This window comes from Neovison vison, chromosome 7, assembly GCF_020171115.1.
Source record: "Neovison vison isolate M4711 chromosome 7, ASM_NN_V1, whole genome shotgun sequence".
NCBI lineage: Eukaryota > Metazoa > Chordata > Mammalia > Carnivora > Mustelidae > Neogale > Neogale vison.
In genome coordinates this window covers 198,546,883-198,606,664 of record NC_058097.1, presented here as the reverse complement: position 1 = coordinate 198,606,664, position 59,782 = coordinate 198,546,883, and the positions used below count along the sequence as shown (strand labels likewise).

At 52.1% G+C, this 59,782-nt stretch overlaps 2 protein-coding genes across 4 annotated transcripts; both read left to right on the top strand.

The window, feature by feature from the left end:
- Positions 1-18,466: 18,466 nt before the first annotated feature.
- On the top strand, positions 18,467-35,941 carry SLC22A8 (solute carrier family 22 member 8). 3 transcript variants are annotated; one of them, XM_044259506.1, is made up of 12 exons: positions 18,467-18,646; positions 19,357-19,722; positions 29,090-29,193; positions 29,751-29,905; positions 30,574-30,742; positions 32,719-32,842; positions 32,974-33,089; positions 34,022-34,236; positions 34,465-34,659; positions 34,942-35,050; positions 35,203-35,398; positions 35,487-35,583. In XM_044259506.1, exons 2-11 carry the CDS (start codon positions 19,387-19,389, stop codon positions 35,348-35,350), a joined length of 1,671 nt encoding a protein of 556 aa, XP_044115441.1. In that variant the 5' UTR covers positions 18,467-18,646; positions 19,357-19,386; the 3' UTR covers positions 35,351-35,398; positions 35,487-35,583. The 3 variants fall into 3 exon arrangements, with proteins under 3 accessions (XP_044115441.1, XP_044115440.1, XP_044115442.1); XM_044259505.1 differs by having other exon boundaries at positions 18,499-18,646; positions 35,195-35,398; positions 35,487-35,941; XM_044259507.1 differs by lacking the exon at positions 34,465-34,659 and having other exon boundaries at positions 18,501-18,646; positions 35,195-35,398; positions 35,487-35,941.
- A 6,951-nt stretch (positions 35,942-42,892) lies between these two features.
- SLC22A6 (solute carrier family 22 member 6) lies at positions 42,893-50,396 on the top strand. The gene is made up of 10 exons (XM_044259503.1): positions 42,893-43,591; positions 43,952-44,055; positions 44,312-44,466; positions 45,454-45,622; positions 46,111-46,234; positions 46,386-46,501; positions 47,563-47,777; positions 47,878-47,986; positions 49,345-49,548; positions 49,818-50,396. Exons 1-10 carry the CDS (start codon positions 43,223-43,225, stop codon positions 49,903-49,905), a joined length of 1,653 nt encoding a protein of 550 aa, XP_044115438.1. The 5' UTR covers positions 42,893-43,222; the 3' UTR covers positions 49,906-50,396.
- The last annotated feature ends 9,386 nt before the right edge of the window (positions 50,397-59,782 follow it).

Sequence of the window (59,782 nt, the reverse complement as noted above, 5' to 3'; positions counted from 1 at the left end):
CCTGTACCCTTGAAACAAATAATACTGTATATGTTAATAATAAAAAATAAATTTAAAAAAAAAATCACAAGTGAGTGGGGTGATGGGGTAACTGGGTGATGGGCATTAAGGAGGGCACTCGATGGAATGAGCACTGGGTGTTATAGGCAACTGATGAGTCTCTGAACTCTACCTCTAAAACTAATAATACACTGTATGTCAATTAGTCAAATTTAAATAAAATAAAATTTTTTAAAATCACACACACACACACCAAAGATATGTCTTGGTTAAGCCCTCCCCTGGTGTCCTAAGGACATCTTCTCCACCCGACCCTGGTCAACAGTTCAGGATTCCTTGACAGGAACACTTGCTGAGGGAAATACCCCCCCCCAGCCTGTAATTTTTCCCAACTAGTTCAAATGTCCTAAATTCTACTCTTTTCAGTTCTGTTCAGAGTCTGTTATGGGTTGAATTGTGTCTCCCCAAAAACGATATGTGGAAGTCCCAGCCTCCATTACCTCAGAATGTGACTTTATTTGGAAAGAGGTTACTGTGGGTGTATTTAGTGAAGATGAGGTCATTCTGGAATGAGGCGAGGGCGCCTCACCCAGCCCCAGAGACGTCCTCACAGGAAGACACAGACACACACACACACACACACACACACGGCAGATGTCACGTGGGGATGAAGGATTGGGGTGACGCATCTGAAAGCCAAGGAATGCCTGGGGTCACCACAAGCTAAGAGAGGCCCATCGAGCAGACTCTTCTAAGAGACTTCAGAAGGAGCCAACCCTGCTGACACCTCCATTTTGGACTCGTAGCTTCCAGCATGGCAAGACAATTTCTGTCGCTTCAAGCCATACAACTTATCGTACTTGGTTACAACAGCCCCAGGAGACTGATTCCAGTCAACAGAGTGGAAAAGAAGCAGACCACCAATAGGCTGTTGAGGGTCCCTCACAGAATCCACTCTCCCCTCAAGAAGCATCATGGCCCAATGGAAAGGGCACAACTGGGGTATGGAATTGAGCAGATCAGGTTTGAACTCTGGCTTACAGGCTCCATTTACTTCAGAAACAGTTTTAACTTCTCAAAGCCCTTCCTCATTGACAAATACAAAGGGAAGAGAGGATAAGTCAATCCGACCCAAGAGCCTGCTGAGGCCTTTGATGTCAGTGTAACTGATGATTCAGGAGCATAAACGTTAGTTTTTAAATGTTTGGGTGAAACAGAAAGCAGCAAAAGTGATCAAGCTGTCATTTCTGAGATTAAGTTATCAAAAGGCTACGGAGGGCACCTGGGCGGTTTAGTCAGTTAAGCGTCTGACTTTGGCTCAGGTCATGGTCTCAGGGTCCTGGATCGCACCCTGTGTCAGGTTCAATGAGTCTGTTTCTCTCTCTCTCTCTCTCCTTCTGTCCCCACTCATGCTCTCTCTCTCAAATAGATAAGTAAAATATTTATAAATAAATAGATATTTAAAAGGCTATGAATTCCATCTTTTTTTTAAAAAAAAGATTTTATTTATTTGAGATCGAATGAGAGTGAAAGAGAGAGAGAGCAGAAGCATGAGGAGCGGCGGGCAGAAGGAGAAGCAGCCTTCCTGCTGAGCAGGGAGCCCAATGAGGGGCTCAATCCCAGGACTCTTGGATCACGACCTGAGTCGAAGGCAGATGCTTAAATGACTGAGCCACCCAGGCGCCCTAAACGTCTACATTTTGGACTGGTTTGTTAAGCAGCAATAGACAGTTGGTATAGCTCCTCAAGGTCACCTCAATCTGGTAATAAATGTTCATGTCCAGAGAGGGTCAAACTCTGCATTCAGGGAGGGGATAATATCGTGGGCCACTTCCTGATCGTTCTTATTTCCTGGGGGAAAAGATAATTTGCACAATCTTGCTTCAGGTGAGCCTTTGCTCCAAGAACACTTCTGGTCTACCCTGCCATTCCTCTCTGAGTGACCCTGGCCATATTGCGCTCTCTCTCTCGCTCTCTCTCTCTCTCTCTCTGGGTCTTGGTCCTTTTATCTATGCACTTAGGACAAAGGATTTGATAAGTGGTTCTCAAATACCTATCTATGACAAAGTTCGTATGGGTGTGCAGTAAAATGAGAAAAAATAAGATAGTAAATATTCCTACTTCATCTAAAATTCTCCCATTTAAAGAACTCTTGTTCAGTCATACAGTTTCAGATCATCTCCTCCCTATGATGGTAACGTTAAATTGTCCTTCTATTTTTTTTTAATTTATTTATCAGAGAGAAAGAGCATGAGCTCAAGCAGGGGGAATGGGAGAGGGAGAATCAGACACCCCTGCTGAGCAGTGAGCCCGATGCAGGAATCGATCCCAGGACCCCTGGGATCATAACCTGAGCCAAAGGCAGACACTTCACTGACTGAGCCACCCAGGCATCCCTAAATTGTCCTTTTAAATAATGAGAATAAAATGGAGCAGGGGAGGATATAGGTGAAACAAAAGTTACCAAATGTTGATAAATGTTGAAGCCCAGTGATCTTAATAAATGCTTGAATAATTCCATAAGGAAGAGCTATAGTAAATGATGGTACAAGTCAGAGCTGGTGTTTGGACATGTGTTTGGTATGTAGTCTAATTATAACATGACAAAACACGGTAATTCTAAAAATGCACACTAAAGAAGGAGGAACAGGAGGGGGAGGGGAAGGAGAAGATGAGGAAGAACGGTCGCTGGGAAAAGTCGGTGAGTGCAGACAAGGCTTAGTTGTGGTATGAGGCACTGGGTGATTACTCCTCTGCCCCCCCCACTTCACACCTCTCCTGCAATATCCCCCCACTCCTTCCTTCTCCGCTGGGTGCCAGAAACTTCACACCCTGATTCCAAATGAGCAAAGGTCCTATCAGGGGTCTCTATTTCATGGAAGGTCAGATGAGATGGTGTCTGTGAACAGAGGGGATGGTGTCTGTGGGAGGGGATGGTGACTACACCTGCTTCCCTTCCCACCCGTGGAGTAAACCAGGTGGACTGACTCCTGGGCCTGGCCACATGCCCTTCCTAGGAGTCCTGTGAATATAGAGGTGCACAGAGCCTTGCTATGCTGCCACCACACCTTCCTCCATTACCTACGGCTGACCGGCAGGGACTGTCGACACCCTGACCACAGCCCATTGGTCTTGGCCATTTTAGTCATTGATGGCCTGACTCCCTATTGCCTTACCAACAGGCTTTCTCTGGCCCCTGGAGCCTGCTCTCTGCAAACAGGGCAGCCTCCAAGTGCAGGGGAATTAATTATTTGCACAACATTCTGTGACCTGTGGCTGCCAGAGTTCATGTCAAAATACCCCAGCTCCCTCAGCCTGGGTGCAGGAATAACTCAGAGACACAAGCTCCATGCTGTGGAGCTTGTTCCCCAGTGGGATTCAGCTCCAGGTGCCCACAGGGGTATCTGGCTTAATGAAACACCATCTGTTGGTCCCCCTCCCTTCCACATCTCACTCCCCCACTGCCCTTTTGTGTGTCCTGGGACCACCTCCTAAATAAACCACTTGCTCATGTCTCAGGCTCCGTATGCTTATAAGAGAGCCCAAAGTAAGAAACAGACACCAGAAATTGTGGTAGACAGAATAATGTCAGTAGTATCCACATCCTAATCCCCCAAATCTCTGAATATGTTACCTTACAGGGCAAAAGGGATTTTGCCAGTCTTGAGATTGCAAGAAAATTGCAGGATCAAAGTCATCCTGGATTATCTCGATGGGATCAGTGGTTGAGTCAGAGAAGATATGATGATGGGAGCAGAAGTTGGAGCAATGTGGTTGCTGGAAGGAAGGGGCACAAGCCACGGAATGTGGGCAGCTTCTAGAAGCTGGAAAAGGCAAGAAAACAGTCTCTTCTAGAGCCTCTAGAAGGAACACAGCCCTGTTGACACCTTGATTTAAGCCCAGTGAGACTCCCTCGGACTTCTAACCTCTAGAACTGTAACAGTAAATTTGTGTTGCTTTAAGTCACTACGTTCATGGAAATTCGTTACAGCGGCCATAGCAAACTCATACAGTAACAATCAACCTCTCTTTCCCCCCCAATTCGTTACAGCGGCCATAGCAAACTCATACAGTAACAATCAACCTCTCTTTCCCCACCAACCCAAGCACAGAATGCTTCCCAACGTATGCCCATGGGCAGGAATTAGTACACAAGGAATTATCCATGTACCACTCCTGTGCCAGGAGCACCTGCCCTCTAGATCCAGATCCTTGGGACACATCAGAGCCATCCTCTCCCTTCCCACACCCAGTGAGGGCCCAACCCTCACCGGCCTGTGTGCGCAGGCACATTGCCATTGGGAGGCACCACTTCACCGACTCTATGTGTGAAAGACGTTCCCTGGAGCACAGCACGGAAAGCTCCAGGAATGCAGCCCAGTGGCCCTGGGACCCCTCCCGTCCCTGACCTAAGGGATGTAGCCGCTGGGGTGTGAGACGCCTTGCTGAGGCTGCTTTGGGGCTGCCGTTTTGTTTCAGGGACATCCTGACGCAGCCCACGACACACGTCACTGAACAGTCGATGCGTTATTTCAAGCAACGTAACAGACACCTTGAGGCCAAACCCAAGCCCCTCCCTACCCCATCCCCCGACCCAGGTGGGGATGAGGGATGCCTGTCGCGCTATAACTCGTTGGTGGTCAGGAAATGTTAGATGATAGCGACTGTTTTCCCCAGTCGGTTGATCAGGGTCCCGTCTGCCTTATTATCGTCCTTTGCCCCCAGCTGAAGCTGTCCACGGAGTGGGGGTCAGTCTGGACACGGAGAGAAGCGGCAGTCCCGCCGCTGGCGCCCCTCGCGGCCACACGGCGTCGCTGCCGAGCCGTCCGGGCCGATCCGGAGGCTGGCGGGGCTACCCGGCCGCAGGGCGGTGGGTCTCCGCGGGGGAGGCGTCGGCGCCTCCCACCGCTCAGCAGCCGCGATCCCTCCGCGGGCTCTTGTCCTGGGCCCGGGTCCGGCTGGCTTCTACCGACTGATGGGCCGAGGCCCGCCGAGGTGCGCAGCCGCTGCTGTGACCGTTCATGGAGAAGGCGCCCCCCTTCCCTGGGAGAGGCTGCCTCCAGGAAGGCTAGCGGAGGAGGCCCCAGTGGTCCAGGAGGCCCGGGAAGCCCGGGAGGCTGGGAGACTTCCATGCTGCTTCCTCTCTCTCTCTCTGGAAAAGATGCACGTTTTTGTGCACCAGAAAATCGCTGGAGGGCGCCTAGACACTGACTGCGAAAATACAAATTAGACAAAATCTCCTGCCAACCGAGAACAGCTCTCTGCAAAAGTAGAAGGGAAGGAACGCAGGTTTATTATTAAATAAGGGTTCAGCCGGAATGTGCTGCACATCACGGGGAACCGGCGAAGAGACAGCAAAGGAAGACTTTGCTCCTTTTCTAAGGCCAGGTAGATGGCCCAGTACACACATGGACACACATAGACACAACCTATTCCCCCACCAAGAGGACTTGACAGCAAGTTGCACACAGTTCATGCTAAACGTTCCTAGCAATTACGGTAGTCACCTGTGTTTGCTAATTGCCTTCATGCAGAAGAAAAATACCTTCCTCCCATCTCTATAACAGGAAGTAGGTTTGTAACTTGGAAGCAGGCACCGGTGAAGTCAGGCCGATACTCCCCCACGGAAAGGGGGGGGCCGGCACTTTCTTCCTCCATGATTCCATTTCAAGGAGATGGATTCCAGGTCCTTCAGGAAACATTCTTGGGATGTAGAGCTGGCAAAAGTCTTCGCTTATGAAAAGACTTACATATATTTCAAAGAGGCAGAACTTAAAATTGCAAGGTTTCTAAGCTGAATGCTCTGAGAGAGGGAGAAAGTCTCTTCCCTTTTTTTTTTTAATAGGAAGAATTAAACTTGTTTTATTTTTTAGAGGATTTTCTAAAAGATGTTATTTACTGTTTGTTTGACAGCAAGAGAGAACACAAGCAGGGGGAGTAGCAAGCAAAAAAGGAAGAGGGAGAAGCAGGCTCAAGCCCTCCCCAGGCGTTGGTCCCAGGACCCTGAGATCACGACCTGAGCTGAAGGCAGACGGATGCTCAACCAAGCCACCCAGATGCTCCTTGTTTGGTTACTTTTAATTTGTATTTTCCCTGACACCCCCGTGCAAACACACGTTCCCCCTCAAAGCCACCACCACTTCTGTCTGACCCCACCCCAGACACCGCACCCCAGCCGCCGGACACGCGCAAGCACGCATGCCCATCACACGTAGACGCATGCGCACACCAACACCGTGTACACACGTGCGCACACATGCGCACAAGCGCACTACAGTGCGTGCGCATGTCCTCTCTCTGCTCCTCCTTTGTTATCAGAACCATTTTCTTTTCTGGATTGAGCACACTAAACCCAGCAAGAGTTAAGACGGGTTGTAGTTGACTCCCAGGCAAACTGCAGAGGCGGAAGCCAAAATAAATCATTGCTGTTGTCAGCCGCTGAGTTTTAGGAGATAACTGATCAGTATAATAAACCTTTAGTTCTTTTTTAGCACCTGATTTGTAGTTCAGGATCCAGCAACACGGAAATCCACCCCTCCCGATGTGTGTGTGTGCACACACGTATTTGTGCACCTGCATGTGTACACACGTGTGCACACACACACATAGGCACAGCACAGCCAGGAGAAATTGCTTAACCATTCAGTCCCTACTCTGTGTAAAGCTGGTGCAGCTAACGACATGCCTCACACCACTCATGGTTGGCTTTGAAACCCAGCTTCTGCCCTCAACCCCCTGGCACCTCTCTGGCTCACGTTGTTGGCCATGGGCCCAGGGGCTGTAGGCACTCGGCCAGGACAAGAAGGTGAGGAGTAGAGGAGGTATCTAAAACTATAATGTAACCAAAGGCCTCCTGTCATCTATAAGTCAAAAGCCAGGGGCACCTGGGTGGCTCAGTGGGTTCAGAGTCTAACTCTGGATTTCCGCTCAGGTCATGATCTCAGTGTTGTGAGATCGAGCCCCCTGGCAAGGTCTGTGCTCGGCGGTGAGTCTGTTTGAGATTCTCTCCTTCCCCCTCTGCCTCTGCCTCTCCTCTTTCCCTCCAAAAATAAATAAATAAATCTTGGGCACCTGCGTGGCTCAGTCATTCAGTGTCTGCCTTCTGTTCAGGTCATGATACCGGGATCCTGGGATCGAGCCCCATGTTGGGCTCGCTGCTCAGCGGGAAGCCTGCTTCTCCCTCTCCCATTCCCCATGCTTGCATTCCCTCTCTCATTGTCTTTCTTTCTGTCAAATAAATAAATAAAATCTTCAAAATAAAATAAAAATAAATACATCTTTAAAATGTGTGTGTGTGTGTGTGTGTGTGTGTGTGTGTGTAAAGCCAAATGTCTGGGTACTGAGGCTGGGTGGCTGCCAGTAAATCAATGCCAGATGCAGCCCCCATCTTGGACCTCTCAGCACCCCCAGGAGGCTGCCAGATAAATGGTTCCCATAGGGTCAGGGTAAACAGCAACACGGACATCTCCATCACACAGACTGGCACCAAACTGGGAGGCGGGGGTGCGCAAGAAGGAAGGCCAGTGAGTGGTCGAGCATGCCCCCAGCTAGAGGACACCCCTGTACCAGCGAAGAGTACGAGAAAACCAATGAAGAAAGCCATGTGGCATCTCAGCAGGGATGTCCTCCAAAGCAAGAGCTGAGAGGAAGAGCTGACCTGTGAAGTTTAATGTCACAGGGAGCACACTAGCATCTCAGATGTGGGCTTGGAATGAACTAGGATTGCATGGCTTTCCCCCTCTAACAAGTACTTTAAATAATAATCATAATAAAGACTGGGTCTGGCGGGTTCAGCAGAGGTGGGGATGAGGCTGAGCCTGGGACGGGCCGGGGGATCTGGGTCCACCCGGCTTCTCTGCTGTGAACTCCTGGTCTGTGCCTCCTACCTCCCGACCTACCGCAGTGTGGCCTCAGTCTGCTTTCACGGGGTCAGCCGGTAGTGGGTAATGATGAAGCTCTCTGGTCTGTGCTGTCTTCTGCAGAGACTACAAGAAGTAACTAGAGCGGACAGCACCTCCAGTTGGAACTTTCCTGCCCTCAGGGCTCTCTGCTGAGACCCCAAAGCCCAGAGGGCCACCTCGGCTGGCTCACTGAGAGGTAACAAAAGCAAGTCCTATCTGCCCCCTACCCCCAGTCCGCCCACGACGTTGAGAAGTTCAAGAAAGACAGTTCTGAGCTGGACCTTTCTCCGAAGGAAGTGGTCAGCCCAGGAGGAGGGAGAGAGTGTTGACGCACACACCCCCAAAACACGCCACCCCTCAAGTCACGTGACGGGGACTCAGGAGCGCCACTGTGGGGGGCGGAGGCTGCCAGAGAGGACATGTCATCCCCACACTGTCATCCAGGGCGCGGCTGACCCGCTGACCCTCTGAGCCTTGCAGTCTCCAGTGCAGAGTTCAGGGAGAGAAGGTGGGAGGAAATGGAGACCAGAAATCTGGAACAGTCTCCAGCCTGGCAGAGGAGAGGGAAGAGAGGGCTGCAGGGGGCAGACCTGCCCCCCACCATGGCCAGAGTGGACATCCAGAAGGGAGCTGGACTGAAGTGTTCTCAAAGGGACCTCACCCAAGAGGGCTGCCTGTGGGCACAGAAAGAGGCTTTGTCAGGAGCACTGGGCAGGGTCTGAGCACTCCCCAGGATCAGACGTTCCCTGCATGGGGATCAGCGCCGGCGGAGCCCTCCAAGGGGCAAGCCCACCAATCCACATTCCTTGTGTGACAACAGCGTCATCAAGGAGCACTACCCTTTACCTGGAGTCCCCTTCCTCCCTTCTGGACCCCTCTGCAGGAGCCAGAATGCAGCTGCCTTCCCCAGAGGAAGGAGGCGAATCTCAGAGAGCCGACCCTCTATGACCACACACCCACCGCCCACCTTCCCAGCTGCTGAGAACCCGGTCGGCTTGCATTGGAGAAGCTGATGTTGAATGGAGGATAAATGTATCTATTGAGAGAGGACGAGCCTTATTTTTTAACTTGGCAAAAACAGTTTCTTTTTTGCCCAACTTTTTACAAGAATTTTCAAACACACAGAAAAGTTGAAAGAATAGTGCAATAAACACCCATATGCTCACCCAAAAATTGTTGACGTGTGTGTGTGTGTGTGTGTGTGTGCGCACACACGTTCATGGTTTGGCTGAACCATTTGAAAGCAAGCCTCAGCCATCACAGCACATTCCTAAATCCTTCAACATATATCTCCTAAAAGAATCAGAATTTTTTCAGAATTTTTGATGCCAGAAATTGAAATTGTTCTAATATCAGAAAGAAATGGATAAAACTACACTTAGCTGAAATGTTTTCTCTTTCTCTCTCTCTCTCTCTCTTTTTTTTTTTTTTTTTACAGATTTTAGTTTTAAGTAATCTCTCCTCCCAACGTAGGGCTCAAACTCACAACCCCAAGATCAGGAGTCCTACGCTCTACCGACCAAGCCAGCCAGGCGCTCCTGAAATATTTTCAAGGAGGGGGAAGAGAGAAGAGACAAACCATGTGCTAAGGCAGTGGGGTTAGAAAAATTGAGCTATTTCCCACTTGCACCCTACGAAATCCAGCCAGTTGAATAAACAAGCTCCATAAAGAAGATAAGACAATTTCAGATAATGGCTGCTGTTACAGAGAAAGGAAATAAAGCAGGATACACACGATAAGACTGGGAGGCGAGGCAACACTGGAGTGGGTGGTACAGAGCGATGCCACATATGAGCTGAGACCCCAGTGACAAGCAGTCAGCAAAACAAGACAATCTGGAGATCCATGTTCAAGGCAGAGTAACCAGCAAGGCCAGAGGCCTGGGGGCAGGAAGGAGCACAGAGTGACAGCTCGGGAACAAGGGGGGACAGGAAGTGCTGAGAGAGGAGAGGGGTCGCCACCCAGATCTGTCAGCCAATGGGAGGAGTCTGGGGAGAATTTTAAGCAGGCAAGTGACTTGATCTGGTTTATAGTTTTAGATATTCTGCAGCTTAGTTGGAAAAGACTTGGGTAGGACGGGGCACCTGGGTGACACAGCTGTTAAGCGTCTGCCTTCAGCTGGGGTCATGATCCTAGGGTCCTGGGATCGAGCCCCGCATCGGGCTCCCTGCTCAGTGGGAAGCCTGCTTCTCCCTCTCCCACTCCTCCTGCTTGTGATCCCTCTCTCTATGTGTCTCTCTTTGTCTCAAATAAATAAATAAAATCTTTTTTAAAAAGAAAAATAGAAAAAGACTTGGGTAAGAAGCCCAAGAGGGAAACCTGGAAACCATCACGAAGGCTGTTCGCAATCCTCCAAGCGAGGGAAGGGCTGGCTTGCACCAGGGTGGTGGCCATGACGTAGGTAGTATTGATGGGGACACAGAGGCTCAGAGAAGTGAAGTGACTTAACCAAGGTCATGCAGCTTTTAAGTGGCAGGTCCAGGGTTTTTCTTGGTACTTTTTAAATTGTGATAAAATAGATATAACATAAATTTACCATTCTAACCATTTTTAGGTGTATAATTCAGTGGCATTAAGTACCTTCTCAATGTTGTGTGACCATGATCACCATTCATTTCCAAAATTTTCTCATAATCGCACACAGAAGCTCCGGACCCATTAACAATAGCTCCCCATTCCCCCTACCCAGTCCCTGGTTACCTCTACTCTACTTTTTATCCGTATGAATCTGCCTGTTCTAGATCTCTCCTGTACGTGGACTCATACAATATTTGTTGTTTTGTGTCTGATTTTCACTAAGCATGTTTTCAGGACTCACTCATGTTCCAGCATGTATCAGAATTCCATTCCTGTTTAAGGCTGAATAATGTTCCGTTGTGTGTATATACCACATTGTATTTATCCATTCATCTGTTGATGGCGTCCAGGATTTTTACCAGGTTGTCCGAGTTGCAGCGTGGTTCCGGTGGGCTCCGCTCCAAGACCTCCCGCAAAGCACCGCGCAGTGCCCCCTGCGACCACCAGAGGGCGCACCGGGCCCCCAGGCAGGCTCGCGGCAGGCGCACAGCGCGGTTGGTGGGCGGAAGAGGAACGCCGAGCCCAGGCTTTTTGCACACACAGTCCTACACTCAAAACATGCTGACGAGAAGGAAGCTGGCTGCGGGTAAAGTGGCTGGACTCCAGGATCAGCCTCAAAAGGAGGAAAGTGAGGAGGTCAGGGTGGGAGGGGCCTCTCTGTAATACTCTCCAAGGGCACAAGAGACAGGTGCCGGCGCCCGCAGCTTGCCTCCCGTGTGAACAAACCTGGTGCTGAGGAGATCAGCGGGGCAGGCGTGGGGGAGTGAGTCCAGCGAGACTCGGACCCCCATTCCTGCTCTTCCCCAGCAGCCAAGTGAGCTCCAGCCTGTGGCGTGCACACTTTCCCAACAAGGAAACTGAGGCTTGGAGCCACGTGCTGGTCATGCACGCGGGTGGAACAGGCAAGCTCTGAGCGTCACCCTGTGACCCTGGGCACTTCCCTTGTCCAAGCTCAGTGCCCTGATTCTTGCAAGCACACCACAGGGGGAACGCAGAATGGTATGGGGCTCTGGAGGCTGGTCTGACCATGATGGCCTCCCTCCTTCTGAGCCCTGGGCCTCTTGTGATACCACCCGAGTTCGCCCTGCCTGCTTTTTGGCAGGCCACCTCATGCTGACCAATATCTCTGCCCGCTTAAATCCTTCGACTTTTCTCGCATGTGCTGTTGATGGCTGAGCCATGTCTCCCCACCCCCCGCCCCCCACTGCATCTCTGTGCAGCTGGGTCTTTGGATTCGAGTCCAGGAACTGACATTTATCCCTGTCAAATTTCATCTTGTTCGTTCATCTGACAAACATTTGTTCGGTGCCCACGCCGTACCAGGCACTGGGGACACAGCACTGAAAGACAAGTCCCCTGGCCCCAAGGAGCTCCCACTGTCACTAGGCAAAGCCGCAGCCATCCTGTACCCCAGCGCGAGCTGGCTGCCACGCACAGGTCGTCTCACCGACCCTCATGGCACCGGCGGAGAGGCGACGTTGCCCCCATTTTGCAGATGGGGAAGCCAGTGTTCCAAAAGTTGATGCGACTTGACTGAAGGGGCATACGTAGAAAGAGGCAGGCCCAGCACTCAACCTCTCCAATCCCTTTGGATTCTGATTCCATTCTCCTACTTAGATACCTTAAATCTCAGCATCGAGTTCTCTACGAGTCTGAGAAACTTAACCAGCTGCATTTCATCAATAGCACTGGTGACACTACCCTACCGACCCCGGGGTAGGCCACCACTGCCCCCGTACCCCAGGCAGACAGCCATCTATGGTCCCACGCCCTGTACATTCAGCAGATACAAGGCACCTGACTGGAAACCACAGGACCGTTTTCCCCGCACCCCTGTACAGCCTCCAGCTCCAGGCTGCCTCCCCTGTCCAGGCGGCTCCATGTCTGCTTGTTGGCCTCTCTGACCAACAAACCGGTCCCCAAGACCCCTCCCTCTACGGGCAGGAGCCCTTGCCCACACCATGGTGAAGATTCATCCCCCCAGGGGGAGACTGGAAGCCCAGGGACCAAGAGTAGGCAGTGGCTTTGGGATTTCTCAGGCTCTGAACATCCCCCCCCCAACCCTTGCATCTGTGGCTTCTTCTCTCCCGCACTGTCTGCTCCGGGAGCCACAGCCCATCTTTTTCCCTCAGCATCTCTGCCAAGTGCAGGGAGGTCAACGGCAGAGCAGGCCTGTGGCAGGAAACAAGGCAAGTGGAAAAATGCGCTGTGCTGCTGGGGGAGGGGGGGTTGTGAGATGGGCTCCAAGCTCCCAGCCAGGACCCAGGACCACCCACCCCCACACACACACACAGGATTCAGACCTACGACCTCACAGGACCACGCACACCTGCCCTTCTCCCAGCCCCATAACATTAGAACTAGTATCCTTCTGCCCATTTTGCAAGTGAAGGCACTAGGGCCAGGCGGATGGGGTCCAGGGCTGAGAACCAGAATCTCTTCCTGAAAAGAGATGGCCGGCGGGGGTGGGGGGGGGTGCTTGTGGACAGAGGGGAACCTGCTGTGCTTGAACTCACCGAGCTCCTACCATAAGCCCACTCTGGCAGCGAACAGGTCAGGTCAGAGCCAGGCCCTGCCCTCACGGCCTCCTGGTTGGGGGGCAGGAGAGGCAGACGCAAGCGAGTACGCAGTTCCGGGCAGTGACGCATGGAGCCTGTTAGAGAAGGTGTTCCTAGAGCTGGGGGCCCTTCTCGACCATCCTGGAAGGCCTTTGTGAGGAGGGGACATCTGAGAGCAGAGGAAGAGCTGGCCTTGGGAACAGCGAGTGTAAAGATGATGAAAGAACATGAACACAGCGTGGAGCCAAAGCCACCCACCCCCGTCATGGCTGACTGCAGACAGGGAACCACCGCTCTGATATGAGGCCTTGGTGGGGAAGCACGTGGGACAGTGTCCTCAGGGTGCCTGGCCCCTGGCACGGGCTCCACAGACACCTGTCCCCTCCACTCTCCTTCCAGCGCTCTGTGGCCCTCCCAGGCCACGCTCTGTGTCTTTTTCACTTCTCGCGTCCTCCGCACGTTTCTGCACCAGACCCAGCGCCAAGCAGGTGCTGGATACGTGTTTGCCGGATGAACCAACACCCGACGGCCCTTCTCACCAAACCCTGAGGTCCGGCAGGGAGCACATGTGAGGACAGCCTGGAGGAAATCCTACCTTGTTCTACAAGGAATCACTGGATGGAGTCTGTGACTCTGATAGGTGGTAGAGGCAGAAAAGACAAAGGGATTCCAGAAGGTGGGAGGAGGGGTCGCCTACACAATTGGAAAATTTCACAAAGTCCAGATTTCAAGCTATTTTTAAAATATCTGAAGCTCTGGCAACCCCAAGCCTGCCTATTCCCATGGCAACACCAGCTGGTGCTGAGCACCGCTGCCCCCTTGAGACTGGACATGCGCTCTGCACCTTCGGGCGCCCGGGGCCACTCGCTGTGGCCCACACCTAGCCCCCCCCCTTATCCACATCACCTGGCCCCGTGGGCATCTGCCTCGGCCAGCTCTGGTTTAAGGCATTTCACAAGCAGAAAGCAGTGCTGGGGACATGGGGACTGAGACGTCTGCTGAATCAGCCTGTAATCAGGGGTTCGCCTCCCTCAGGTTCTTAGAGCAGTCGTCCAGTGTGGGGGTTTCCAGATCCGCAGAAATCCGTGCTCTGTGCTGGGTTCAGCGGGCAGGTGGGCTCCGGAACTCCTTGGCCACGCCCTGGAGGTGAGAGATACAGTTCCTGATATGCACCAGCAGGGAGCGCCACTGCTGGCCTGCCCTGAGCTGGGGGCTCCGGGCGCAGAGTCCCTCCACTATCCTGGGAGCTGTGTCCCTGACCTTTCCTACTTGGGGTAACAGCTGAGGCCCAGCCTGCCTGGCAACATGACAGGCTCGGCTTGACTGGCTGGGCCAGGATATACTCCAGGTGCCCAAGGACAGCCTCAGGAGCCCCCACCTTCCCCCTGCCTCCTGGAAGCCCCTCCAACCTGCAACCCCCAGGGCCAAAGGGCACCCCTCCCGGGCTCCCTTCTCCTAGCAACCACTCCTATCCCTCCTCTTTTTCTGGGACCGCTCAGCCTTCCCGAAGCCCCCCCTTCCCTTGGGACTGACCCTCAAATTTATATACTGCGTGCTTGGCACTGTGTTCAGGGTTTTATATACTTTATTTAAAATCCCCACAATCCTATAAAGTAAGAATTAATCCCCATTTTACAGGTGGGAAAACTAAAGCTTAACCAGGTGACACAGCCCCCCAAGGCCACGGAACTAGCAAGATTCCAATTCAAGCATGTAAGACCCCTCTTTCCTGGATGGCCTTGCTCCTAGTAAAGGAAATTTTAGAATAAATGGAGGGGAAGGAGGGACTGGTTAGGGTTTGAGGGCAGAGGACAATCCTTTGTTCAGGTCCATACCGGACACCTAGTCTGTTAAGAGCCACCCAAGGACAGGGACTGAATCTGGGGCGTGTAAGCCAGTGATGAAGCCTTAAGAATAGCTCTTGGCCCTTGAGAATTTAGTGAACATCTCTCCATCCCCGCCTAGGGCCACAGTCTGAGCAGCGGGACAGGCCCCGAACATGCTGCAGCTTCTGACTTCTTGAACCCATGATGTGTTCAAGAACCCATGAGGGGGCCAGGAGGCCCCCTCACCTAAAAGGCTCGAATGACCCACCCAACCGGATGGGACCTTTATGAGGGCCAAGAGGCCCAGACTCCACACAGTGAATTTAGGCACCACTGAACATGACTCCATTGGTGACCCACAAGCCTCAAGATCTTCCCCACCCCCGCCTGCACAGGGACAGAGAAGCCCAGAGAATCATCTGCCCCTCTGAGACAATCACAGCTCTGTCCCAGCCCCTGGAACCAAGGCCACCACTGAGGTGGGAAAAAGGCTTCTGTCCACACTGCTTATCCAACGCACCTCCCATTTCCCCAAACATGCCTGCACTCACACCCCTGGGTCTGCTGGTGTCTCCCCGATTCTACCTCCCCATCGTCCAAACCCAGTGTAAAACCACCACCTTCTCTGAACAATCCACGGCAATCCAATCCATCAAACCTAATCATTCTTTCCCTCTCTGGAAAGGACTAGAACCCCATGGACCTCTCCTGTGGCATTGAGGCCAATCCCCTGCATGCTGTCATTGTTTCTGGGCTGCTGTTTTCTCTGACAGCAGACAGGAGGGTAGAGCGGGCACCTGTCTCCTAGCATGGGGCCTCATACATACACAGCATAAAGTATGTTGGAAGGTTGGAGGGGTGGGTGGACAGACAGAGGGAGGGACAGACGGACAGACGGACAGACGGATGGATGGTGAGATGAACAAACAAATGAACAGGTGAGTGGGTATGAGTAGATGGCCCCCAGAAAGTTCACTGTGGTCCCCATAATTGGCCAGAACACCTAGACTCCCCACTATTCCCAGCAGAGTAAGATTTCCCTGTTTCCACTTGTCATGGCATGTCCTCTGCTTCCCTGAACTGAAGATTTAGAAAGACGGCACCATGCGGAGAAGTACGCTGAACCTTCGCTGAACCTTGGTCTCTGTGCGTGTAAGGTGAGGACGTTGGGCTTGAACTTGAGGATTCTTTAGGCCCCTCCAGCTGAAGACACATGCCTGTGCTGGGTCCCAGCAGGGATGGGGGCCACTGACTGAGCCCCGTGCGGCTCAAAGGACAGCGGGATGGGTTCAGACTAGAGATGAAGGGATGAAAGGGAAAAGGAAAGAAGGGAGAGAGAAGGAAGGGAGGGAAGGAAGGAGGAAGAAAACCGCATTTCCATATCCCAAGCTAAAAATGCATTTAGCATGTAAGATTTCCCAGATGCATCATTTCTTTAAAAAAAAAAAAAGTTAATTTCAACATATTCGATTTAGTATCACAGCAAGGCAAGAGTGAGTGAAAGATCCTGTAATGTAACGGAGCTGCTTCGGGCAGAGCCGGCCGGGGTCAGAAGATGCCAAAGGAAAGGGTGAGCTGGGGCAGGCGCGGGGGATGGAGGGGCCGCTTTCTCTCCGCCTTCCCTCCTCTCGCCTCTGCCTTATGTATTGATCCTACAAACCCAATATACTATTTGAATAAAAGATTTCTGGAGAGGTTGTGTAAGCCACTTAACTAATGAGGAGAAACGAGAGGCCCAGAGGGAGGTGACTTGCCCAAGGTCACCCAGCAGGTTCATGACGCAGTCCCTGGGGACCTAAGAGAATGCCTCAGTCCAGATACGTGAATCCAGGCACGTTCCCTGGGGGCTCGGGTCGCCCCGCCCCAGCTAGGCTTGCACATCTGTACTCTGGCTCACCTCCAGCAGCCTCCACGGGAAGTCACCAGGCTCCTTTAGACAACATTCCGCTAGGACAGGAACAGACGGATAACGCAGGCCCAATTAGGCACCAGCAAATCTCACGGGGAGCGGAACGCCCGGAACAGGGGGGCTCGAGCGGCGGCTCAGCTCTCTGCAAGCTTCGTAGTCGAAAACCTTCCTAAAACAACCCCTTGGCTGCTTCGGAGCATAATTGAATCTTCCTTTGATGACTCCGGATGTCGCCCTGCCTCAGGCCACTCTGAAAACATCAATTACTGCTGGGTCCAGGTGGGGAGCAGAGCCCCAGCGGCTGACCCCACCCCGGAGGGGGTGGTGGTGAGGGGCTAGGAGAGACTTCAGGGGCGGAGGCCAGCCTGAGCCAGGGAGCTGGATGTTGCCTGGGTGGAGAAGGGGACCGAGTCCTCCCCAGCCAAGAAGGGGAGCCCTAGGTGGGCCCCCACAACCCCCCAGAGCAGATAGGACAGGGCTGCTCCCCAAAGTCCCTGCAGGTAGAACCAGAGAGGCAAAAGCACGCAGGAGGGACACTGAAAGTCAGCCAAGGTGACGCTTCTAAGGGAGAGAGCCCACGGACTCTGCAGACGTTGGGTCCACACCATCCCTGTCCTCCCCGGCTGGGAGACCGTGAGCAAGTTACTTAACCTCTCTGTTTCTTAGTCTCCTAATTTACAATGCTTGGAGTAGTAATGAGGCCATGAGGTTACCTGAGCCTCCTGCTGGCAGCAGAAGAATGAGGGTCAGACCACAGTCCCTGAGGAAGAAAGGTCTGGAAGAACATACATCAGAAAGCACACGGGGGGGTGGGGGCGCCTGGGTGGCTCAGTGGGTTAAGCCGCTGCCTTCGGCTCGGGTCATGATCTCAGGGTCCTGGGATCGAGTCCCGCATCGGGCTCTCTGCTCGGCAGGGAGCCTGCTTCCTCCTCTCTCTCTCTGCCTGCCTCTCTGCCTACTTGTGATCTCTCTCTGTCAAATAAATAAATAAAATCTTTAAAAAAAAAAAAAAAGAAAAAAGAAAGCACACGGGGTTGGCTCTCAGGTGAGGCTGGGTATTTTGTTTTGTTTGGCCTATTTGTGTTCCCCATGTTTTATGCAAGAAAAACATTATTAGAGAATTAAAATAATTCAGAGAAAAGAACAAAACACCAGGGACCACGATTTGTCTCCAAAGGGACACAGCTGACCGGAAGAGGAGCCTGTCCATGGAGAGTGGAGATGGAAGGGGGCTGTTCCCCTGAGCCTGGGACTCAGACAAGGGAGCCCTGGCTGCCGAGGAGCCTAGCGGATCACAGCTGGAGCCCTCAGGGACAGACAGCTGTGCCACTTTCTGCTGGACCCGCCTCACCATTTCCCAGGGGACAAGTCTCCAGGCCCGTTCTCGGGAGGCACCAGGCAGGGGAAGTGATGCCCGGCAGAATGTCTTCTGCCCACACACACAACACCCCTCTCCGAGCTATCCCACAGACCCTCCGCACAGAGATGACCCAGGGCCCTCAGGACTCAGACCAGACCCCCGCGCAGACTATCCTCAGGCCAGCCTGCCCTAATCACCTACCCCTCAGTCTGGCCGGCACCCCCGCTGGGCTCAGCCACACCACCGGCCAGCCTTTGCTGAGGCAGCCCTTTGAAGACGGCGGGGCTCGGTGTGTCCACAGCGCCCTCCCATGCCAGCACCATTAATACTCAGAAGAAAGTCAAACATTAGCCGGGGGAACTTATGCCTTATATAAGTCCCCCTGGGGGCAGGCACAAAAACAGCTCCTTGGAGCTGAGCTGCCCCAAGTGCAGCAGCTGCTGCCGGACCCTGGGATTCGGCCACATTCCACCGCCGGCCCCAGCGGAAGGAACGGGCCCCTACCAGCTACCAGGTAAGGAGGAACGGGCCCCCCCCCCCCCAAGCCCCGGCCCACGTAGGCCCCTGAGAAGCCCCCAGGGCTTCTGGCCTTGCTTCCTTTCTGCGACTGGCCGAGCCTCTTACACCCTCTGGGACCTGCCTGGGACTCCTTTCACTGCCCCAGTCCGGCGGACCCCGGCCCAGAGGACAGTCGAGAGCCAGAAGGCTTGGGGCTCGGGGAGACTTTTACAGCAGGCGACCTGGGCTCTTCCAAGCCTGTGTCCGCTCAGGGTGAGCAGGGACCTCCCTACCTCCCCCCACCACCCCCATCTGGCCCCTGTTGCCAATCTCCATGGCCAGGGCCCTGGGGTCCCAGCTGTCCTGTGCCACACGTGCACGTGGCCTGTGTGAGCAGCCTCGCGGAGCACAGGTCAACTCACACACCCAGCCACACACCCAAGCTCCCACCGCTGCGCCTTCCACTCCAGCCTCAAGACACACATCACAGCAGACACCCCATGGACACACACACCTGGACACACGCCATACCTGCGGTCCTGTGCCTGGACACACCGCTGGGTATGTGCTCACGTATCCAGTGTGGACACACACACCTGAGCCCCACATCTGTACATGTTTATATGCATGCTGTTCCGTGCACCTGGCCCACTGTCCCACGGGGCTCCCACACCTGTCCGCATCGGCACACCAAACTCAAGTGCATCCTCCCCTCTCCCTCGCCAGGTGCCTTCCGGCAGCCCTTTTTCATCCACCATGGCCTTCTCCGAGCTCATGGACCGAGTGGGCAGCAAGGGCACCTTCCAGTACCTGAACATGGTCTTGCTGGGCCTCCCAGTCCTGGGCCTGGCCAACCACTACCTGCTGCAGATCTTCACAGCGGCTACGCCGCCCCACCACTGTCGCCTGCCCCCCAACGCCTCCGCCGGGCCCTGGGGGCTCCCCAAGGGCCTGGATGGGAAGCCTGAGACGTGCCTCCGTTTCATATATCCGCCCAACACCAGCCTGCCCAACAACACCCAGGGGGCCACAGAGCCATGCCTGGACGGCTGGGTCTATGACCTCCACACCGTGGACTCCATTGTGACCGAGGTACGCACAGAGGGGGCCCTTCTTCCTCCACTCGCTCGGGGACGGGACAACAGTCTGGGCTCTAGTCTCCCTGGGGCTGGGACCGGAGGCCGGGTCGCTGGGCAGGCAGAGAGGAAGGACCTGGGCGCAGATGCCGATGAACCAGAAAGTTCGGTTTCTTCACGTTCAGAGTCGCCGGCCCATTTCTAGGACAAACCCAGTGCTAAGCTCTGAGGATACAGAAGTACACTGTCCTTGCTACCCAGGGTCCTCAGCCCTGCAGGACATCACCCGAGGAAAGGACCCCATAAAGAAATGTAAATTTACAACGTCAGAGTACTTAGGGCTGTGACCTTAGACTAGGGCTGCCTAGGGCTGGACATGAGGGCCGGGGCGGGGGGGGGCGGTGGTGTGAGGATGTGGGGGCGGGCAGTCCCGGGGGGACAGTTCCCTGAAGAAGTGACCCTCAAGCTGAGCTAGTGTCCTTCAAGAGTTCACCGGGCAACAAGGAAAAGGAAGGCAATTGCATCTTGTGTGAAGGTCCCGAGATGGGAGCAGGGCCCAAGGTGGCAGGGTTGCCCGAGCAGACCTCCCAACCGCCCCCTCCCGCCATGAGTTATGCCGGGGTTCACCTCCCATGCGTTCAACCCTTAACTTCTTTCCTGATTCTATGACCTGCCGTCCCAGGAACGACAGAGATACAAAGGTACGTCCGGCCCTCCGCTTTCAGGTGAACTGACAGGCTAGTCAGGAAACCATGGTGCGGGGAGGCGGGGAGAAGAACCAGGAACGGGCATTTGGGGAAGGATCTGCAAACCGCCGGGCACATTTTGGTGCTTTGCAGACGTTGTGATTCTCACCGCGATATCTTGTCGAACGTGATTTTTGCTCCTTTTACAGATCAGAAAGACCAAAACTCAGAGAAGGGAAGTGAGGGTCCAGTATCACACAGCTGGTCGGTTTGGGGACTGGGATTTAAGGCAAACGCCCGCCCCTAAGAGGCACAGAGGGGGATAGGGGTCCACGGCGGTTGGAAGGAGGAAGGAGGAAGGAGGGAGGAACTGCAGGATTCTAGCGGGATTCCCTGGAGGCCTCCCGGAGGGGGCGTGGCATCTGAACCATGAACAGAGAGGCCGCTGTTTTGCCTCATCTGAGAGCAGCATTTCCAACGCTTTGCCCTGCTCCGGTTCTGTGCTAGGCATGCTGTAGGTAAGGGCTCCCGGAATCCCAGGCGGCAGCGCACGGAGCCTCGTTCACAACTTTCCCAAGAATACCTGTGCTTAGGACCTGGCAGAGGTGGGATTTGAACCCAAGACTCTCTAACTTCCTAGTCTGTATAACTGTTTTTCACGTGTTCCGTGAATATTTATTTACACATAAAGCACTTACTACATGCCAGGCCCTGTTCCAAGCACTTGAGAGTTATTAACTTGAGAAATATTCTTCTTTTTTTTTTTTAAGATTTTTATTTATTTATTTGACACAGAGAGATCACAAGTAGGCAGAGAGGCAGGCAGAGAGAGAGAGAGGAGGAAGCACGCTCCCCACGGAGCAGAGAGCCCGATGTGGGGCTCGATCCCAGGACCCCAGGATCATGACCTGAGCCGAAGGCAGAGGTTTTAACCCACTGAGCCACCAGGTGCCCGGAGATATTAACACTTCTAACCTTGCTGACAGCGCTGTAAGATAGTTTGTATTATAAGCTCATTTCTCAGATGGGATGGAAAAGATGAAGCCTAGAGGTTAAGGAGCTCCTTCAAGTTCACGCCACGAGCAAAGGGGCAGATTCAGGATCCTAACACGGGCTTCTGGCCCCAGAGCCATGCTCCGAGCTATGACACCCGCTGACTCTCATAACCCTGGGTCATATTATAGTTGCCTTTTCTCCCCTGGGCCAAGCTCAGTGCCTGAAATGCAGCAAACAAGCACTTACTAAAAACTATATGCCTACTGCTGAGGACAAAGAGTCACAGTCCCCCTGCTCCCTCCTGCCCTCCAGGAACTCAGCTCTAGCAAGCGACAGAGCCACCCCTCGAGGACCCCTGGCCGTGCGTGCAACACGCAAGCTTCCTGGGACAGAGATTTCCAGCTGCTTCCCAGTATCCCCAGCAGCTAGAGCGGATCCTGGCCCAGAGGAGGCAGGGGGGCCCAGGAGGGCCCGTTGGAGTCAGCGACACCGCGCTGGGTGTGACCAGGAGAGAGGACGCAGGCAGGGTGAAGTGGGCAAGCGTGTCCCAGGCCAAAGCAACAGTGTGGGGGGTCAAACGCTTGGTCACAGGAGCAGGATAAGAACAAAGCGGTCAGGATGGCAAGAGACAGGGGAAGGCTAGAGGTGCGAGCTCTGGAGCGTGGAGGCCACCAGACGTGGGGCTGGAGAAGAGGCCGCCCGGCCTAGATGCTAAGGAGAGGGTGTAGCCTCTGTCCCAAGACAGCAGAGAGCCCTCGAAGGGTGTTGAGCAGTAGAGGGGTGTGTTCAGATCCCCTTCCCTCTGACGGCAGGACGGAGAGTGTCTGGTGGAGAGTTCTAGTCTAGGAGTAGGAAGACCGGTTAGCAGTTCACCACAAGGATCCAGGGAAATGAGGACAAGTGGAAGGGACAGTGGGAATAGATACCAGAGAGTTTAGGGAGTCAGAATCCATGGGACTTGGGGACGCAACGGACCTGGAGGTGAGGGGCGGGGAGGGCGTCAAAGATGCCTCAATACTATGAAATTTCCAAATGTATGGGCGACTTGCTGTACAGCTGGCCCCCAGGAAATCAGAGAGGAGGAGTCCCTGTCTGTCCTCTGAAAACACGGAAGCTAGCTGGAGAGACAACAATCAAGCAGGAAGCAGTGACATAACCATCATCGCTATACCTGACTGTGGGCTTTCCCCATGCCTCAGGGCTGGCCTTTATTAACCCCTTCAATCTTCACAACAACCCTGAGGCTGGCACCTTAATTGTCCCATTAGTACAGATGAACAAACAAAGACACAGGCACCACCATCAGTGGTGGAGCTGGGACAGGAAGCAGGGCAGGCAATGGGGCTCCTTAAGGCTGCATAACCCCACCCACAGTCGGTCCCTCTGACCGAGCACCCTGTGGCCCCAGGAGGCTGCTGTTCACAGAGCCCCCTCCCTGGCTGGTGGCTTCCTCCTGGACAGGGAAGGTAGGTCCTCAACCCCTCTCCGCACCCCCCCCCCCGCCTTAAGATGTATTTATTTTGAGAGCATGATTGGGAGGGGCAGAGGGAGAAGGAAAGAGAAACTCAAGCAGAGTCTAGGCTGAGTGCAGTGCCCAACGCAGGGCTGGATCTCACAACCCTGAGATCACAACCTGAACAGAAACCAAGACTCAGACGCTTAACCTAGGGCGCCACCTAGGCGCCCCTCCAAACCATCTTTCGCTTCCCTGCGCCGCCGGGAGCACAGGAAGGGCTCAGCGGATGCTGAATGAAGGCCAAGGCCATGCCTGGCAGAGGCCCTCAGGGGGTCTTGGATCCTGCTGACTGCTGGCAAGTGGCTTCCCCTCCAGGGAGCCTGGCGAAGAACAGAGGTTGCAGGTCTTGTCCTTGGTCAAGCATCCGTTCACGTCTGTGCCAGCCAAGTGCCCAGACACCATTCCAGCCCTTGGGGGGAAGGAAGGGCATCTGCATCCCGACAAACGAAGGGGTTCACCAGTCCTCAGGGTACTGTACCCTCTTCTGGGTCGGCCTGGCTCCCTGGCTCAGCAAGGAGTCCCTGCCCAGCTGGGAAAATGTCCGTGGCCAGACCCAGCGATTTGCTGGTTACCAGCACAGTGATTTTTCTGTTGGCAGCTCCATCTGGGGCAAATCCGTCCTCCACCTACCTGCGGTGGGGCGAGCAGGGTTCAGTTCCCCATGGGGCGGGGGTAAAACCGTGGCCGGGCCTTACCTAGAGGTGGGTCTCTGGAGCGGAGGCAGGGTCTGGATGTGCCAGCCCTGGTGCGGAAGGTGGTAATAAGGGTGTGTGGCACCTGGCACCTGACTCAGTGACCCTAGTTAGCGGAGGCCAGGGGCCACCCCCCTGACCGACCGCGTGTGCTCGTGATCCAGGGTCAAGCAACAGAGTTCACATCCTGACTCTGCCCTGTACTAGGAATCTCATGAGGCCAGAAGTCTCAGTTTGCTCATCCGTAAAACGGAAGAACAGAGCAAGGGTGAGCCCAACAGGAGACCACGCAAGGCCCCTGTGGAGCCTTCAGCTATAATGTCTGTGGCCTCTGTGGCTGTTGCCCTCACTATTATGGTTAATAGAGGTGTCCTGAGATTAGAGGGGTTGTCCCCACCAGAAGAGCAGGGGAACCTCCAGGAAAAGGGGAATCAGCTGTCACAGCACTTCCCAGCTCCCCTGAGCGGCTTAGCCACACTCCACGGCTTTCACCGAGCCCTCCCCTCGTGGAAACAGCAAGCCTGGGTGTGGGTCCCCACTCCACTCTCACAGCCAGTGACTTGGGGCATCAGCCCTCCTCTCCACCTCAGTTCCTGCATCTGTATAACAGGATAACAAGGAACTTCCCTCCCAGAGGAGGAGGCGCAGGTGGGGAGGACTGTTGGCCAGGATGGGAGTGAGCACAGGGCAGGGTCCAGCCAGAGTGGAGGGAGTCTCCCTCCCCCGCTGATCCCCTAAGCCTTCCTGGCAGAGGTGACCACACATTCCTTTCTCTGAGTTCCGCAGAGATAAAGTTGGAATTTTTCAGAAAGAGCTTTACTAGGACATTAAGAGGAAACAAAGGCCTTTCTTTCAAGTCTGGCAAGTGTGGGGAGCATGGATTGTGGGCTCTGGGTTCCCTGGAGGGGAGCTGTGGCCCGCAGCTCCCACACTACTGAACCTCGGTCCTGTGGGTGCCCAGCTCGGTCTGGGGGTCCAAGTGGACCCCTCAGATTCCTCTCTGGGCCTTGAGTTTTCCTGTTCTGTCACCAGTGCCTGTAGGTCTGGCAACATGACGAGAACAAGGACATGATGACAAGCTCAAAGGCAGAGAGGAACACACACGGTGTAACCCGACTAAAACCACAGACCACACGTGGCCCAGCCTGTGCATGGAGTCAAAGTCAAAGGAACATAAACCACACACCCTCGACCCCTTTGAGACTAACCAAGCCTTCAGCCTTCTCAAGCTAACCACACAGAAGCATGCCCCAAATGTCTCTAGGTATCTTCCCTCCCCCAAAGAATTCCAGGATGCCTTTAAAAATCTCTTCAGTTCTCTCTATTTCTGGTTCATTCATGGCCAGACTCTTCCATCCCCAATCCCCTTCCCATCACCACCTACCAAGCCCACAGGTACTTCAAAGCAGGAATCACACAGTGTATCTGTTTCCTAGAATTTCCATATCAAAGTACCACAAACAGGGTGGCTTAAAATAACAGAAATCTATTGTCTCACAGCTCTGGAGACCAGAAGTCCAAAATCAAGGTGTAGGGATGCTCTATCCCAAGGCTCTAGGGAGGATTCCTTTCTTGCCTCTTCTAATTTCTGATGATTGTCCATGAGGCTTGGTGTCCCTTGGCTTATCCAGTCTCTGCTTCCATTGTCCAAGACGTCCTCCCTATGTGTCTGTAACTTCTCTTCTTATAAGAACACCAGTCACAGAGGGTTAAGGGCCCAGACCTACCCCAAGACAGCCTCATCTTCACTAATCATATCTGCCAGAATGCGATTTTCAAATAAGGTCACATGCTGAGGCACTAGGGGTTAGAACTCCAGACTAACTTTTCACGGGACACAATTCAACCCATAGCAGTTACATGTTCCAGATCCGAGCCCCATAGATTTGTGCTGATCTGCAGGGCAACCCTGGCCACAGTTTTATCATCAACTCCGATGAGTTTTATTAACCATGAAATCTCTGGGAACAACTAAGTGTGCATTTGAAACCCAAGATTTTTTTAATGTCTAACCACAAAGCTCTTGTTCTAAGCTTTAAGCCTTCATTTCACCATTTCCCTAGTAGACAGTTTGCCATAGACGTTTTTCCAGCCTGACTGTGATGTTTTTCAGTCCTTCCTGCTGACACGTCATTATACATCCTATGTTTATAGCCTAGACACTCTCCATCCTGACATATGCTCATTGTGGCAAAGCAAAACTCTCCTCCAGGTGGTATCTGGAATGTGGACCATATGACCTCTCATTTCGACATCAGCATATCTTAACCACTAAGGTTCTCCCTCTCTCTGTTCTTCCTGTAGAATGCTCACTCCTTCAATCCCACCAATATTTACTGAATGCCTGCTATGTGCCAGGCACCGTCCTAAGCAAGGGAAGTACGGTTGTGACCAAAACAGACGAAACACCGTACCCTTATCAAGATGACAGTCTTGAGGGAGAAACAAACACACAAAAAGGAACTATGTGGTATAGCTCATGGTACAAATGCTATCGAGAAAATAAAGTGGGGTGGAGTAATGTAGACTGGGAGTTACAATTTTAAATAGGGTGGTCAAGGAGGCTCTCGTTGAGAAGATGATGTTTGCGCAAAGATCTGCGAGAGGTGGAGGAGGAGGAGCAAGTCAAGTGGCTCTCTGAAGGGAGAACTTTCCAGGCAGAGAAAATGCCATATGCCAAGACTCTGAGGTGCCTTAGATGTCCGAGGAACAGCAGGAAGACCAACTCCAGTGGAGTCTTTGGAGGACATGTAGTAGCCAATGAGAGCAGAGAGGGAACAGGGATAAGTCTGCTCATCCTGCAGCAATTTATGGACCATTATAAAGATTCAGGCTTGCTTTAAACATGAGTCAAAACCCATTCTAGGAATGTTGTTTCCTTACATGGCTCAGCTTTCAAGTAGAAACTGGCTCGTGACCATTATTCTAATGCATACCTCACCGCAAGTAGTGTGGTAGAAACCAAGACGCGGCAGATCTAGTCTCAGACCATACAGAAGGGCAACAGCCTTAAACTAATCCAAATGGGCCTGACATTGACCCTCTCAGGATCCAAGCAGAAAGATTTGTTCTTGAGACACTAAATAACATGGAGGTTGTGGGGCGAGGGAATCAAGTTTCCATCTGCAACTTCTGGTGGGATGTATCAGGATAGACTATGCTGCCATAACAAAAGGGTCAATGATAATTCAATGGCTTGCAGGTCATAGACTTGGTTCTCTTTCTCATGCAAGAGTTCTAAGGTGGGAATTTCAGGTCGATGGGTGATTCTACCCCTTAGGGTCATTCAGGGACCCAGACTAACAACAGTTTTGCCATCTTCAACACATGACTTCCTGAGTCGTTCTAGTTGTCACCATTCCCATCAACAGGAAGGGGGGAAACAATCAAGTCCAGATCAACGCTTCTCCCTTAATCAAATGAGATGGAAGTAATAAGCATTTCTTCCACTCCATTGCACTGTCAAGAACATGCCCCCACTCAGAGACTGGGTCACCTGAGAAATGTGCTTACTGTGGAAGGGGTGGGGGTGTGAATGAAACTAGCTGGGTGCTAGGTCTTTACTTCAGATTTTCCTAAAGCAGTTTTCCACAGCATGCCACAATGTACCAGAAGTTTCTCCAGGCACCCTCTGGTGCACTCCTCCTCACACCCCTCACTTCCTCCTTCACCCTTTACCCTCCCACCATTCCACACCCTGCTGCCTCCCTTCTCAGCCAGAAGAGCCCATTGGGTTCGCTGGCCATGTTGGGCTGCCGGGAGACAGCTGACTTGGAGTCTTCGTCCACCCCATCCCCCTCACTTCCAGCAGAGGAATGTGGACAGGGCTCCCCGGGACGTATGGTTTCTCGCCCACACTGTTTCACTCCCAAAACATTCTTGTGAGGCATTTCTACTGAATAAAATTCTCCACTTCATTACACAAGTAGTTCAGGACAGCTAGACAAAGGGTGCGTGTTGGGGATTAGCAGAGATTAGGCCAGACAGGTAGGCAGAGGAGAGAGCATGAGGGCTTTCTAAATCTGTGTTAACAGAGCTTTCTCCTTACCCAAAGGGCAGGAGGAAGCCAGGGAGTCCTTTAGGCAAGACAGGAACCTGACCTGAGAGAGGTTTTAGGAAGCCATTCAGGTTAGCAGGGGAAGCAAGGACAGGAGGAACTGAAATCGAAGGCTGGGAGACCTGTCCGAAGATCGCCACAGTGATCATCAGCAGGCCTCAATCTCTTTATCTATAGAATGGGGATGATGACGGTAGCCATGCCCCATCATGAGGTTGTTGTGCGAACTGAAGAAGTTAAAGCTTGGGGAGTGTTTCCTTACAGCAGTGCCTGGTGCATTGTAAGCCCTCCATAAAAATCGGCCATTATTATTAATCTTGCACTAAGAGAGTAGTAGAGATAGAAGAATCCAGATTCCAGAAATATTCAAAAGTTAGAAACTGGAGGATGGCGTGGGGATGCACTGGAGAAGATGAGGCAAAGGACAGGCTCCCATCCCGCGAACAGTGGGTGACAAGTCTTATTGACTCTGAGGTGACCGTGAGACATCATCGAGGTAGAATTTTCAAGAAGGCAGCTGAACTGACTGTTCTCAAGGCCAGAAGAGAGGTTGGGCTGAAGATACAGGTTGGAGTCTTCCTCATAAAATAGACACTGAAGCCATAGGAGCAGGTGATGCTCCACTCAGGAAAATGGATAAAAAGAGAGAAAGATCCAGAAAGAGCCTTAGGGAATCTCTAAGAGAGAAAGGAGCCCATGGAGGAAGAGGAGGAGTGGTAAATAGGGAGAGAAAGACCAGAGGGAGGGAGAGGTCAACATCAGCAACGTCAGGGGCTGCCGAAAGTCAGGGCAGGCCAGGCTACAGTGCGCTTAGTGAAAAAGACATCACGGGCGACTCTGGTGAGCACAGTGTCAGTGGAGTGGTCGGGGCGGACTGGACCAATGAGCAGAAGATGAGGCCAGGCTGAGAGCAAGTATAGCTTCTCTTTCAAAAGATTCAGCTTTGAAGGGAAGGGAGAACCGAAAGCGAATGTGGACCTGAAGGAGAGATCTCAGAGACGCAGACAGATGTGGGATGGAGCCAGGTGTCAGCCACAGAGCCGTGTCCGCATGGAGGAGAGGGAGAGAGCTAGGCTGCAGGCCGGCCCTGACCTTGCAGCATGGGGTGCAGGCGAGCTGGGAGGGGACGAGGGCAGGAGTTGAGAACATACCTGGAAGTGACAGCTAAGCAGACTCTACAAGCCCCTGACGGGCCACATACACTGGAGAGGAACTGTCATTGCACCCCAGGGGTCAGGGACCCAAAGAGCCACAGGCAGACCCAAGGAGCCCCGGGCTGGGCTGAATGCAGAGCTGGCGCCTGGGAGTGGGGTCCAGGTTCGGGGAAGTCTGGTGAGGACGCCAGGAGCAGGCCGGCACCGTGGGGCTCCGGCAGAGCTTGGCTGGGAGGGCCGGTCTGGACCGAGCCAGGCTGGCACGACCTTTCTCCTATGCAGTGGGACTTGGTGTGTGACTCCAGAAGAATGAAAGAGGTGGCCCAGTCTGTCTTCATGGCGGGGACACTGATTGGGGGGATCGTGCTGGGAGACCTGTCAGACAGGTGAGACACGGGGGTCTCTGGAGGGGAGGCGGCACAACCTACGGGGACATCCCACCTCACTCTGACCGCCTATGCACTGCCCCCAAAGAGGCAAAGAACTGGGGGAAGCAGGAAGGACCGTCCCTGGTCTGTGGCCTTGGGCATGTCCCAATCCTGCTAGGGTGCAGCCTTCCCTCTGCCCCAAAGCCCTCACAACCGGAGTCTTCCCACCTCCTCAGACCCTGGGGGAAAGCCTCGAGGTTTTCCGATACGGTATAGAGGCTGTGTGGCCGTGGAGGCGGGTGCGTGGACTCTTTGGAGATGGGAAGTCCCTTGACCTCTGCTCAGGCCACTGAGCTGGGGCGGGGAGGCGATCACTCATTAACTTGAAACTGTAACTGCCAACCTTCAACAAAATAGCAATTACCAGTCAGGCTCTGTCTAAAGAGGGGATTACATGCCCTGCCCAGCCCTTGGGGAGGTGGGGGGGGTCCTACCCTTTGCCCTGAGACCTGCGGAGTCACGTCTCACCTAGCTCACCGTGGCTAACGCGGTCCTTCCTCTCATCTGAGCTCCAGGTTTGGCCGGAAGCCCATCCTGACCTGTAGCTACCTGCTGCTGGCGGCCAGCGGTTCCGGCGCGGCCTTCAGCCCCAACCTCTCCATCTACACCATCTTCCGCTTCCTGAGCGGCTGGAGTATCTCGGGCATTGTCCTGAGTACCACCATCTTGAGTAAGCCACAGGGGGAAGGAACAAGGGAGCAGGAGTCGGGGGACCCCAGCCTGAAGCCAAGGGCCTGGCTCAACACAGGTTCGCTGTGACCTTGGTCGCCTAAGGTGCTCAGGATCTCAGAGGCTCCCTCTGAGCATAAGGACAGCATCAATCCACAACGAGGACCCCACCCCACCCCCCCCGGGGCAGACACTCTTGGGGGAACACCATCCCATTCCATCCACACACACAAGGAGGCCACACTGTTGTCCTGATTTTACAGATAAGGACGTTGAAGCAAAAGGAGGGAAGTCATTTGCCTCTAGAGAGACACTCGAGAGTGTGGGCTTGGAGGTGGTGGGGGGGTGCCTGGCTGGCTCAGTGGATAGAGCATGTGACTCGATTTCAGGGTTGTGAGTTCGAGCCCCATGTTGGGCATAGAGATTACTTTAAAATAATTTAAAAAAAAAAAAAAAAGAGTGTGGGCTTGGAAGTCAGACAGACCTAAGTTTGAGTCCTACTTTCTTGAGCCTTAGTCACAGCATCTGTAAAATGGGGGCGATGAAGCCTTAGGATCAAAGTCAGGTCAAGCAGCTGATGGGAAGGTGGGCAGGAGCTGGTGCCCCTCCACCGGGAGGTGGCCCAGGGCCCAACACAATCTTAACCTGGTCCTTGGGCTCCTCCTGCAGATGTCGAGTGCGTCTCCATCCAGATGCGGGCCATCATGTCAACTTTAATGGGTTACTTCTATACCTGTGGCCAGTTCATTCTGCCTGGCCTGGCCTATGCCATCCCCCAGTGGCGCTGGCTACAGTTAACCGTGTCCATTCCCTTCTTCGTCTTCTTCCTGTTGTCCTGGTATGTGGCCCTCTCCTCTACCTCTCCCTCCTTAACGCCCGTGGGGGCCAAACAGGGGGAGACCGTGTCTGACTAGGCTGGCGGACTCTCTCCCAGGACACCTCTGTCCCAGATTTGGGAAGGGCAATCCAGGGAGGAGGAATTAATCCACAAAGGTGTGCGGCAGGACCAGGTGTCTGGGCGGCACTCAGTGGACGAAGGGGCCAAGTTGAGAGGCACAGGGCCAGGCTGTGGACAGAATAGAAAGCCAAGGAGCCTCGGCTTCATGTGGAGGGAGAGAGAATGAACGTGTCTGTGGTGTCGAAAGGCCTGACCCAGCTTCTGTTTGTGACCCAAGGACGCGCCCAAGTGGGTGGAGATTAAAGGAGACACATGACCGTGTGGGCAGGAGGAGCCTCCGGAGCAAGTCTGAGAGGCATTTTGAAGGACAAATCCACAGGATTTGGGGACTTCTAGATTTGAGGTAGAAAGGAGAGGAAAGCCCAAACTGGGGAAATGGGAGAATCGAAGTATCTGGGACCAAAGACCCCAAATAGGTCAAGGGCTCACTATCATCACATCGAAGCTAAGGACGCGTTGAAAACAGGAACAGAAACTCCAAAGTGTAACTTGTTTTCTGTTTTTTAAGTAGGCTCCATGCTGGGCATGGAGCCTGGTGTGGAGCTTGAACTCAGGATCCTGAGATCAAGATACGAGCTGGGATCCAGGGTCGGATGCTTAACTGACACAGAGTGACACTTTACTGAGCACTTTCTGTGTGCAAGGCCCCGTTCTAGGAGTCCCCTTAAGTCATCCGGATCCTCATGGCATCTCTGTGTGAAGGAGGCATCACTGTCCCACTTGACAGTTGAGGGAACAGAGGCTCAGAGAAGTGAAACCATCCCCCAGGGTTACACAAAGAGACATAGAAGAGGGACAGACCTCCATCTGAAAATGAGAGTAGAATCTTATAGAAGGGGATGGACAGGTGCTCCAAGGGTCCAGGGTAGAGCCCGGGAATGTTCACAGCCTGGGATGAGAGAAGACAAGGAGCAAAGAGCAGCAGAGCGTCAGCAGGGAACAGTCGAGAGCTCAGGCCCCTCCCTTCTCCCTGGGACTTGGGACAAGCCTCACCCACTCTGAGCCCCGAGATCTTCCTAGGCAAAATGAAGATAGTAACGCCCGTCATCCAGGGTCATGGGGGCCTGGTCCACAGGAAGGCTCACTGATGGGGAGCCACTGTTCCTCTTGTTGGGGAGAGGAGGACGGAGTCTGGTCCTTGGTGCCTATGGTGGCCACAGCCACAGCTGACTCCCCTCAGACAGGGCTTTTTAAAATATCATTCCTTCTTCCCCACGCCTCCTTCTCCTCTATTTCTCTTTGCCTAGTGACACTCAGGGTCTGCTCAGGGCAAACCAAGCCCAGAAGTACAGCCTAGAGGTGGGGAAAGTGAGGTCGGCTTCCCGCTCGCCGATCCCAGGATCTCGTGCTGTGTTCCTACTCCAAGAGAATTGGTCCTCTGCCTCAAACCCGTCCTCTAGGCCATAACCCTAACCTGAGCCACCTTCTCAAGCTGCCCCAGGACCGAAGCCTTGCCCCTTCTTCGCCCTGGGAGGTGGCCCAAGAAGGGCTGGGGAGGAGGATATACAGGATCGTCCAGCTGTCTAGCCTTGAACATGCCGTCCCTTCCCAGGATCCACCTGCCTTGGCCCAGGACCAAGGCTCCTAGCTAAGGAAGATACCCAACGATAACAAGTAGCCCAGGTAGGGGGCAGAGGAAAGGCTCTTCTGGAAGGGGAAGAAGAGAATGCTAGAATTTGTGCTGGCAGCAGGCAGCCCAGGTGCAAAGCTTGGCCAAGTTTAAATTCCATGAAATCTGCAGTAAAACAGCTTGGGTTTCTGGACCTCCTGCTCTGGGCCCTGTTGGTGTTTTTCTGGCCCCACCAAAAAAGCTCTGGTGTCGGGGGGAGTCACTGTGACTTGGTTCTGGCACCCAGGTGGATACCAGAGTCTGTACGCTGGGTGGTCCTGTCTGGAAAATTCTCAAAGGCTCTGAAAATACTCCGGTGGATGGCTGCCCTCAATGGCAAGAAGGAAGAAGGAGAAAAACTCAGCGTGGAGGTAGGAGCCAAGAGGGATTATAGTCTGAACCAGGAACCCTCCTCTTGCCTCTGTTTCCCTGATTCCAAGCCAACATCACATCAAATGTCAGCCAATCACTAATGGCACCCCTCTCTTTCCTCTGCCCCAAGGATCTCAAATTCAGCATGCAGAAGGAGATATCCTTGGCCAAGGCCAAGTACAGCATGGCTGACCTCTTCCGGACACCCAACCTGCGCCGTGTGACCTTCTGTCTTTCTCTGGTCTGGTAACGCACCACCCCTTGTTGTTCACACCCGCGCATCTCTGCCAAATAGGAGCGATGAACAAGGCTTCCAGCAGGTTCTCCAAAGGGGAAGGCCTAGGATACTTGCAAGAGGAGTCAAGAGATCCCCTCCCTGGGCTGCCACAGCCCAGCCCCAACCCTGGAAATAAATCTCCTGTGTCCCAGCCACACACCTAGTCCCGACCATCAGCGTCTGCGTCCCCATCAGGTCATGCCCACCCCACCCACAAGGCAAATACTCCAAACCCCTTCCCCACTCACAGCTCCCATCCCTGCTATGGCCATTGCCCCATTCTCTGCCTTTCCACCACCACCCCCACTGGCCCAGCTCTGCCCTCTGGGACCACACGGAGCAAGGCTGGCCCTCACGGCCTGAAGACAGAAATTACGCTTCTCCAAGTCATCTCTTCCATCTGACATTCTACAGCTCCTGCAAAGCCCTCTCCATGACCTGGTTCAGAGACCCTCCTTTATCTCCACATGAATAGGGTCCATATGTCCAGGGACTTCAAAAGAGATCCCACAATTCTGAGAGAGAAAGAGGAAGCATCTGACCCAGGCACACAGCTTGACTCTCACCTCTCCCATTCTAGATGTTCAATTATTACACAACCAAGAGGGACCATTTCCTACCTCCTTTGGTCTCCCAGAGTCTCGCCAGTCCTGATATTCTCTAGAGTCAATTATGTGGATCTTTGCCACCACACCCTAGACCGTGCCCTTGTCAGACATAACGAATCCATCCCAGCACTGAGCCCTGCACAATCTCAGAGAGCTCTCTGAGCAGCCTGTACCGATCAGCTGCGGTTGGGATAAGAAATGAAACTGTTCATCTTCCCGATGACCCCATGACCAGCGTAGGGAGAGACCCCAGTCCGGCGGCAGGCACCAACTAATCACTCTCTTCCCCTTAGGTTTTCCACTGGTTTTGGCTACTACAGTCTGGCTATGAGTGTGGAAGATTTTGGAGTCAACCTCTACGTCCTCCAGCTCATCTTTGGTGGGGTCGACATCCCGGCCAAGTTCATCGCCGTCCTCTCCATGAACCATCTGGGCCGACACATCACCCAGGCGGGTGCTCTACTCCTGGCAGGAGGGGCCATCCTGGCTATCACCTTTGTGCCCTCAGGTGAGAAGCCAGGACTAAGCCAGAGCCCTCTGAAAGCAGCCCAACGTGTCCGTGGGCAACACAGGCTGCCGCCGACTGGGAAGTGGGCTGCCTGGGATCTGAATTCTGCTGGCTCTGCCCCTAATTCTCTGTGTTACCTTGAGCAGGTCCCTGAAACTCTCTAGGGCTCACGTTTCTCATCTAGAAAATGACTCATTTGGGCTAGATGATACCAAAGCTCTTTTCCAGATCTGACCCAGCCTGGGCAAAGTATGGTGGTGTCTGGCCAGTGTGAGGGATCGCTCTGGGATGGAGCATGGCCTGCTGACATCGCTAAGCGGAAGGCGAGCTGGCATGGGAAAACCACGGAGCTCAGCACTCAGGGAAGACCCCACAACCTACTCCCACCACGACCTTGGAAAAGCCACGTTTATATAGACGTTTGTGTGTTGATACACCCATATCCTCCCAAAGGAACGTGAGCTATTTTAGGACCAGCATATATACAACAAAATATGGGAGAAGGAAATCAGAGCCAGGGGAAAACACGAATGCAGCAGGACAGCCCGCAAAGCACTAGAAACAGCAGAGGGGCTCTTACTCAAATTTAAATTAGATCTGAGCTTTCCAGCAGCCAAAGCAAAAAGGGAGACAAAGTCCACCGAGGAGGGAAAGCACTCAGGTGCTTCTGAGGCAAAGACCCATCGCTTTTTCTTCCCTCCGTAGACTTGCCAACGCTGAGGACAGTCCTGGCTGTGTTTGGGAAGGGCTGCCTGTCCAGCTCCTTCAGCTGCCTCTTCCTCTACACAACCGAGCTATACCCCACGGTCATCCGGTAGGTGCTAGGCTTGGGGCTGACCCAGCCAAAGGATACGGGGTCAGGTGGGATTGTGGCATCCTCCTGCCCCTGCCCAGGGGTCCCGCAGCTGTCCTTTAAGACCCACACAGGCTGCCAATCCGTGCCCTGGATTCTCCCAAGGCAAACAGGTATGGGCGTAAGCAACATGTGGACCCGTGTGGGAAGCATGTCGGCCCCACTGGTGAAAATCACGGGGGAGTTACAGCCCTTCATCCCCAGTGTTATATTTGGGACCGTCACCCTCCTTGGAGGCAGTGCCGCCTACTTCCTGCCTGAGACCCTCAATCGGCCCTTGCCAGAGACTATTGAAGACGTGGAAAACTGGTCAGTCCCTTGCCTCTGGTCCCACTGGAACTCCTCACTGGGGAAGAAGATCCAGACCGGGAGCTTTTCCTGAGCTCTCTTTCTCTAGGTCCTGGCAGGCAAAGAAACCAAAGCAGGAACCAGAAGCAGAGAAAGCATCCCAGAAGATCCCTCTGCAGCCTTGTGGACGGGGCCGGGACCCCAGCTGAAGACAGCAGAGCCCTCCTTTCCCTGCCCTTCCGAAACGAATCCTAGCCAGGTCTTCGCCTGCCTCTGGGCTCTGGGGGCACCTTGGGAGGCCCTGTGCAGGTCCATGCTCCAGCCCAAAGGTTTGACCACAGACCCTTCCCGTTCCCCACCCTTGTCCTCATCCTCCCTCAGCTGAGGCCATGTCATTCTTCTGTCCAGCCCTTCCCCACAGGCCACCTTCCCCCACTGACCCAGCCCCCTTCCCCTGAAGTCCCCTTCAGCTCCCTGGCTCAATCTTAAACAAAGATAGCTTCCCTTTCTTGCTCCCCACCCCTTCCTTCAATGGAAACGTTCAATAAATGGCAATGAACTCAGGCCACCGTGCTCAGGAGTGGGGGAAGCAGGGAGAAGGGGGCTGGCCGCCACACAGACACATGCAATGTATAACCATCCACTGGGACTTAGGTGTCACATGCAGGGTTGGGCACACGGGTACGGAGAGGCTGGGCTGATGGGAACCCGTGTGCACATGTACAAGCGCACAGAGCTGTGTATACAGCTGGTCTGCTCAGGTTGCGACAAGCCACAGGCAGACCACATAAACAACAAACACTTCTTTCTCCCAGTTCTGAACACTGGGAAGTTCAAGATCGAGGCGCTAGCAGACTCAGTCTCTGGTGGGAGCCCTCCTCCTGCCGTGCAGACGCCCACCTTCTTATTGTGTCCTCACTTGGCGGGGACAGTGAGAGAGAAGCAAGGTTTCTGCTGTCTCTTCTTCTGAGAACACTAGTCCCATCATGATGCCCTCCCCCATGACCTCCTCTATCCCCAGTTACCTTCCGAAGACCCCACGTCCAATTACCATCACACTGGAGGCTGGAGCATCAACATACAAATTTGAGCAAGCACGCAATATTGTCCATAGCAAGTCCTGTGCTTGGAAGTACCCTGTGGGCAAGTACGTGTCCCAGCATGCGTGTGAGCAGAAGACAAGACAAGCCCAGAGCCGCTGCAGGCAGAAGCCAGCACTGCTCCAGTCCCAATCCAATCCATCTGCTTGCCCCAGGTCTCTGATCCATGGCCCAGACCCAGGCCCCTGGACAGCTCTGTGTCGTGTGTACATGTGAACAACATAGCCATAACCAAGGGCCACCATTGTCAACTCTATGTTCCTTGAGTTCCCTCCAGTCCCAGCAGGAAGTCAGTCCTCCCACTGGGGCTCTGCACCCAGTCCAAAGGAAATCGCCTTTGGATGTTTTTCCCCTCAGGTCTCCTCCACCCATTCACTCTCTCCTGGCTCATTTCTCAGCATACGTCAAATGAGCTCCTGCATCTCCTGTCTTAACAAAAACGAACCAAACAAACCAGCCCCCCTTGGAACCGTATCTCTCCGCAGGGGCCACACCATCTTAAAATTTCTCCCCTTCACAACTAAACTTTATGAAGGAGTTGGATGCTTCTCACCAGGTTAGTTGTACCTTCTAACCTAGTACATCTTCAAACTGCTCTCCAGCGTCCCCCCCTTCACCGAGACAGCTGTGGCTTTTGTCACTCAGTGCCCCCAGGGCTGAGCTGAACCCAAAGGGCATTTTCATCCTGCCTGTTACTTGGCCTCTCAACAGACTTGGGTCCCCTGGTTTCTGAGATACGGTGTGGGGGGGCAGCGGGGGGCGGTGGGGAAGGGCCGGCAGCAGAGGGGGTGGCGTGTGCAGCTCCCTCCCATACTGTGGCTGCTCCTTCAGACTCTCCTGGAGGGTTTCCTGCAAATGCTACAAAATGTAATTTCGCCCATCCTGCCCCTACCCCTTCCTCAAAGGTCAACACCCCCAGAACCTGCCAACTGAACTGTTCCATGACCTCCACCTCTGGTCATGACTGTCTGGACCAGGCGCCCCTCCTGAACCTGGCCTCATTCATCACGTGTTCCCTCCTGGGCTGGGAGTCTGAGTCACAGAGGTTCTAGTCCCTGCCGTGGTCCTTGTCCTAGGAAGGAGGGTTAGCATGAGGGTGGGCTGACCCAGATGCCAGTGGGTCAGAGAAAGCCGGCTGCCGAGAAAGAACAAAGCGAAGGGCACTGAGAAAAGGAGAACCACAGACACAAGGGCCCAGATAAAAAGACTCGGTGAGACTATTCACATTGATTTTTTTTAAAGATTTTATTTATTTATTCATATGAGACAGAGAAAGGCAGAAAGAGCACAGGAAGGGGGAGTGGGAGACAGAGAAACAGGCTCCCCACTGAGCTGGGAGCCGGACGTGGGGCTCAATCCCAGGACCTGGAGATCATGACCTGAGCCTAAGGCAGACGCTTAACCATCTGAGCCACCCAGGCGCCCCTCACAGTGATTCCTAACGGAGTCCAGGCCCCAGGTCCTCCTCGGCCCTGGATATACTGAGCTCGAGAAAATATCCTGAATTCTCTGAATAGCTTTTGTTTTGTTTAAGCTAAACTCAAATGTTTCCAAACCAAACAATTCCAAAAGCAGCTCCTCTCCTTCTATCATCTCCTAAACACTGATGTTCCCCAGAATTCTTTCCTAAGACCCCTTCCTCCGCCATCCCTTGCCAGGGATGTCCGGTGGAAATGGAATGCAAGCCACTTATGTGATTTGAAGTTCCTAGTAGCTCGTTCTTAAAAAGAGGTAAAATTAATTTTAAGTGTGTGTATATATGATAATAATAATATATTTTATTTAGCCCCAGATATCCACATATTACCATTTCAACATGTAATCAATATAAAAGTTATCAATAAAGGTATTTTACAGCTTTCAGTTCATAGTAAGTCTTCAGAGTCTGGGGTGCGTTTTACCCTATTAGCACATCTCCGTTGGGACTGGCTGAGCTCAAGCCCTCAGCAGCAGGTCACGGCCACCAATCAGACAACTCAGAAACACTCCAGGGCCGCGACCGCCAGCCGCAGAGCCCACTATTCTCAAATCTGTATTTAGATGTTTGGAAGAGAGCTTACTAAACAGGAGAGAGAGCGTGTTACACCCCCTGCTTCAACATTTCAGTGACTTCCCAGTGGGATGTCTACACTCTTGTGACAAGGCTGGTCCCACTCAGAGCCCAACCCGCTCAGGCCCCGACCTGCCTCAACTGGCTTCCGTTTCAGTACCTTCCCCCTCGCACCTGCAATGTAGCCTCATTCCACTCCTGTCAGTTCCCAGACTGCACCAGCCTCCCCTTACCCTCTGCCTTTAGTACACACCCAGCCCTTGATGGCTCCCACCCAGCCCCCACTGCACTTGGCTGGGGCTCAGTGGGCCATGGGGTGGCTTGGCTGGGGCTCAGCCTGAAGGGAGGAAAACTGGGCTCAGGTAGGAACACTAGCCCCGCCGCCCCACTTCCCCAACTTCCAGCTGTCCAGAATTCAGGGTGGCTCCCAGGATGTCCTGGCTGTAACCATTCCTGAGCTGTTTCAGGGTATTTATTGCGAAGACACGCAGGAAGGTGAAAGGAAGATGCCCGGAAAAGTGCTTCGCAGTCACGTGGTCAGGACACCTGGTGAACCGGGATGCCGGTCAGGATGCACACGGCCCATTCTTCTGGCCGTTCCCAAGTCCCCAGCTTGGATTCTACCTTTGCCATCTCTGCTGCTCCTCTAGAGCTCTGGCTCCTCCTGCTTTCCCTACTCCCTGCTCTCAGTCCCTGAACTCAGCCTCCAGCTGGCTCAGGGACTTGTCACGCAATATGGAGCCCCTCTCTTGGGCAGAATCGCCGCGCTGAGCCACTGCATTGGTTACTCGCCTCCTGTCCAGGCTTTCCCTGGCAGTTTGGGATGAATTTCTAATTTCTGCACCATTCATTGGCCAGGGTAACCAGGCCATGAGACATACAATTCGCAGTTCGGCTCCTTGTTCAGAGTGTTGCCATGTGCCTGGTGTAGGCACTTGGAGTTGCCTGACTTCTCCCCGAGCCATTCATTTCAAACCCACACTTAGGACTTGTGATCTGAGCCGGAGCATTTCCTCTGACCTGCAAATCATTTATCTGAAAAACCTCACAAAACAACCGAAATCAAAATCGCATGTAGTGACACACTTTAAATCCCATTTAACAGAATAAAATTATAAAAAAAAAAAAAAACTGGATGTCTCAGAAAATCTGAGCTATGTGATGGCTGTTAACATGATAGAAAGAGCAATGGGATCAAGAGGGCTGAGATCTAGACGGGTCTGCTGTGTGATCAAGGACAAATCCCTCGCCTTCTTTGGGCCCTGGTCTCCTTATCTGTACAACGAGAAGTTTTCACGTGAGCCACAGCATTTGTCTCTGATGGTATGTGGTTCTGTGGCGCTTGGCCAATCAGAAGTCCCAGATTTGACCCCTTCTGGGTGAGCACGGCCAGAACTGAAGTCCACATTCCAGTCAGTCCAGGGAGTCCAACTCTGAGTGATTAATGACTCAGAATGTCCCTAAAGGATATTTCGCATTCTGCCAATCACTCGCCACAGGAGCACTTCCGTCCAGAAACCCTCCAGGAGCTGGGGGGCTGGTGGGAAGTCTCCTTGCTAGACAGATGATCCCAGGAGCCAACCACAATGGAGTCCCTGGAGTCTCCAGAGCCTTTTCCAGGCTCAGCTTGGCTTGGAGCTGGTCCGGCCCTAGGGAGGGGGCTCTTCTCAAAAGCAGGGTTGGGCGCATGCTCAAAAAGGGAAGGTGCTTGTAGGACCGCCATCTCCCCCACTGCCCTCAACACTCCTCCCACGCCCCCACGAGGGCACCAAGTCCTGGCAGGAGATTGGCCCCAGAGCCCCCAAGCTGTTTGTCCAGCTGTCTTCACATCCCCAGGCCACAAGGCTCTTATATACCTTGGCCTGGAGAACGTTGTCAGGCATCTGGACACCCACTGGGTCCCAGCCCAGAACCAACACTGGGTGGGGGGAGGGAGGCTGGGCTGAGTTACATCCCTCTCTGGGCCTCCCTATTCTTTTCTGTACATGAGACTGGATGAGCCCTAAGACGTCTTTAGCCGGGCATTGCTCACCTCTAAACTGCAGGAAACAACCTGGCTTTGAAGTTAGACAAAGTAGGTCTGAAGCAGTCTAAGACTTCACGTATCTCAGCGCCTCAAAAGATAGTAAACACCCTCCCAACTTCATCCATGAGATTGTAGCTTGCGTAAACTGTACAACGATGGCAGGGCATCCTGAGTCCTTACAGGAGAAGTCAGAAATAAAACTGCTTCCCCTCAACAATAAGACTTGGAGATTTATGCCTGGGAGAACTGAGAAATATCCCCTCTCTTCACGGCCCTTTGCACCAGCTAATTCGTATGGGGCTTGGATATGTCCCACAAAACTCCAGAACTCTAACCATCTATGCTGTTCAGACATATGCCAAAGAACCTGGTGAGCTGGGATGAACAGACAGCCCATAGAAGGCAGGAAAGAGGGAGGGACAGCCAGAGACCCCAAATGGAAATACCCCAAAGAAGAGTCTGGCATGAGGGGAGCCTGGGGGGCTCAGTGGGTTGAGCCGCTGCCTTCGGCTCAGGTCATGATCTCAGGGTCCTGGGATCGAGTCCCGCATCGGGCTCTCTGCTCAGCCGGGAGCCTGCTTCCTTCTCGCTCTCTCTGCCTGCTTGTAATCTCTCTCTGACAAATAAATAAATAAAATCTTTAAAAAAAAAAAAAAAGAAGAGTCTGGCATGAGGGGAGCCTGGGGGGCTCAGTGGGTTGAGCCGCTGCCTTCGGCTCAGGTCATGATCTCAGGGTCCTGGGATCGAGTCCCACATTGGGCTCTCTGCTCAGCAGGGAGCCTGCTTTTCTCTCTCTCTCTCTCTCTCTCTGCCTGCCTCTCTGTCTACTTGTGATCTCTCTCGGTCAAATAAGTAAATAAATCTTTAAAAAAAAAAAAAAAAGAGTCTAGCATGAAACCTCAAATCAACAATTGAGTTAGAACATGGTAGAAGAGTGTTGGCCTGGACCCAGGAAGGTCAGGGTGCTGATTTGGCTCCTCCAATGGCAAAACTGGCTAGGTACGCCTGGGAAGGGCAAGGGTTGCCATGCTTCAGGGTCCAAGCTACCCTGCTGTAATCCAGCAGAATGTGGAGGAAGAGGAGTTCTCCTCCTCACCTTGCAAACCTTTCCCTACTCCAATAAGAGCATGTGCATTCTTGGAAGTGTTTTGGTAGAAGTCATCTGTATGTCTGGAATATCTTGGCCAAGCAGGTATGGGATTGATCATTATTCAAAATAAGTCTGAGACGTCTCTTAAGGTAATGTCTGGAGACATTTTTTGGTTGGATTTAGACCCAAGTAAACTGACTCAGAGTCCCCGTTTCCTATATCATGCACTATGCAAATTAAAAGGAAGAAGTTGTTGAGGTGTCTGTGTGGTTCAGTCAATAAAGCATCTTGATTTCAGCTCAGGTCTTGATCTCAGGGTTGTAAGTTCAAGCCCCTCACCGGGCTCTGCATTGGGTATGGGGCCTACTTTAGGAAAAAAAAAAAAAAAACAACTTCAATTCAATAAAAGCAAGAAGTTGCCACTGGCTCTATTGGCATTCGCAACCCACGATCCAGCCAATCAGAACTCACAGAACTCGATTGGGGCTCAGCAGCCAAATCGATGGAGGAAAACAAATGATTGTCTTTGAGTTGTGGCTGCAAATAAAATAAGTTCATGCTCAACTGAAAAAATTAAAACAAAAACAAATTATGGACAGAAATAAGACACAGGGAATATTTTGGAAACAGAAAAAGCCGGAAGGTAAAAGCTGAGACTTTGAAAGGATCGATCTAGATCATGTACGATGTTGGCCTTAGGTCCTGCTCCTTCAAAAGTAGCCTCTGACCTCTTTAGTTACTTCCATCTGAACAAAGCTGTGGTCCCATGAGATATGAGCTGTCCCCAGGAGACCAGAGATTGGGGTTGCCAATTTTAGCACATAAGAATACAGGATGCCCAGTTAAATCTGAATTTCAGACCAGTGAATGATTTTCTTTTAGTATAAGTGTGTCCCGCGTAATATTAGGGATATACTTACACTACAATAAAATGTATTTGTTGATCCGACACTGAGAGTTCTGTATTTTCTCTGGCAACCCTTCTCAAAGACAGACTGCTTGGATCCTGTCCACTGAAAAGGACAGAATCCCTTCAAGAGGCCACCAGACTTCCCAGAGCCCAGTCTTCTCACTAAAAGGAAGACAGTAAGGTCCCACCTGGCCCCCTTTGGCCCCCGGATGTCCGGACACGCCCTCTCAGTACATCCCCTCTCGGCACCCCCACTCCGGTCCGCTCTCCTGCCCTTTATACCCACTTGGAGAATTTCCACTGACACAAGGACACTCAGAGGGTTAATCCTTCTGATACCAAGTCACACTTTAACTCATTCCCTCCAGGCCAAGGATTAAATCCTGCCCATGCAGGGGTCAGGGCTACGGCAGACCCTGAAAGCTGAGCACGCCACCCCCAAGTGAGGGGAGGCTCAAGGGAAAGGGAGGGACAGAAGACGGAGAGAGCGAAGGAAGGAGGGGCAGCCAGCCAGGCTCCTGTCCCCCTACAGAGCCAGCTCCGATTCGGCTCTAGGAACAACTCAGCTGCGGAGGCAACAGCTGCTTCTGTGCTCCAGCTAAGGACGGCAGGCTCAGGGACACCCAGACAGAAGTCCTCAGCCCCCAGCCGCTTGGCCGGCCCGGCCCCATGGCCTTCAACGACCTCCTGCAGCAGGTGGGGGGTGTCGGCCGCTTCCAGCAGATCCAGGTCACGCTGGTGGTCCTCCCCCTGCTCCTGATGGCCTCCCACAACACCCTGCAGAACTTCACCGCGGCCATCCCTACCCACCACTGCCGCCCGCCTGCCGACGCCAACCTCAGCCAGGACGGGGAGCTGGAGGCCTGGCTGCCCCGGGACAGGCAGGGGCAGCTCGAGTCCTGCCTCCTCCTCACCGTCCCCCGACAGGGACCGCCTTTTCCCAACGGCACAGAGACCAACGGCACAGGGGCCACAGAGCCGTGCACCAATGGCTGGATCTATGACAACAGCACCTTCCCATCCACCATCGTGACCGAGGTGAGGACACCTGGGCCCCCGGCTCCAGAGGCCTGCCAGACTTGCTTTCCCCTCTGAGACAGGCAGACAGATACACACATACACACATACACACACACACACACACAGACTGTCCCAGATTCTCCAGAGGCCAAGATGGAAAGATAAAGAAAGGGACTCAAGATGGGGGCCTTTACAGAAAAGGGGGATGTCAGAGTCAAGAAAAGTCTCTCGGCTCCCAGGACCGGGGAAGCAAACAGCAAAGGGAAATGTCAGGGGAAGAGGGTGGCATAGGTCTCAGAGGGCCAGCCCAAGGGAGGGGAAGGGGAGCCCCGCGGCCCAGGCTCATCTCTGCCTGACCCTTGCCCCCTCTCCCCGCAGTGGGACCTCGTGTGCTCTAACAGGGCCTTACGCCAGCTGGCCCAGTCCTTGTACATGGTAGGGGTGCTTCTCGGAGCCATGGTGTTCGGCTACCTGGCAGACAGGTCAGTCCTGGGCAGAGCCACGGGGCCGGGCTGGGCCTGGGCCTCAGCTGGGTTCATGGGAACCAGGTGGGAAGTTGGCCTTGAACCCCTGGGGCTGGTCCGAGGACCTACAGGGCCAGCCTCAGGATACAGCGCAGGTCCTCAAAAGAACCCCCCAGCCCAGAGCCTCCCCCAGGGCAGGCACCCCTCTCCCTACCTGTCCTGGCACGGTCAGCCCTCAGGATCCCTGCTGCTGTTCTCCCCTCCCCCACGCCAGGCTGGGCCGCCGCAAGTTGCTGATCTTGAACTATCTGCAGACGGCTGTGTCAGGAACCTGCGCAGCCTTCGCTCCCAACTTCCCCGTCTACTGTGCCTTCCGGCTCCTCTCCGGCATGTCGCTGGCTGGCATCGCTCTCAACTGCATGACACTGAGTGAGGGAGGCCGGGAGGGCAGGGCGGGCCCCTACCCACTCCTCTCTGACCCCCAACCCAGCAGCCTCTTTCCGGCTCCCTCTCCCAGCCAACCCCTCCTGAGTCCCGCCTGCCCTCATCTGGGCAGCCAACCTAACAGCCTTCTTCCCCGGACTCATACCATCCTGACCTGTCATTTAGGCATGATTGCAAACTCCATTTTTAGGGCCAGGCCGTTCCCATAAATGACTGATGCTGACTGGGTACAAGAGGCATTAGGGAACGCTGAGGACTTTAGACAAAGGAGGGTCACAGCCCCATCCAGAGGGGCCACAACCACTCAGCTGCTCAAGCCAGAAGAATCAGGGCTGTCCGATCTTACCCTCTTCTCTTTATTAATGTCAAATAGCCCAATTTTGTAATGTTGGAAAAATAACTCCATGTTTTTAACATGGGGCAAGCCAGCATCATGTAGACCAAAGACACTTATGGCCTGAGCATGGTCTGTCCAGGAGCCATCAATGTGCATTCTTCGAGGAGGAACCTGAGACTGGGGAGAAGGGCAAGGATTTACCCAACATCGTCCGTCAAGCCCAGAAGGGAATCTCCATAGATTGGATTGGGGGTCAGGGATGAACCAGGATGGTTCATGAGCCGCTCTGGCCACCGAATCGGCCCATGCTGAGGAAAGACAGCACTGAGTGGTCAGAGAGGTTCTGGAGGGAAAAGGGACGCTCGCCAGGACAGTAGGTTGGGGAGCAGCAAGACAGAGTGGGGGAGAGGCGGGGACAATTCTTAGGGATTCCAAACCCATCTCCCCCTTCCTTCCTCCACCGAAAGTCCCCCACTTCCCCCGTCATGGCATGCATCCTCATTCGACGTGTCTTCCTCTGAGCCCTGGGACAGATCACAGTTTGGGTGGAGAGAGGGGTCTTTGCCCAGCCCAGGGGTGTTGACCCGCTGGGCAACCCGGTCAGCGGCACCACTCTGTTCTCACCTTCTTTCCAGATGTGGAGTGGATGCCCATCCACACGCGGGCTTGTGTGGGCACCCTGACTGGCTATGTCTACAGCCTGGGCCAGTTTCTCCTGGCCGGTGTGGCCTTGGCCGTGCCCCACTGGCGCCACCTGCAGCTCCTGGTCTCCGTGCCCTTTTTCGCCTTCTTCATCTACTCTTGGTGTGTGGGGCCCGGGGTGGGCAGGGGTGCCCAAGGGCTGCCCAGAGGGCTGCAAAGGACAAGACATCCCCCAGATCCCACAGCACACTCCAACACACAGAATCAGAGAAGGTCAAGGCCAGAAGGTCAAACCCAGCCCAGTGCCTCCGCGTGACAGATGGGAGAACTGAGGCTGTGGGAAGAAGGATTTACCCCCTCCCTCCCCACCCTGGGGATATAGTTCTTCAGCTCCCCCCTGGCTCTACAACCTGCTTGTGTTGCTGCCTTTACCCAAGACCCCAAAGCTGAGCTTCTGGGTTTGGGAATTGGTCATCACCAAACTGGTCGCTGTCTTATGGTCCTAGAGAGGGGGATTTGGCAAAACCCCTGGGTTCGCAGCCTGAAATGAAATCCCACTGCAGGCCCCTGGGAAGCCCACCCTTTGCTCCCAGCCCAGCCAAAGGGAACGGAAGCCATGTAGACACCTACCCCCACCCTCCCGCTCCCAGGTTCTTCATAGAGTCAGCCCGCTGGTACTCCTCCTCCGGGAGGCTAGACCTCACCCTCAGGGCCCTGCAGAGAGTGGCCTGGATCAATGGGAAGCGAGAAGAAGGCACCAAGCTAAGTATGGAGGTGAGACCCCCCCAAGGCCTCCCATGACACCCCATGAGGATTCTACCCTCAAACCCTGAACCCAGGTCTCAGAGGGCTTCCCTGAGTAAGGGGTTAGGCTGGGAGGAGTTTCGGGAGGAGTCCAGGCCCTGAGCCCTGCCCATCCTGGCAGGTGCTCCGGGCCAGTCTGCAAAAGGAGCTGACCATGGGCAAAGGCCAGGCTTCCGCCTTGGAGTTGCTGCGCTGCCCCGCCCTTCGCCACCTCTTCCTCTGCCTCTCCATGCTGTGGTAGGCCCAGACAGACCGAGCCATAGAGAGATAGACAGAGACAGACCAAGAGACAGGAGGCTGGTTGGGGAGAGAGTGGACGCAGTGGGTGGAAGAGGCCAGACAGAAGGGAGGAAAAGTCAGCGGACCTGCCATGAGGGGCCGTAATCCTCCACCAGGGACGATCGTGAAGAACCAGATGACTTCCCCTCAGTTCACTTCCGGTCACCACACTGGGCTTCGGTCTCTCCACCTTCTCCTTTTATCCACTCCGTGGCAATATGGAAACACCTCCTCAGGATTGGGATCAGCCCCAAAGTCAATAGAATTACATCTTGAAGGCAGAGACTAGTCTGGCTTGCAAAACATTTGGAGACTTTCCTGATCTTACCTGATCAGGGCCTGCCAGAAACACAAGCACGGGCAATAAGATGCCTAGAACTCATCTCCAAAAGGACATGTTGACCAAGGCTGGTATCAGCCAAAAATGTTCCTTTCTGGTTGCAACATTCCCCATAATCCTTCTGATGTGCTTCCCTCCTGAGCCCATCACCAGAATAACGCCATGACAGTTAGGAAAAGCGCAGTCAACAATTCTACCAGTGAGTGTTTTGGTTCCGATTTGGGATTTACCCCAGGTTCTGGGTCCTATCCAATAACCTGAGCTTCATTCTGTGGGCTCCGGACAACATAAGAAGCACAATCATCCCAGAACCAGGCCTAGGTCTGCAAAGCTTTGGCATTTCCTAACACCTTGACTCTAAAGATGTGCCTTGAAAATCCACCTGCCCTCAGCCCGGCATCAATAGATAAGATAAAGACTAAAACTATATGAATTTTACATTCGACTAAGTGAAAAATCTCCTAATATATTGGGGGATACTAGTTATCAGAAGATTGAGAAATTTGGGGTCTTGGAGGACTACCCTGCACTTAGACTAAATGCTTGAAGACAGATTAGCCAAGGCAAATTCTAGCTTCTGAAGCAGGGTCACAGTGTAGCTCACCCCTATGTTGAATGAGCACCCCCCCCTTTTAACCCTTCCTAACCAACTCCATACCCCTCGTCCCTCCCCCACTAGGTTTGCCACTAGTTTTGCCTACTACGGGCTGGTCATGGACCTGCAGGGCTTTGGCGTGAACATCTACCTAATCCAGGTGATTTTTGGTGCTGTGGACCTGCCTGCCAAGCTGGTGGGCTTCCTTGTCATCAACTCTCTGGGCCGCCGGCCTGCCCAGATGGCCTCACTGCTGCTGGCAGGCATCTGCATCCTGGTCAATGGGGTGGTACCCCAGGGTGAGCACCCACGAGTACCTTGGTCCTTCATCCTTAACCCTATTCCCAGATTCTCATGCCCCACTCCCAAACTCCCACTGACCCCTTCCTTTCTCTCCAGATCAGTCCATTGTCCGAACCTCCCTTGCTGTGCTGGGAAAAGGCTGCCTGGCTGCCTCCTTCAACTGCATCTTCCTCTATACTGGGGAGCTCTACCCCACAGTGATCCGGTGAGTAGGAGCCTTGTGGGAGAAGCCTTCAGACAAGACATCCCCACACACATAGGTCAGACCCCAGAGCACACCAGAGCACACCGCCCAGCATGTGTAGCCCAAGGCCCCCTCTCAGCCCCCATCTGTGCAAGCTCAGTACACACTTCATGGCTAACACAGATACACCTGCCCTGATCCAAGGAAAAGATCTCAAAAGGAGTCACCAGCTGGGGCAGGGTAGAGAGCCAAGAAGACACATCTCAGAGGCAATTCATTGAGGTCCCCCACCCCGCACCCACCTTGATCTAAACCACAAGTTAGAAGCAGCCACCAAACCTAAATTTCATCTATAAGCTAAGTGTGTCTGTAACCAAAGTATGTCTGAAACCAAAGACCAAACGGGAGAGTAATTTCTTATCACAAAAGCCACATTTAATACTGCTTGTGCTTGGTGGCTGTACAGATAAACCCAGCATTGCTTTTCGAGTGCCAAAGTTGGGGGGGGGAGCATTTTTGCATTGAGAAACAAGAAACACGTGTCTATGTTAAAAAATGGGTCACAAAATTCCCATGAGATGTCAAAGAATGGCCTGGCTTCCCTAGGCTGCTGGGACGCAGCAGGGTCATGGCTGCTGTGCTGTGCCCTTGGAGGATTTCAGGGGAAAGAACAACAGTATAAAACACTACACACCAGGCATCGTCTTAAACTTTTTATAAGTATCAAGTCATTGAATCCTCATGATAAACCTATAAGGTAGGTACCATGACTATTTCCATTTTACCAATGAGAAAACTGAGCCACAGAAAGATCAAGGGACTTGCCCCATGTCACACAGCTTGTAAGGGAGGAAGCTTGGATTTGAACCCAAACCGTCTGTCTCCTGAGTCAAGGTTTTTAACCTCGGTTCCCTCAGAGAATGTTCTTAACATACTCTCAACATGCAGCTTCCGGGTCCTGTCCCCTGGGGATTCTAATCCAATGGGACTGTGTGGGCTGGGACAATTCTAACTCAAAATCCCCTAGGAGATCTGAGAACCACTGGCCTGACTTAACTGTCTCATTTGACAGCTCAGGAAACTGAGGGCCGGAGAGGAAAAGGGACTCTTCCTCTGGTCGCATGGCCAGTTAAGGCCAGAGGCAAAATTCAGTCTCCTGATTCTCTGGCCAGAGCCCTTCCCAGCCTGTTTTTGTTGTTTGTCTGTTTTTAATCTCCGGAACAAATGCCAAACTCACTTGCTATCAAAGGGGTGGCGGGGGGGGGGGGGGGGGGGGGGAGCGAGGCTTCGGCCTGAGCTGCCCTGACCCTGAATTCAGCTGGGACCTCAGCATTCATGCTAGGGCAGTGACTGACACCACCGCACCTTGGGCCCCACAGGCAGACGGGCATGGGCATGGGCAGCACCATGGCCCGTGTGGGCAGCATCGTGAGCCCCCTGGTGAGCATGACTGCTGAGCTCTACCCCTCCGTGCCTCTCTTCATCTACGGCGCCGTCCCCGTGGCCGCCAGCGCTGTCACTGCCCTCCTGCCAGAGACCCTGGGCCAGCCACTGCCAGACACGGTGCAGGACATGGAGAGCAGGTGGGAGCAGGGACTTACCCCGGTTCAGGCGCCCAGGCGGGGGTGGCACCGAGACTCAAACCCATTCAGGCCAGAGCTCTTTGTCCACTTCCCCAGTTGGCTGGGGTCTCCTAGAGTCCTTCCTAGGGGGTCCTGGCCCCAGGGAGCAATAGATGGGGCAGAGAGAATGGTAGTCGGGCGCGGCTGAGTAGAGAGCCCCCTGGTAGCCCCCAGCTCCTAGCCCTGGCCTGGACGCTGCATACCCAGGACGCCGCTCTCCTGCCCTCCAGGAGGAGAGGAAAGCCAAGGCGGCAGGAGCAAGAGCAGCAGAAGCAGATGGTCCCGCTCCAGGCCTCAGCACGAGAGAATGTACTCTGAGCACTGAGACGGGGCCTCACAGAGCCCGAAAGGGAGTGAGGGTCCTGCAGGTCCTGAGCCACCCACTCCCGGAAGGGAAAGAAGGAAATGGCGGCCCAAGGCTGGTCAAGACTGTGGTTCAGGAAAGCACCTCCCAGGGCTCCCCGCCCTGAACAGACTCCACCAAGACCGCGTCATTAAAAGGTTTGTGTGCAACATCTCTTTTTATCTCTCTCGTCTCAAATATAATAGCCACCCCACATCAGCCAGCGGCCCAAAATTCATACAGTCCAGTCCCCTGCCCTCAACCCCCAGGACTTTATAAACCATCCCAGAGAACTGGAGAAGAATCTTTTACCTGGACCCGCTCCCCCGCCCCTACATCCCACCCTCTTCCCTCCTTTCTTCTCTACCCCATTCAAGTATTTCTGTGAGTTTTAAATATCTTACGCTCCACCCCTCCCTATCAGACTGGAAACTGAGAAGTGTCTGAATAAAAGCAGCCAATCAGAGGCTTTGTCTCAGGCTCCTCCCCCCTCACGAGGGCCAATGAGAAACTCCAGCGGCAAAGCGGGAGAGCAAGCACCACAGAGGATATGACATCAGGAGGCTGGCCCCAGCTCCCCTAGACTCCTGCAGAGTCCAAACTCAAAACCAGTTTGCTACTCCAGCTCCTCTGCTGGATGTTCCACCCACTCATTCCCCGAATCCTTCCCACCACCATCCTCCGTGGATATTCTTTGCTGTTCTGCCTCTTCCAGGGCCCCGGGCTAGTGGAGACAAGGCGCTCTCTCCCAACCAGAGAGCGCCAGCACTGAGGGCTACTTTGGTGCCAGGCACTGTCCTAAGCCCTTTGCATACACTGTTTCGGTTAATCTCCCCAGTAACCTTCTAGAGATAAATCCTATTGTCATCCCCATCTTGCAGCCCAGAAAATCAAGGCACAGAGTGGTTAAGTCACTTGCCCAGATTCACCAAGTTCAGTAAATTGTGGAGTCACAGTTTGAATGCAGACAATCTCGCTCCGGAATGCATGGACCTGACCCCTCTGCCCTGAGTTGTAAGGCTCTGAGACTTCGGCCTCTGGAACCCCCAAGGCCTCACTTCTTCTCCTCCCTCCTGGCCTGAAAAGAGAGAGAGAGAGTGAAGGGGGAGGAGAAAAAGAATCCTGGTAGGAACTGTGTGAGAGGAGGGATGGAAGGCAGTTTAGGGGTCACAGTCAGGAAGAGACAAGGATATCCTTCTGATCACTGGGTCAGCAAGGGAGATCATTGCAAGGAAGCCAGGGGGGATGGAAAAGATAGCCCTATTAGCATCCATAAGTGGCAGGAGTCAGGGCACTGGCCATGCCCTGCTGTAGCTGTGCTTGCTTGGTCACACTTGTCTCCTGGTACACTCTCCATTACTCTTTCCCCTGCAGCTGACTCAGCTCCCCAGCCCCTCATCCTTCATGGAAAGTCCACACCTCTAAGGCATACACATTGTCTTCCAGGTGGGACCCTAGGGCTCTAGCTGAATCAGGGCTACCTGGAGAGGATCGGGAGACCAGGGCTCCCTGAAAAAGCCACAAAGCCCTGGGACAGCTCACAGCAGCTCAGACAGCAGGATTTCCAGGGCAAAGTGGACAGAGCTGAAATTATGATGACCCACCCCACCTCCTAGAACCTCTGGGGACTCGGTGTTTCCCTTGTGCATATACTCCCCATGTTCCCTAAGAATTTTTAGGCCATTGGAGGATCTAATAGCTGCTCAAGGGCCACCAGCCCTCCCCATGCTGCTGCTTCTCTGGCAGCACTGACCTCATGACCTCATGGCTGTCAAGGGGCACCTAGAATGACATCCTCACCAGCCTTGAGCAGAGAGACAGGACCACGACTGGGAGGGAGGTCACCTGCTTCTAGCCCTGCTTCTGTAGATCTGGAGGCCTGGGGATCAATGATTTGCCCTGTCCCTGCCTCAAAACCCTGCCAGCAACACAGGCATGCTGTGACTCCTGGGGCTCTCTCATTTCTGTGTTTATATCACCTGGTATCTGCTCCTGCTTCCACCAGAGACAGTCCCTGGCCTGACCCTGCTGCACACACCCCCAACTGGCCCAACTACTGGTGTTGACTCAGATAACTCACACCATCTGCACGGAACACATTTCCCCAGCTCCTGGCCAGGGACTTCCTATGCTCATCCCATGCCCTTGACCAAAGGTAACCCTACTTTCCTCCCATTTTAAAGTCACCAGCAAGTGACTTCTGACTATCTCCCCCAAGGAGCCATCTGCAGAACACTGGCTCGCATCCCATCCTTTCACACTGGCTCTGAGCCTGAGGTTTTTTGGTTTTGTTTTGTTTTGTTTTTTAAGATTTTATTTATTTATTTGACAGAGAGAGAGAGAGAGATCACAAGTAGACAGAGAGGCTGGCGGGGGTGTGGGGCAGGGAGCAGGCTCCCTGCTGAGAAAAGAGCTTGATGTGGGGCTCAATCCCAGGACCCTGAGATCATGACCTGAGCCAAAGGGAGAGGCTTAACCCACTGAGCCACCTGGGTGCCCTGAGCCTGAGTTTTGATACCGTCATGCTTTGCTCCAGTGGTCTCAGATGCTCTACCCAGTTTTAAAAGTCCTATCCTCAGCCAGGATTGGTAGGTGGCATTTGTGGCCACCCTCAGTTTCTCTATCTATGGCTCTGAGCACATCCTGGCTAGGATGGCACACTCAGGAGGTTTCTCAAATGCCTGGCCCTGGTAGAGTGCTCACCAGAAGTCATCTCCCTTCCTGAGCTCTGCTGTTGCATCCCAGGACCCACCTCCACAACGCAGGCTTTAGTCCACACCAAGCCCCTTCACTAGGCTCTTCCCTCCTTTCCCAAGAGTTTTCATGGCCCCTTAGAGAATGGATGTCCAATCAGTTCAGCTTTCATATCACATGGAGGCTGAATAATGGGTACCTACAATGAAGTCCACAGTCTCATACCTGGAACCTGTGAATATATTAACTTACATGGTAAAATGGACTTTGCAGATGAGATTAAGCTAGGGATCTTGAGGTGGGAAGATTATCCTGGATATTCTAAGTTGGCCTCTTGTGAATATAGGAGAGAAGCAGGAGACCAGAGTAGGTAATCAGAGATGTGACAACAGAAACCAGAGTTTGGAGTGGTACAAGAAGGGACAAAAAGCCAAGAAACACAAGCTGAAAAAGGCAAGGAAATGGATTCATCTCTGATGCCTCCAGAAGAAACAAATTCCCACCAACACATTGATTTTAGACTTCTGACCTCTAGAACTATAGGAAAATTGATTTGTGCTGTGTTAAGCCACTAACTTTGGGACAATTTGATGCAACAGCAGTCGGGAACTAATGTATATCCCTTATTCTCAAACTCCTATAGGGGTGTCAAACTGGCCCATAGGGGTTTTGTTTCTCCATGCTCTATTTTTTGGTGGGGATAGGGTTTTACTGTCTGGATCGCCATAGACCTCACCACTCCATATTGTCTTATACCTGATCAGATTCACACATCTATGTTATCTTATGGTGCTTACAGCCATAAAGTTTGGAACTCCTAAACTACTCTCTGTTAAACCCCCAACTTACCTTCATATGTGTTAAAAAAAATTGTGTGATAAGAAGCAAAAGAAAAGCTCTGGATGGACCCCACTTCCTCCATTGTTCCTCTTCTCTCAAGAAAACCATCTAATGATGTTCTCTGAGATGTGACTGTCTCCACATGCTCATGTTGTAGTCATAGAACTGTGGCTGACTCTATTGCAAAAAGCTGGAGTTATAAGCCAGATGAAATTGAGCCTCAGTCTCCCTGACTAGCTCTAGTGAGGTCTGTTCCAGTTTCTTCTAAACTTTTCCCCTGAGAGAAGCCTACACCCAGAAGCAAGTTCCGTGAGCCACACCCACAGAAGAACACAAACAGCCTGTTAGTACTTGAATTGGTCAAGGTTTAGATTTAGGTGGTAGCCTGCGTTGTGGAGGTGGGTCCTGGGATACAACAGCAGAGCTCAGATTTAGGTGGTAAACAATATTGAGTCTGGATGGATGTCTGGAACTGTGGCAGCCATCTTGCGTGCAACCCAGCAGGGAAACCAGAGCAAGGATTACGACAACTGAAAGTGACATAGTAGAAGGATGGAACTAACCTGAGGTTTGATGATATCATTGAGCCTCTGATTTAACCAACCTCTACTCTAATTGTTAAGCATGGGAATTTAAACTTAAAGTCTTCTTCCTCTTTAAGCCACTGTGAGTTGATTTTTCTGTGATCTGCAGTTAAAGACATCTTAACTACTATATTTCTCCAGCTTTATTGAAATGCGAAAGACAATTATTTGCTCATACTTACAGTGTACAATTTAATGCGTTTTAACAGATGCACGCATCTGTGAAACTATCAGCACAATCAAGAAAATGAACTTATCCATCACCACCAAAAGTTTCCTCAGGCCCCTTCTTTGTGGACATAGGCTTCCATACCAAGAAATGGAATGGTTAGGTAGTATATTTGGTAAGGTATTTGTTTAAGTTTTTAAGAACAGCCAGTTTTCCAAAGTGGTTATAACATTTCACATTCCCACCAGCAGTATATAGGAGAGTTCCAGTTGCTCTGCATCTTTGCCAACACTTGGTATGATCCATACTTTAAATTTTAGCCAATGTAGTAAATGTGTAGCAGTATATTATTATAGTTTTAAGTGCATTTTCCTAATGACTAATGATGTTAAACAACTTTTCATGTGCTTATTTCCATTTAGATCTCTTCTTTGGTAAAATATCTGGTCAAAATTTTTGCACATTTCTAATTTAATTGTTCGATTTCTTATGATTGACTTGAAAATTTTTTTAATGTATTCTAGAGACAAATCCTTTCCCAGATATGTGTTTTGCAAATATTTTCTCCAAGTTTATAGCTTGCTTTCGCATTTTTATAACAGTGACTTTTGAATAGCAAAAGTTTAGGGGCACGTGGATGACTCAGGCAGTTAAGAGACTGCCTTCACTCAGGTCATGATCCTGAGGTCCTGGGATGGAAGCCTGCATTGGGCTCTCCACTCAGCATGGAGTCTGCTTCTCCTTCTCCCTCTGTCCCTGCCCCCTGCTTGTGCACTCTCTCTCTCTCTCCCTCTCTCAAATAAAAAATAAAAATAAATAATCTTTTTTAAAAGTCATTGAATAGGGGCACCTGGGTGGCTCAGTGGGTTAAGCCTCTGCCTTTGGCTCAGGTCATGATCTCAGGGTCCTGGGATCGAGCCCCTCATCTGGAGTCTCTGTTCAGCAGGGAGCCTGCTTCCCCCTCTTTCTCTGCCTGCCTCTCTGCCTACTTGTGATCTGTCTCTCAAATAAATAAATAAAATCTTTTTTTAAAAAAGCCATTGAATAGGAAAGTTTTAAAATTTTGATGAAGACCAACTGACTGGGTTTTTCTTTTATAGTTCAGGTTTTTTATGTCTTATTTTATTTTTTCTTAAAGATAGAGTGTGCATGCATGCATGAGTGGGGGAGAGGCAGAGGTAGAGAGAAAGAAAGAATCTCAAGCAGACTCCTTGCTGAGTGGAGAGCCAGACACAGGGCTCCACCCCAAGACCCATGAGATTGCAACCTGAGCAGAAACTAAGAGTCCGATGTTCAGCCAACTGAGCCACCAGGCACTGTGTGTCTTATTTTTAAAATCTTTGCCAAACCAAAGGACACAAAAATTTTCTCTTAAGCTTTCTTATATAAATGTTATAGTTTTAACTCTTATATTTAGGTCTGTGTTCTATTTTGAGGTTATCTTTGTAAATAACGTGAGGAAAGAGGTTGCATATGGATATCCAACTGTACCAACACCATTTGCTCAAAGACTTTTTTTCATCAATTAATTGTCTAGACAGCTTGGTCAAAGATCAAATGTCGCTGTGTGTGGCTCTATTTTTGGACTTTCCATCCCATAGCACTGATCTATTTATCTTTGCATGAACACCACACTGTCTTGATTACTGTAATTTCATAATTAGTCTTGAACACAGATAGTGTAGATCCTTTAACACTGTTTAGCTTTTCCAAAGTTGTCTTGGCCAGTCTAGAACCTTTGCATTTCCGTGTAAATTTTAAAATCAGGGGCAGCTGGGTGGCTTAGTTGGTTAGAAAGCCAAATCTTGATTTCGGCTCAGGTCATGATCTCAGGGTCATGAGGATAAGCCCTGCATCGGGCTCCCTACTGGGTGTGGAGCCTGCTTAAGATTCTACCTCTCCCTCTGCTACTTCTCCCCTTCATGCTTGCTTTCTCTCTAAAAAATAAATACATACATAAATAAATACACAAATAAATAATAAATCATTTTAAAAGAACTTGTAAATTTTTATCTCAAAAAACTGGACAGTTTTAGTTTGTATTACAAAAAATCTATAAAGCATATTGGAAATAACGGACATCTTAATAATATTAAGTGCTCCAATCCATGATACATTTCCCCATTTATTTAGATATTCTTTAATATCTCTCAGCAATGTTTTACAATTTTCAATTTATATGTCTCGCAGATATTCTGTCAAATTTATCCCTAAACATTTCATATTTTTATGCAAATATCAATGATATTTTTATTTCAAGTGTCAACTGAATATTGCTATTATATAGAAATACACCTGATTTTAGTATACTGACCTTGCATCCTGAAAATTTGCTAAAATCACTTATTAAAGTAACTTCTTTTGTAGATTCCTTAGAATTTTCTCTTAAAACAATCATATAGTCTGCAAATAAAGGCAGATTTACATCTTCTTTCCTTTCTGGAATTCCTTCATTTATTTTACTTACATTATTACATTCCAATACAATGTTGGAGAGAGTGAACTTGGAAGGAAAGCATTTTGTCTTTGACTATTAAGTATGATGTCTCTCCATGGATGTCCCTTATCAGTTTGCAGAAGTCACTTGTTACACCCAGTTTGCTGAGACGTTTTTCATAGGTGCTGTGGCTATTGAATTTTGTTAAATGTTCATTCTGCATGTATCAAAATGACCACACAGTGTTGCTGTTTTTTTTTTATTTGACAGACAGAGATCACAAGTCAGCAGAGAGGCAGGCAGAGGGGGGGGAGGGAAGCAGGCTCCCTGCCAAGCAGAGAGCCCAACGCGGGGTTCGATCCCAGGACTCTGGGATCACGAACTGTGCTGAAAGCAGAGGCTTCAATCCACTGAGCCACCCAGGCGCCCCCATACAGTGTTTTTTATCTACAATTGCGCTATTAGGAATTTACCCAAAGAATACAAAAATACTGATTTGAAGGGGCACATGCACCCCAATGTTTATAGCAACATTATCAACAATAGCCGAATTATGGAAAGAGCCCAAGTGGCCATTGACTAATGAATGGATAAAGTATATATATATATATATATATATACCACAACATATATATATATATATATATATATATGATAGAATCAATGGAATATTACTCAGCCATCAAAAAAGTGAAATCTTGCCATTTTCAATGACCTGAATAGAACTAGAGTGTATCATGCTAAGTGAAATAAGTCAGTCAGGAACACCTGGGTGGCTCAGTTGGTTAAGCAGCTGCCTTCGGCTCAGGTCATGATCCCAGCGTCCTGGGATCGAGTCCCACATCGGGCTCCTTGCTTGGCAGGGAGCCTGCTTCTCCCTTTCCCTTTGCCTGCCATTCTGTCTGCCTGTGCTTGCTCTCTCTCCCTCTCTCTAATAAATAAATAAATAAATAATAATTTTTAAAAAAAAGAAATAAGTCAGTCAGAGAAAGACAAATACCATATGATTTCACTCGTATGTGGAATTTAAGAAGCAAAACAGATAAACATGGGGGGAAAAGAGGTAAACCATAAAACACACTCTTAACTATAGAGAGCAAATTGAGGGTTTCTGGAGGGGAGGTAGGCTGGGGTATGGGCAAAATGGGTGATGGATATTAAGGAAGACACTGTGATGAGCACTAGGTGTTGTATGTAGGTGACAAATCACTAAATTCTACACCTGAGACTAATATTACACTATATGTTAACTAACTAACTGGAATTTAAAAAGAAACTTGGAACAAAAAATAAATAAATAATATTTATTTAATATTTAATATTTAAATATTAATGTTTAATATTAATTTAATTTAATATTTAAATAATAAAGTTAAATCCATTTTTCATTCCTGGGATAAACCCCACTTTGTCAAGATGTATTATCCTTTTTATATATTATTGGATTAAATTTGATAATATTATAGAGGCACATGGGTGGCTCAGTTGGTTAAGTATCTGACTTTTGACTTTGGCTCAGGGTCATGAGATCAAGTCCCGTGTCGGGCTCCACACTCAGTGCAGAGTCTGCTTGTCCCTCTCCCTCTCCTCCTCCCCCCTGCTCGCTCTCTCTCTCTCTCTCTCTCTGGAGTCTTAAAGGAAGTTATAAAAGATACTGCTGGTCATCAGGAAGCCTAGGGCTACAGCAGACCCAGGAACTGATGAGCTGAAGAGACAAAGTGCAATCCCCCTCCTCCCTCTGCATGGAGAGACAGAAAACAGATAGAAGGACCAGGAGACCTCAGCCCAGCTGCTTCTGCTAGGTCCTGCCCATGGCCTTCAGAGACCTCCTGCAACAGATGGGGGGTGTCAGCTGCCTCCAGAAGATTCAGATCACAATAGTGGTCCTCCCCCTGTGCTTGACATATTTGCCCAATTTTATACAGAATTTCACTGCCACCATCCCCACCCACCACTGTTGCCCACCTGCCAATGCCAATCTCAACAAGGGCAAGACAGGCAGGGACAGCCCAGGTCCTGCCTCCCCTTCACCATTCCCCAGTAGGGTCCACCCTTTCCCAATAGCCCAGAGGCCAACAGCATGGGGGCCACAGAGCTCTGCATCAGTAACTAGATCTACAACAACAGCACCTTCCCTTCCACCATTGTGACTAAGGTGAGGGTATCTGGGCCTCCTGAACCCCTTCCGATCCCTGCATCTCCATTTTACCATCCCCACACACAGACACAGACTGTGTGACCCTAACCCGAGTTTGCTTAAATATGGGAAAGTGCTGGAGATATGGGGACCTTTGCCCAAAATGGATGGTAAGAGAACTGTGGTTGGAGTTGCAAACTTTCTGATATAGGAGATTATGGAAGCCCTCACAGGAAAGGAGGTGTGTGGGTGGTAGAGGGCAAAGGGACTATTCCTGAGCAGGGAATATCGGGGCTCAGAGTCCTAGAGACAAAAACAGTTTTCTGACTTCATCTAAAAAGAGCTTTCAGCAGCTGAGACCAGGACATGGAGAGCAGCCAAGGAACGAAGATGGGAAAGAGAATAGAGTTACGGAGTGTCCTTTCATCTCTAGTGATCTAATGCCCCTCAAACACACACACACACACACACACACACACACAACTGTAGAGTCAACCTGGCAAAGTGGTTCATCCAGCCGAATTCTACACTTCCACACTTCATAGCTGTCACAAAGATCATGCTCTTAACAACCGTTTCAGTCAATGGTCTTTTGGTCGCAAGGAAGAGGAGATCTCTTGAATCAGCTTATGGGAAATGGGGGAATTCTTTTAAGGATTCAGAGATTTTAGGAAATCCAGTGATGGGAAACAAAGTATGTCCAGGCCTCGTGGAAACTGGAACCGGGAACTGGAGCACCGGAGGCGTCTCTATACAGTTAAGTCCCTCCTCAGCCCGTCTTGTCTGCATGTTCCTCTTGTAACATGATCACCAGCCCCAGATCTGCTTCATCTTCTCTCAGATTTAGGGCCCACTACCAATCAGAATGTTTCTGTGTATCTTAACTCAAATTCTTAGAAAAGGCTCTGACTGGCTCAGTGCAAGCACACTGATGCGCCTCCCCTCACCCTGCAACGGACTCGGGTGTCCACCCCTTCATCTACTCATCATG

Excerpts from the sequence above, each read along its gene's own strand:
- SLC22A8 (XM_044259505.1), top strand. The coding sequence starts at position 19,387 with ATGGCCTTCTCCGAGCTCATGGACCGAGTGGGCAGCAAGGGCACCTTC. Across the intron at positions 34,660-34,941 it reads CCACGTTTATATAGACGTTT|ACTTGCCAACGCTGAGGACA; the intron begins GTGTGTTGATAC and ends TTCCCTCCGTAG. Across the intron at positions 35,399-35,486 it reads ATTGAAGACGTGGAAAACTG|GTCCTGGCAGGCAAAGAAAC; the intron begins GTCAGTCCCTTG and ends CTCTTTCTCTAG.
- SLC22A6 (XM_044259503.1), top strand. The coding sequence starts at position 43,223 with ATGGCCTTCAACGACCTCCTGCAGCAGGTGGGGGGTGTCGGCCGCTTC. Across the intron at positions 44,056-44,311 it reads TTCGGCTACCTGGCAGACAG|GCTGGGCCGCCGCAAGTTGC; the intron begins GTCAGTCCTGGG and ends CCCCCACGCCAG. Across the intron at positions 49,549-49,817 it reads GTGCAGGACATGGAGAGCAG|GAGGAGAGGAAAGCCAAGGC; the intron begins GTGGGAGCAGGG and ends CCTGCCCTCCAG.